At 46.7% G+C, this 72089-nt stretch overlaps 1 protein-coding gene across 1 annotated transcript; it reads left to right on the top strand.

Moving 5' to 3' along the window:
• Window positions 1-11309: 11309 nt before the first annotated feature.
• LOC141091560 (uncharacterized) lies at window positions 11310-45450 on the top strand. Its single transcript, XM_073577226.1, has 5 exons — window positions 11310-11423; window positions 29559-29891; window positions 29982-30245; window positions 31119-31198; window positions 45058-45450. The coding sequence occupies exons 2-5, from the start codon at window positions 29642-29644 to the stop codon at window positions 45109-45111; spliced, it is 648 nt and encodes a 215-aa protein (XP_073433327.1). The 5' UTR covers window positions 11310-11423; window positions 29559-29641; the 3' UTR covers window positions 45112-45450.
• Window positions 45451-72089: the final 26639 nt, after the last annotated feature.

Raw genomic sequence — 72089 nt, forward strand, 5'->3', positions numbered from 1 at the left:
CGGATGCTTTGGCAGACTCTGCAAGGATGGCGGCTAGGACCGCGTGTTTATCTAATGCAGCTCGAAGGGCTCTCTGGTTAAAATGCTGGCCAGGAGATATCCAGGCCAGGTCACAACTCTGCTCCATTCCGTGTGAGGGGGAATATCTGTTTGGCCCCGTCCTGGATGAACTTTTAGAGAAAGCCGAGGATGATAAAAAGAAGTTCCCCAGTCTGCCGAGCCCTTCTTATAGACGTCCCTTTACCAGGAAAGGATATTTCCGTAGAAGGCCGTCCAGGGATCAGGGCAGATGGGATGACAAAAGGAGGAAAAGTACAGGATTCATGTTCGGAGGAGGGGGGCGCCAGGAAGGTCCAGCACGTGACACTAAAAAGCCGCCCCAATGACTAGTTGCTCCGGTAGGGGGGAGACTAGCTGCCTTCTACCCAGCCTGGTCTATGATTTCTAGTAGCAACTGGATACTGGGGGTGATAGCTGCGGGTCTACGACTAGAATTCGCCCGGGTTCCCCAAGATCGATTTAAGGTCACCCCACTCAGGTCTTCCACATCAGAACAAGCTGCCCTGGAGGCCGAGGTTCATGATCTTTGCCGCAAGAAGGTGCTAACTATGGTTCCAGAGGGAGAAAGGGGAAAAGGTTTCTACTCCCCTCTGTTCCTGGTCCGCAAGCCAGACAGCTCCTTTAGGGCTATAATAAGTCTTAAGTACCTCAACGAATTCCTGGTCATATGCCCGTTCAAAATGGAGACAATTAATTCAACAATAAAATTGCTGTTTCAAAATTGCTTTATGGTGGTGTTAGATTTAAAAGATGCCTACTACCATTTATCCATTCATGCAGCTCATCAGCGTTTCCTCAGAATGGCGGTTCAGTTAGATGAGTCAGTTCAACATTTCCAATATGCGGCCCTCCCCTTTGGGGTGGCAGTCGCTCCCCGGGTGTTTACTAAAGTGGTAGCGGAAGTTATGGCCCATCTACGTGAATCAGACATTCTAGTAGTCCCCTACTTAGATGACTTCCTGATTGTAGGGAAAACGGCAAAACATTGTTTGGAACAGCTACAAAGAACAATGTCTGCCCTAGAGCGGTTAGGATGGTTGCTTAACATAAAAAAATCTCGGTTACAGCCGATGAGAGTCCAACAATTCTTGGGCCTGATCCTGGATTCTGAGAAACAGGAATGCCGTCTGCCTCCAGAGAAGCTTGTTCGCCTACACTATCAGGTCCTGAATGCTTCCAATAACCCTACCATGTCCCTCAGGAAAGCCATGTCCCTTCTGGGTTCCCTTTCGTCCTGTATCCCGGCGGTCCAGTGGGCCCAGTTTCATGCAAGAACACTACAGGGCGAGGTTTTAGTGCATCAAAGAATCCTTGGGGGGTACTTAGAGGGCCAGGTAACCTTGTCCCGAAACACAAGGGAGTCCCTAGAGGGGTGGCTAGACAAGGATAATTTATCCAGAGGGGTTCCCTGGGAGTATGACATATCCGGCATAGTCACCACGGATGCTAGCCCTTCCGGTTGGGGGGCCCATATGGGTGAGATTCTGGTCCAGGGCCTATGGGAGCATCATCAGATAGAAATGTCATAAAACCTGAAAGAGATGACAGCAGTAGAGCAGGCAGCTAAGAAGCTACTTGTGTATCTACAGGGCCATCATGTGCGAGTGTTCTCCGACAATCAGGTCACCGTGGCTTATATCAACCACCAAGGCGGAACTCGTTCCAAACCCCTGATGAATGTGGCAGAGCGGTTGTTCCGGCTATCAGAGCAACATTTTCTATCTTTAACAGCTCTACATGTAAAAGGGAAAGAAAACATTACGGCAGATTTCTTAAGTTGCAATCTGCTGAAGCAAGGAGAATGGTCCCTAAAAAACTCCATCTTCGACCTGATTGTACAAAAGTGGGGACAACCAGAGGTAGATCTCTTCGCCACCATGGAAAACAGAAAATTAAGACAATTCTGCTCCCTAAATCCCAGAGAGAACCCTGTGGTGGTAGATGCCTTTCTGATAAACTGGGACTTCAGGCTAGCCTACGCCTTCCCTCCCCAATCGCTACTACCCCTGGTGATGAGAAAAATCAGGAGAGACAGAGCAAGGGTTATAGTTATTGCTCCATTTTGGCACAGGAGGGCATGGTTCTCATGCCTCAGGACCATGTCGGTGTCCGATCCTTGGGTTCTTCCGGACATCCCGGATCTCCTATCCCAGGGCCCAGTCTTTCATCCTCAGGTGGCTGGCCGACATCTGACGGCGTGGAGTTTGAACGGACACTGCTAAAAGATAAAGGTTTCTCCCCAGACCTGATTAACACCCTACTTAAAAGTAGAAAAATCATTACTACCAAAATTTATGTCAGAATTTGGAAGAAATTCCTTTAGAACTCTGGAATAGTCGCTGGGGGTTCAGCGCCTATAAATCAAATCTTAGAGTTTCTTCAGAAAGGTCTGGACATGGGGCTTTCCACTTGTACCCTTAAGGTACAAGTATCAGCCTTGGGGGCCCTCTTTAGCTGCAACATCACGGGTAATTATTGGGTCAGTAGATTCATTAAGGCAGCAGGTAGATCCAGGCCAATAGTGAAGGATAGATTCATGCCATGGGACTTGAACCTAGTCCTCACGGCTATGACGGACGCTCCATTCGAACCTATTTCATCAGCTTCCATAAAAAACCTGTCCCTCAAAGTAGCCTTCCTGGTAGCTCTGACGTCAGCTCGCAGAGTAAGCCACATCCAGGCATTATCTAGGCGTCCCCCTTATTTACAGTTTAAAGACAATAGGGTAATACTTAGGTCTGATCCAGCGTACTTAAGGTAGTTTCTAGCTTTCACAGGACACAGGAAATAGTCCTTCCATCCTTCCTCCCTAATCCAGCTAATGAGAAGGAAGAGAAACTACACACCCTGGATGTTAGGAGATGCCTCATAGAATATCTGGCAGTTACCGATCCCTGGAAGAAAGATAATGCCCTGTTTGTCTCCCATCAAGGCCTTAGGAAAGGTTGTAGAGTGTCAAAAAATACACCAGCCAGGTGGATTAGAGAGGTAATTTCAATAGCATACACCTCAAAAGGCAGGTCGCCACCCGGGAAGCTGAGGGCACATTCCACCAGAGCCATGGCGACCTCGTGGGCTGAAAGATCAGAAGTCTCCATTGACCAGATATGTAAGGCGGCTACTTGGTCCTCTCTGAGCACCTTTTATAGTCATTATAGGCTAGACCTGGGTGCTTCCGCAGACCTCTCTTTTGGTATAAGGGTGCTGCAGGCTGTAGTCCCTCCCTAAAGTAGTTATTACTCTCTGTAATTCTCTCAGGTGGTGCTGTCATGGACGACCGAATAAAGTCTTAGTTACTCACCAGTTAACGGTATTTTTCGGAGTCCATGACAGCACCCGTATATTCCCTTCCCTTAGTTAAATCGGGTGTGCACGTCTTCCTCTTATATATTTCCACTGAGGATAAATAGAGTTTAGCGAAACGGGTCGAAAAATTTCAAAAGTCGCCGACTTTTGGTAAAGTCGGGTTTCATGAAACGAAACCCGACCCTAAGGTGAGGTCGGCCACGAGCTCAGCGACTTTAGCGCCAAAGTCGCGTTTCAAAAGTTTGTTTTCCACCCTTTTTCAGCCAATCAGGATCCACGGACACTGTGGGCAACGTGATGCCTCCTGATCTATAGACATATATTTTGAATGTGTACACTATGCCATCCATACATGTTATCCGGTGATACGGTACCCTTTCTCACCTTTGTGCAATCACGTGTAATCCATACTGGGCCTGACACTGTCTGAGCCTGTCTCCTGATCTATAGACATATATTCTGAATGTGTACACTATGCTATCCATACATGTTATCTGGGGATACGGTACCCTTTCTCACTTTTTGCAATCACGTGTAATCCATACTGGGCCTGACACAGTCTGAGCCTGCCTCCTGATCTATAGACATATATTTTTAATGTGTACACTATGCTATTCATACATGTTATCCGGGGATACGGTACCCTTTCTCACCTTTTTGCAATCACTTGTAATCCATACTGTGCCTGACACCGTCTGAGCCTGCCTCCTGATCTATAGACATATATTTTGAATGTGTACACTATCCATACATGTTTTCCAGGGATACGGTACCCTTTCTCACCTTTGTGCAATCACGTGTAATCCATACTGGGCCTGACACCGTTTGAGTCTGCCTCCTGATCTATAGACATATATTTTGAATGTGTACACTATGCTATCCATACATGTTATCCGGGGATACGGTACCCTTTCTCACCTTTGTGCAATCACGTGTTATCCATACTGGGCCTGACACCGTCTGAGCCTGTCTCCTGATCTATAGACATATATTTTGAATGTGTACGCTATGCTATTCATACATGTTATCCGGGGATACGGTACCCTTTCTCACCTTTGTGCAATCACGTGTAATCCATACTGGGCCTGACACCGTGTGAGCCTGCCTCCTGATCTATAGACATATATTTTGAATGTGTACACTATGCTATCCATACATGTTATCCGGGGATACGGTACCCTTTCTCACCTTTGTGCAATCACGTGTAATCCATACTGGGCCTGACACCGTGTGAGCCTGCCTCCTGATCTATAGACATATATTTTTAATGTGTACACTATGCTATCCATACATGTTATCCGGGGATACGGTACCCTTTCTCACCTTTGTGCAATCACGTGCAATCCATACTGGGCCTGACACCGTGTGAGCCTGCCTCCTGATCTATAGACATATATTTTGAATGTGTACACTATGCTATCCATACATGTTATCCGGGGATACGGTACCCTTTCTCACCTTTGTGCAATCACGTGTTATCCATACTGGGCCTGACACCGTCTGAGCCTGCCTCCTGATCTATAGACATATATTTTTAATGTGTACACTATGCTATTCATACATGTTATCCGGGGATACGGTACCCTTTCTCACCTTTTTGCAATCACGTGTAATCCATACTGTGCCTGACACCGTCTGAGCCTGCCTCCTGATCTATAGACATATATTTTGAATGTGTACGCTATCCATACATGTTTTCCAGGGATACGGTACCCTTTCTCACCTTTGTGCAATCACGTGTAATCCATACTGGGCCTGACACCGTTTGAGTCTGCCTCCTGATCTATAGACATATATTTTGAATGTGTACACTATGCTATCCATACATGTTATCCGGGGATACGGTACCCTTTCTCACCTTTGTGCAATCACGTGTTATCCATACTGGGCCTGACACCATCTGAGCCTGTCTCCTGATCTATAGACATATATTTTGAATGTGTACGCTATGCTATTCATACATGTTATCCGGGGATACGGTACCGTTTCTCACCTTTGTGCAATCACGTGTAATCCATACTGGGCCTGACACCGTGTGAGCCTGCCTCCTGATCTATAGACATATATTTTGAATGTGTACACTATGCTATCCATACATGTTATCCGGGGATACGGTACCCTTTCTCACCTTTGTGCAATCACGTGTAATCCATACTGGGCCTGACACCGTGTGAGCCTGCCTCCTGATCTATAGACATATATTTTTAATGTGTACACTATGCTATCCATACATGTTATCCGGGGATACGGTACCCTTTCTCACCTTTGTGCAATCACGTGCAATCCATACTGGGCCTGACACCGTCTGAGCCTGTCTCCTGATCTATAGACATATATTTTGAATGTGTACACTATGCTATTCATACATGTTATCCGGGGATACGGTACCCTTTCTCACCTTTGTGCAATCACGTGTAATCCATACTGGGCCTGACACCGTGTGAGCCTGCCTCCTGATCTATAGACATATATTTTGAATGTGTACACTATGCTATCCATACATGTTATCCGGGGATACGGTACCCTTTCTCACCTTTGTGCAATCACGTGTTATCCATACTGGGCCTGACACCGTCTGAGCCTGCCTCCTGATCTATAGACATATATTTTGAATGTGTACACTATGCTATCCATACATGTTATCCGGGGATACGGTACCCTTTCTCACCTTTGTGCAATCACGTGTAATCCATACTGGGCCTCACACCGTTTGAGCCTGTCTCCTGATCTATAGACATATATTTTTAATGTGTACACTATGCTATCCATACATGTTATCCGGGGATACGGTACCCTTTCTCACCTTTGTGCAATCACGTGTTATCCATACTGGGCCTGACACCGTCTGAGCCTGCCTCCTGATCTATAGACATATATTTTGAATGTGTACACTATGCTATCCATACATGTTATCCGGTGATACGATATCCTTTCTCACCTTTGTGCAATCACGTGTTATCCATACTGGGCCTGACACCGTCTGAGCCTGCCTCCTGATCTATAGACATATATTTTGAATGTGTACACTATGCTATCCATACATGTTATCCGGTGATACGATATCCTTTCTCACCTTTGTGCAATCACGTGTAATCCATACTGGGCCTGACACCGTCTGAGCCTGCCTCCTGATCTATAGACATATATTTTGAATGTGTACACTATGCTATCCTTACATGTTATCCGGGGATACGGTACCCTTTCTCACCTTTGTGCAATCACGTGTAATCCATACTGGGGGCCTGAGAACGGCTGGCGAGCTGTTAAGCAAGCTACAGCACCTGTGGTTTGCACACGTAAGTTTTTCATTTTTCAGGAATGACGGTTAGGCCTAATTCCGGAACTGCGGTTGACCTGCACTTACTGGGAAATCATCGTTCGCGGGTAATAATTGTAATCCCAGATCCCCATCACTAACGTTGTTCAGCGGGTTATCTGCACCTGTAAGCGACAAACGCTGGCCTTTTCAGTGTAGCGCACATGCAGCCACGGACATGTAAGGGCATGACACACCAGTTATTGGCCAATCTCACGTGCCAGAGCCTCGCGTGTCCCTCTAGTAAGCCAGACTCGGACCGTGGGGCATGACGGAGTCTCGTTCGTTAACGGAATTAAGCTTGCAATGTGTGCATCTTTTTTGTTGCTGGATGGTTGAGGTTGCCCGTGTTGAGTCAAATTACGCCGTAGGCTCCACTCCTGGTGGTGCCCTTCTGGACATTCCTTTAAGGTTCAGCTTTGCAACCATACTGCCCACGTAAAACAAACACTTTGCCTTCATGAACGCTGTTTGGAGGGTCATGACTCGTGGGAATAACGCAGCCCAATCAGTTAACCTGCTAGAGAGATCCTTCGTTGCTCCCAAGCATGACATCACACTCCCTAGGAGGAAGGTAATGCCACTGTGGCGACCGTACTCCTGGGGGCGACACAAGTGCACTGATGCCCAGCCACTGCTCGATGAATCTGCTGGTACATTGACCCAGACCACTACATTCCCCTCGCACGCTACGCGGCCTGAATCTGACCCTGATGAAACTCAGGTTACCCTTCCCATTTACAGTTCCATCTTACACAGTGACAAAGAGGAAGCTGCAGATGAAAGTGCAGGTTCGGCCCACCCGCCGTCAGACACACCACCATACTATCAGGGGCCCTGTGCCAGTGCCGTCGCCAACGAGTGGGCCCCCCCTGTTGCTCAGGATCACAGCACTTGCAAGGTTGAAATACTGTGCAGTGAGATGGAAGATGGGGACGACGAGGTGTCCAGACTAGTACAGGGATTCCCTAGCGAGGAGACTTATTTCATTGTTTTCAATGTTGGGACAGCAATTTTTGGGGAGCACTATACTCTGGAGAATGATAGATGGGGCCCATCGTACACTGGAACATTCCAAAGGTGGACATCAGACACTGGAGCAGCATTTACAGGGCCCATTATACACTAGAGCATTAGAAATGGGGCCCATTATGTTTGGAGCATTATTTGGACCCATAAGACAGTGGAGCTTCATCCATGGGGACCAACATATACTGTAGCATTATGTGGAGCTCATCATATACTGTTTCAAACATTATATGGGACCAATGATTCTGTATGGAGAAATAGATGGGCCTTGTCATGAGATGTAAAAAGTGAAGTATTTTTCATTGTACTAAACCGCTATTTCTCTGCCGTATCGGAGCATCATGAGTTGTGGTAAGTGTTAAAGGGGCGCTCTTTCACCCAGGGCACATGAAAACCTGGAGCCAGCCCTACCCCCCCACAACTTTAGCCAAATAACCCCCATTTTTCAGTGCGTAACTAGTATTGTGAAGTAAATTAAGGTTGACAAGCTTAAGTAATAAGAATTTATGCTTTTGGCATTCAAATGGGCACTGTTGGTGAGTTTCCTGTCCTCCTCTCACTGCCGACTTTAATTCTCCATTGACTTACATTGGGTTTCGTGTTTCGGTCGGACCCCCGACTTTTCCCTATAGTCGGCCGATTTTGCTCGACCCGACTTTTGGAAAAGTCGGGTTTCATGAAACGAAACTCGACCCTAAAAAAGCAAAAGTCGCTCAACTCTAGTGATAAATATTACGATAATAATACTGTACATAAATCATGCATTAACCTTGGAAGTCCTCTTGTGCTCTGTAATCCAACTGATGCGTGGGAGAGGTGCCGCCCTTTTGTATCTGTAAGTTTCCTGTTCCTGAAGGGCGGATCCCCTCTCTCAGGTGGTGCTGTCATGGACTCCGAAAAATACCGTTAACCGGTGAGTAACTAAGACTTTATTAGTTATGTGGACGATATCTCCATGGTGTGGGATGGTCCTCAGGATGTTTTTCACGAATTTGTGGAACACCTGAACCGATCCAACACCATGAACATGCGTTTCACATCCTATTAGGGATTTTCATGATAGTAATCCGTGGACATTAACCTTTGCAGGACTGGAAAAAGTAGTCTTACAGCAGCAGGGAGGTGATCTCCATAAACTTCTTTTAAGAAAGGGGGGGAGGGGGAGGAGCATATGTTGCCGTCAGTATTTGAACCCTCGTCATTTCCTACCACCCGTGTGACTCGTAGAAGCGCAATTGCGCAAAACGTCCGTCATCCTCGCACTCCACTTTCCACCGTCCTGCTGTGCATGTTTTATCGGATTGAAATAAACGTTTGATTTTTATGGACCGGTGAGTGCACCCTCATTTTCTCTGCATTTCTATATGGATTCTCATCACTTCATTTTGGCCCAAGAGGCCATGGTTCTCATGGATGAGGATATATGGGAGAACATGGGCTAAATTATTCTCTAGTTCAGGACGGTCCGTGGTGGAAAAAGTCCCGATAAAAGCCAAATTAGAGTTTCTTAAAAGGGGTATGGAGATGGGCCTAGCCACTAGCACCCTTAAGGTGCAGGTATCTGCTTGACAAGCACTATATAGTTACAACCTAGCGGCAGATAGGTGGATAAGGGTTAATTAAGGCGTGTGATAGATCAAGACGAATTCTGGCCCCAAAGATGCCGCCTTGGGATTTAAACCTGGTTCTGGAAGCATTAACAAGATCTCTCTTTGATTCGTTACACTAAAAACAGTGATATCAGTGGCCCTAACCTCGGCCAACAGGGTCAGTGATTTACAGGCTTTATCTATCAACCACCCGCTTACACAGATCTGCAAAGATAGTTATTTTGAGACCAGACCCAGCGTGTCTTCTGAAAGTAGCCTCAAAATTTCATAGGAGCCAAGAAATCATTCTCCCCTCCTTCCTCCGAGAATCGACAATGAAAGTTAATGGGGGCGGAAAAAAAAATTGCATGGCACTCAAACCATGCATGTGCCATGCAATTTTTACATATCCATTTCATAGGAAACCCGACATTTGATCACCGGAGTACAGTAAATTTACAGTGTGAACCGTCAGAATAGAACAGATATAGATAAAATAGATGTCAGCGAGATATATTATCAATGCAGTTATTGTGTAACTTCCTGTTCATGTATTTAGCTAATAAATAAAAGAAAAAAATGGCGTGGGATTTCCTTATTTTTCTTAACCAGCTGAGGGAAAGCCAACATTTGGGGGCTGATATTTATAGCCTGGGAAGAGGGTAATAAACATGGAGCTTCCCAGGCTATTAATATCCGCTCACAGCGGTCTGCGTAGACTTTACTGGTTATTAAAAAGGAGTTACCCCCCAAAAAATGACGCGGGCTTCCCCCCTATTTTTAATAACCAGTAAATGCATACAGATGTGAGCTGATATTAATATCCTGAGAAGCTCCATAAGTTTTACCCCCTTCACAGACTATAATAATAAGCCCCCAACTGTCAGATTTCCCTCGGCTGGTTAAGAAATATAAGAGGGATCCCAGAATGATTTTTTACCTTTTTTTATTTAACTATTAGGTAAATACATGTACATTAACTTACAGAATCGATGCAGTGTTTGTGTATCTCATTGACATATTTCTTACTACCATCCATCTATGTAAGATTGTTTTATTTGTTAGAAAACAAGCATGAAATGACAGAGAATTACTGTCTGTAAAAGCTAAAGATATAAATGACCAGCATCGGACAGGAGCACCTTGGGTCTACAAGAGAAAATCATTCTTGTGTCCACTATGTAGCTACATAGAAATAAATACAAGACCACCAATTGTGCGGCAAACCACACTAACATCAGGGTATAATATGGTAACATAGTTTTTAAGGTTGAAGGAAGACTTTAAGTCCATCTAGTTCAATCCATAGCCTAACATGTTGATCCAGAGGAAGGCAAAAAAAAACACCATGCGGCAAACACTAAGCTCTACATTGGGGGAAAAAATCCCTTCCCGACTCCACATACGGCAATCAGACTAGATATGGAGGACTATAGGGCACATTATATTATATGGATGACTGTGGGGTGCCTAGGGCCCCACTTTGCCTAAAACCAGCCCTGAGTGAGAACCCATTTCTAGGAAGAAGTCAGCCAACACCTCCACCAGATAAAGTACATGGTGAAGACGAGTATATCGTGGATGAAATTCTTGACTCTAGAAAATTTAGAGGGAGACAACAATATTTGGTACAATGCAGGGGTTACGGACTAGAAGATAAATCAGGGGAGCCGGAGGGCAACATCCAAGCACCCAGGTTTACAACAGTCTTAGACATCCAGAGAAGCCAGCACCTGAGATGTGCAGAGGCCATCCTGGAAGGGGGGGGAGTACTGTCAGGATTCGAACCCTGCAGCTCCTGTGCACCTGACAACAGCCCTTCCCTCTGAGCTATTCAGCTCTCTGGACAACTCTGTGCTAATCCAAATACTTGTACCTATGTTGTTGCTGATGTTCTCCACCCCGAGTTCCTGTTGGTCACCACCCTGAGTTCCTGATTGGCTCATCCTGATTGCACACCCTATTTAAACCTGGCCTTGCTCTTCTTTCTTTGCTTGATTATTGAACTACCAGCCTCTAGTCAAGCTTCCCTCCACCTGCTGCTCCTTCAAACGACCTCTGGCTATTCCCGACTACCTGCTGATGCTGCCTCTAGTGGTTACAATATCACTATTCCTAAAAAGGTCAGTCTATAACATTACAGTAGTGTATATATATATATATATATATATATATACTAGCTGAAAAGCCCGGCGCTGCCCGGGCATAGTAACTAACTGTGGTTAGATATACCAAATTATAATTATCCTCCATCCCATAGTCCCGTGCCCATATACCCATCATACATATCCACGATCCCATAGGCCTGTGCCCATATACCCATCATACATATCCTCCATCCCATAGTCGAGTGCCCATATACCCATAAAACATCCTCCATCCCATAGTCCCATGCCCATATACCCATCATGCATATCCTCCATCCCATAGTCCCATGCCCATATACCCATCATACATATTCGCCATCCCATAGTCGAGCGCCCATATACCCATCACACATCCTTCATCTCACAGTCCCATGCCCATATAACCATCATACATATCCTCCATCCCATAGTCTCGGGCCCATATACCCGTCATACATATCTGTTATGATGAGTCACCGAAGGAGGAAAAAACAAAATACCAGCTAAGTCCAGAAAAACCAGAGAGGTTGGCAGCTATCGGATTGCAGACCCCTGAACCTATCCACAACAACTAGCAGTAGCCGTGGGGGGTTCCTACGGTGCCCTAGACCCCTCGATCACAGCCGGAGAACTATATAGCCTAAAGACAGAAAGGGGAGAAACTAAACTGCCCCAGAGCAGACCCCAAAGCAATAGGCAGCCCCCAACATATAATGATGGTGAAGCAAGATGAAAACACCAACACAGATAGAAAGATAGGTTGAGCAAATGATGGGGCCCAAGCTAACTACATAGGACAGGATAGGAAAGCTGCTGTCTGCCATCCGCAAAAACCCGTCTTACATATCATCCATCCCATAGTCCAGTGCCCATATACTCATCACACATCCTCCATCCCATAGTCCCGTGCCCATGTACCCATTATGACATCATCATCACCATGGCAACCGTTATGACATAATCGTCACCATTGCAACCTATGATGAATCAGCGTCGCCATGGCAACCATTGTGACATCATAATGAAGGGCGGGGCTTGATGCACACACACTTTTTCCCCATTATGTAGATAGGGGCAAAATTGTTTGGTGAATTGGAACGCGCAGGGTTAAAATTTCACCTCACAACATAGCCTATGACGCTCTCAGGGTCCAGACGTGTGACTGTGCCAAATTTTGTGGCTGTAGCTGCGACGGTGCGGATGCCAATCCCGGACATACATACATACATACACACACTTGAGCTTTATATATATATATATATATATATATATATATACAGTGGGGAAAAAAAGTATTTAGTCAGTCAGCAATAGTGCAAGTTCCACCACTTAAAAAGATGAGAGGCGTCTGTAATTTACATCATAGGTAGACCTCAACTATGGGAGACAAACTGAGAAAAAAAAATCCAGAAAATCACATTGTCTGTTTTTTTTTTCATTTTATTTGCATATTATGGTGGAAAATAAGTATTTGGTCAGAAACAAAATTTCATCTCAATACTTTGTGATATATCCTTTGTTGGCAATGACAGAGGTCAAACGTTTTCTGTAAGTCTTCACAAGGTTGCCACACACTGTTGTTGGTATGTTGGCCCATTCCTCCATGCAGATCTCCTCTAGAGCAGTGATGTTTTTGGCTTTTCGCTTGGCAACACGGACTTTCAACTCCCTCCAAAGGTTTTCTATAGGGTTGAGATCTGGAGACTGGCTAGGCCACTCCAGGACCTTGAAATGCTTCTTACGAAGCCACTCCTTCGTTGCCCTGGCGGTGTGCTTTGGATCATTGTCATGTTGAAAAACCCAGCCACGTTTCATCTTCAATGCCCTTGCTGATGGAAGGAGGTTTGCACTCAAAATCTCACGATACATGGCCCCATTCATTCTTTCATGTACCCGGATCAGTCGTCCTGGCCCCTTTGCAGAGAAACAGCCCCAAAGCATGATGTTTCCACCACCATGCTTTACAGTAGGTATGGTGTTTGATGGATGCAACTCAGTATTCTTTTTCCTCCAAACACGACAAGTTGTGTTTCTACCAAACAGTTCCAGTTTGGTTTCATCAGACCATAGGACATTCTCCCAAAACTCCTCTGGATCATCCAAATGCTCTCTAGCAAACTTCAGACGGGCCCGGACATGTACAGGCTTAAGCAGTGGGACACGTCTGGCACTGCAGGATCTGAGTCCATGGTGGCGTAGTGTGTTACTTATGGTAGGCCTTGTTACATTGGTCCCAGCTCTCTGCAGTTCATTCACTAGGTCCCCCCGCGTGGTTATGGGATTTTTGCTCACCGTTCTTGTGATCATTCTGACCCCACGGGGTGGGATTTTGCGTGGAGCACCAGATCGAGGGAGATTATCAGTGGTCTTGTATGTCTTCCATTTTCTAATTATTGCTCCCACAGTTGATTTCTTCACTCCAAGCTGGTTGGCTATTGCAGATTCAGTCTTCCCAGCCTGGTGCAGGGCTACAATTTTGTTTCTGGTGTCCTTTGACAGCTCTTTGGTCTTCACCATAGTGGAGTTTGGAGTCAGACTGTTTGAGGGTGTGCACAGGTGTCTTTTTATACTGATAAGTTTAAACAGGTGCCATTACTACAGGTAATGAGTGGAGGAAAGAGGAGACTCTTAAAGAAGAAGTTACAGGTCTGTGAGAGCCAGAAATCTTGATTGCTTGTTTCTGACCAAATACTTATTTTCCACCATAATATGCAAATAAAATGAAAAAAAAACAGACAATGTGATTTTCTGGATTTTTTTTTATCAGTTTGTCTACCATAGTTGAGGTCTACCTATGATGTAAATTACAGACGCCTCTCATCTTTTTAAGTGGTGGAACTTGCACTATTGCTGACTGACCAAATACTTTTTTTCCCCACTGTATATATATATATATTCTGTCACTACCAAGCTCTCTAACCAGAGAAAAACTGGCTGCCACCAATTAACTATTACAGGCTAATTGGATGTTCATTACTGGTAACGTTGAGCCTCATGAGGTTTCAGGGGTGCGGTTTATAGAACAAGAGGAACAAAGCTATTACATTTTTTATATTTAATCCAACAATTAAACAGTGATTTTAAAAATATACAAGAGATGGTACAAAGGGGACAAAGCAATACATTATATACAGTCACATAGAAATGAAATATTAAGCAAAAGAAAGTTACTAGACCTGTTGTCATAGGAATGGCGCAGATCTTGTGAAGGGGAGTGTTCCGTTTAGAAAATGTAGCAGTGTTTACAGCCAACTATAAGTTTATCTGGACACATGGGAGGGCTATCAACCCTAGGGAGAACTACTGGTGAAGGGGCCATTATAGGTCTATCCCTGAGGCATCTGTCTATCCGGATAGCAAAGGCCATAGCGGCCTCTAAGGACTCAGGGTACCTGATAAAAATGGCTTCTAAGGGGCAGAACATTCTACCAATTGTTGGTGGCCCACCTCTGGTATTCCAAACAGAACTCCTATGCTGCTGATCCCCTTTGCTGAAGCTTACATAACTTAGACTCAATGAGGGAGACCCAATCAGGATCATCAGAGATATAGCCCAGAGCCTCAAAAAAAGTCAACTACCAACTGGAAGGACTTTAAGTCAGCTGGAAGATAAAAGGCCCAGGATTGGTGACCCACTTAAAGGAGAAAAGCAACAATCCCCAGCCGATGTTCCTCATTCCCCGAAGAATGAGGACGCAGCCTGTCGAAGAAAAATTGAAATCCACAAAGGCCTTTCCCTCTCCTCGCTAGCATAAAATCTCCAGATAGAGCTGACAATCTAAACCGCGTTTGGTAACAGAACCACATGTTTAACATCCGGGAAGAGAGGAAACTATGTATAGCGAAGAAGTGACAAAACTACCGTAATTAAAACCCCTTTGAGGCTGGGAGTACCTGCGGTGAACAAATGGTCGAAACAGGATATATATTGTGGAAAACAGACATAGTCTATGGTTTGTGTATTGAAGAGGGATCTATAATGAGAGAACCTCCCCAGGCTTTGTGTCTCCAAGGTACAGTTATGAATATTGGGGTTAGTATTGATCAGATATTGATGGGACACACATTTTAAATGTCAGGACTAATAGGGGAAGAATATGCCTGTTTTCATAAATGTGAGTCATGCCAATCCGCTCCAAATCAATAGCGACCAGCTGTTTCCTATCTAAGGAAGGTAAAGTCCCAATAAAATATATGATATCGAATGCCTGTTATCGTCAGGAGTGAAGATATCGCCAATGTTGGAAATCTCCCTGCTGTAATTTCCAGGTTACGTTTCTTACTTCAATTGAAATGGAATTGTCAGATCTCCCTCTCATTTCCCCTGTTGTAATTAGTTTCTCTCTTCCTCAGTTATCATCAGTTTCTCCCTTTCCCAGCCACAATTAATCCCGTATGTTCAATCTGAGGGTGAGATGTCCCCTTTCTTTTCTTTGCTGTCGGACTGTAAAACATTTAGGATAAATATAAATTGCGCACTCCTTTATGAATGCAAACAAGATTTCCTTTATTAAAGTTCAAAACATAAGAGCAACTTTTGAATGTCAACGCGTTTCGGCCAAATCGGCCTTTTTCACGACAGTTGCTCTCAGTAGGTATTCTCTTCTAGACAGGGATTTCTCTTCCCTGGAGGTGCGATTTAAGTCTGGAAGGTATTGTTCAAGAATTATCCTCGAGTAGGTTGATGAATGTGGAAAGCCTGAATTTCACAAGTCCCGGACCGGGTGGTCGCTTTAGTGACAAGAAGAGTAATAGGACGAGTAACTCATCCTCTGACCCACATTAATCTGGAATAACCCGAGTGACCCTATAACGACCTTCGGTGACCGGTTATCTGTTATTGGACCGGTTCTATGATTTCTTCGCACAGATTGTGGGTCGTGACCGTCCCTCAGAGCAGAAAGCGTCTCTCAAGGTAAAAAACGTCGAGACCCCTGCTCTGTATAAGACCCCTGGAGCAGCTGCTGTAGGGGAAATATACCACCAGAAACCAGAGTCCAGGAGATCATGAATGGTTCTGTGCTGGGACTTGTAGTTCCACAGCAGTTCTCTGCTCTCTGCAGCCCACCCTCAGTGCAGCGCCCCCTGTGTCTGCTCCTCGTCTCTGCGGTCACGGTGCAGTCACTAGACCCTGCTGATGTACTGACAGCAGAGATGATTCATGCGGTTTTCTGTAACCGCAGCTCCACGTCCTGTTACTAGCAGACAGAGCGAGTGCAGCAGAGAGGAGACGAGCTGCCCCTCAGCCTGATGTCTCCGGGGGTCCTACACACAGGTGAGACAGGGAGCAGGTGCGGCAGGGGTTAATATTGGGGGTATGGGGTGCAGGGTCCTGGTATATGTCAGATATAGGGGCCACATTCAGACAATGTTTTCTGTCACCGGCCCTCAGTTTTATTTTTCAGTGATGAGATTTTTGGATTTTGGGGTCCGCAGCTCCGTGATCGACTTCCATTAATCGTAAGGCTGTGTGCCCACGTTAGCGTTTTTGGAGCGTTTTTCGTGGTGAAACCGCTTTAAAAATGCTTAAAATAAGCTTCCCATTGATTTTAATGCATTTTGGCCTTTTTGTGCCAATGGATGCGTTTTTTCCTGCTTAGGAAACGCTTAGCGGTTAAAAACGCAGCATGCTCATTAATTTTGTGGCAAAGTCCATGTTTTTAACTATTTCCTATGGTGCAGAAGACGCGCGGAAAAAAACGCATCAAAAATGCGCGTTTTCTGGGAAGGAGTCCAGTTTTGTGTCAGGTTTAGGCTGTGTGCACACGCTGCGGATTCTGCTGCGGTGTACAGTACCTTTATTCCCTATGGGAAATGGAAACTGCTGTGGAGACGCTGCGGAATTTTCTGCGGTTTCTAAACCGCAGAAAGAATTGACATGTCAATTCTTTCTGCGGATTCCGCAGCAGTTTCCTATCTCCTCCATTGTAGAGGTGATAAACCGGAAGGGCCAAACAGCAAGATAATCCGCAAATAAACCAAAGACCTGCGGATTTTGCAAAATTCGCGCGGATGAATCCGCAGACCAATCCTCAGCGTGTGCACGTACCCTTAAAATGCTAACGTGGGCACAGAGCCTAAATAACATTCTGGGCTTCGCTGGGAAACTGGTGATAAAACATCGCTTGTTGCTAATTCCACTATTGTGGCCGGATGACAATTTATTATAGAAATCTCGATTTATTTTTTCTTTTAACCCTTTGAGAACCCGATCAGTTTTGTTTTTTCCCTTAGTTTTTTTTCCCCCTCGTTGTCCCCATATTTTTTGTTTTCCATCCACATCACGGTATGAGGCTCGTTTACTACGAGACGAATTGTAGTTTTAATTGAAAAAATTCACTTTACCAAATAATGAACAGAAAAATGGGAAAATGTTCTATATTTGGGGAAAGTGCGAGGAAATAGCAAAGTCGCCATTGTTTTTTGGGTTTTGTTTTCCTGATATTCACTTTGCAGCAAAAACGACCTGGAACCTTTGTTCTGCTGTTTGTTAGTACAGAGATGATGGAAATGTGCGCACTCCCATCAGATGATCTCCGCGCCCGTCACATCCACGGATCCGTCACTTCTTCTTCTCGCCCCGTTCCTACCGCTATTGGTGAGAATTACCCCGGTGATCTGTTCCTCCATCGCTGACTCTCTGTCACACATTGTGGTACATGTAGATGAGGACACGGCGGCCTCACATGAAGAGGAGACAGGATGTGGAGGTTGTGGGCCGCAGCACATCCTGTCCACTGCGGAGCAGCGCTCGGGGGCCGGGGACAAGAGATAGAAATGGGGAAGAAGCTCAGGATCCTCGTGTGACACAAGCGGCGGGACGCCAGGATTACATGGCGGTAGTTGGGTTTAGGGTCTCGTCTAGTGGGAGAGAGGGGATAGGAGGGACATCGAGCGAGAAATCTGCTGGCTTGTGGTCTTGTAGACTCTTATATGAAGGAGGAAGAGAAGATTTTCTATATTTCCTGGTAGTAACAATTATAAATCAGATGTAATCACAGTCATGAGCGCAACAATGGATCACAGAGGAGCTGAGCGCCGCCATCCAGTGCTTAGTAATACCGTATACTGCGCAAAGTAATACCGTGTGCAGTGCTCAATAATACCGTGTGCAGTGCTCAGTAATACCGTGTGCAGTGCTCAATAATACCGTGTGCAGTGCTCAATAATACCGTGTGCAGTGCTCAATAATACCGTGTGCAGTGCTCAATAATACCGTGTGCAGTGCTCAATAATACCGTGTGAAGTGCTCAATAATACCGTGTGCAGTGCTCAGTAATACCGTGTGCAGTGCTCAGTAAGGCTAGGTTCACATTTGTGGTTGAGTCGGCAGCATTTCGCCCACAGCCGCAAACACATGCAAAAAACGCATGCACGTGGATGTGGACGATAGGCAAATGCGAATTTTGAATTTACACAAGCCACGCCCCATGCGGATGACTGCGGATATTTGACGCCGCAAAAAATGCAACCCGATGCGTTCGCCGCGCCCCGCCACATACCGCGAAACGACGCAACCTTACGCACATGCACCCGAACGCATACAAACGCTTACAAATGCATGTCCCGGCGTGTATCCCATGTTAAGGATACGGACGCATGCGGATGTATGTGTGGCGCCCCTGAGGCTTCAGTCGCCACAGAGGTACTGCACCTTCTCCTAAGGTGTAGTGCCCCACCATCCAGGTAAGGTGGAAACTCCCTTCCACATTCCAACTCCTGCACCCCACACACAGGATAGTTCAGCAGGGACCCATCCATGCTTTATGTTGGAAAAGTCATAGGGTGCCTTTTGTGGTCCCTGGCTTCGTAACACGAGAGGTGCTGGGGAGGCGGGTGTAGTTAGATATAAAAGAGAGGGAAGGTGTAGGATTTCAGGTCTGTCTGAAGTGAGTCAGTGGGAGGACAGTCATATTGTTCGTCAATATGTGACGAACAGCCCACGGCCGTTCGTCTACTTACGGGCGACACTAACGGGGGTCCCGCTGCCACCAAAACGCGACGGACAGCGGACCCTGTGTCACCACTATGTCACAATCCCACCACTGACACGGGTGTATCAGCGGACGGAGGGACGTGACACAATGCCGGCACACTGCTATCACAGGCACCGTTGGGGCTTATCTTAGTTATCCCACCACCGGCACCATGTGACAAAAATATCCAGCAAGCTAATCTCGCTCTACAATTTGCCGCAGGGGGAGTTTAATTTGGATGCCCCACCACTGCTATCAATCTTCCAAGTACTGCGGGGATTTATGTATATCCCACTTTCTCAGTTCCACTTTGGAACTCGCAGCTCTCCGGCGCCCCCCTTACCCTCAGGTCAGTCAGGGAACTGCACCTAGGATAATTAGTCGCCGGACGGGCTGCCTGTTGTGAACCAGCAATTAGGCTTCTGCAGTAAGGGAATTATCAATGCTGTGGCCGCAGACCCTTACGCAGCAATATAAGACCCTTCTAGACTGCCAGCAAGCCTCTATAGCCGTACACAACGCGCTGCCACCAGTCACGGTTACTTAATTCACAGTGTTAAATTAAGAGGGTCCGTGGCAAACCCCTTGAATTAGTAGCGATTATCTATCAAAGGCGTATAGTTCGATTCTTAGAGCATGGAGACAGATCTAAATAATTTCATTTATTTTCCGAAAGAGGACAGTGATTACAGATAAAAGTTGCTATAAAATTGAGACATAAAATATGTACAGTACAGGTATAAAATAAAAGTGGAGAAAACAAAGAGATTACACTCACAGTTCCATATTGTTCCTTAGGCAGACCATGTGGCTTTAAGGTGGGTGGAGGCGGAGCTGCACTTCTCCGCTCATCTGAGTTCTTGTCAGCACGGACTCTGCAGCTGTTCAGGTGAGGAGTGAGAATCCCTGGGAGAAGGGATGGAGGAAGGAGTGCTGCAGCTGCCTCAGTGACCTGAGCCAGCTGGCACGGGAAGGAAGAGAAAGAAAGAGACGCAGACGGGAGACTACAGATTCCATAAGAGAGATAGAACAGATCAGAACGAAGGAGAATAGAAGGACGGTGGGAAGCAGGTTGAAGAAAGCTAGAGAACCCTTCCAGTCCAGATCGCAAAGGTCGGGGCCCGGTCCCCGAGGTTGATTGGAACTTTCATATCCAACAGACACCGGTGGAGTAGTGAGCCGCTAACGCCTTACTCCCATCATAGACTTGGGACACAACAGCACCTTAATAGTGAGCCGTGACTCTGGAGATAGAGATCCCTGATCAGGCTACCGCTGTCTGTCATACAACTAAGGGTCTTAGGAACCCGAGACAAGAGACACTCCAGGGAACCACGGTACTGGGGTACTTCACACTTAAAGGCGCATAGAGGAGATATTCAGGAAGGTATGTGTTGGCGGAGTGTTGGTGGGGAGAATCCTTTCTCGCCTGGAGGTTGGCTGGAGCCCTGACCCGGAGAACACAGTACGGAGGCAGGCAGTGGTGTGAACTGCAGACTGTGAGTAAAGCTTTGGAACCGCATACTCTGGTGTCCTCCAGTTATTCCCGCACCGCTACATTTGGGGTACCAGCACCTACACCATCTGCGCCTCTCCTCCATTGCTGCCCCTACACTGCCCTGGGACTACAGCTCCACCTGTGGGGAGCTACGCCATCTTAGCTGCACACACCACCAGTCCCAGAGGATCTGCATGCAGCGTCAGCTTAACACCACCCTTGCTGAACACCACAGGTGGCGTCACGAACTATCCATATAAACTATACCATAAATCCACCATTTCATTGGGCGCCCAGGGCCACGGACCGGGTCACCGCCACCGCAGCACATCCCCCTGACACCAGCCCGGCACCAAGTACCCCACAGCCCTGGGACGGGGGCGACCCATATGTGCATCAAACGCTGCGGACTCAACCGCAAATGTGAAACCGGCCTAATACCGTGTATGGTTCTCAGTGATACCGTATACAGCGCTCAGTAATACCATGTATGGTTCTCAGTAATACCGTATACAGTGCTCAGTAATACCGTGTGTGGTTCTCAGTAATAACGTATACAGCGCTCAGTAATACCGTGTATGGTTCTCAGTAATACCGTATAGAGCGCTCAGTAATACCATGTATGGTTCTCAGTAATACCGTATACAGTGCTCAGTAATACCGTGTGTGGTTCTCAGTAATACCGTATACAGCGCTCAGTAATACCGTGTATGGTTCTCAGTAATACCGTATACAGCGCTCAGTAATACCATGTATGGTTCTCAGTAATACCGTATACAGCGCTCAGTAATACCGTGTGTGGTTCTCAGTAATACCGTATACAGCGCTCAGTAATACCGTGTACGGTTCTCAGTAATACCGTATACAGCGCTCAGTAATACCGTGTCTGGTTCTCAGTAATACCGTATACAGCGCTCAGTAATACCGTGTGTTTCTCAGTAATACCGTATACAGCGCTCAGTAATACCGTGTGTTTCTCAGTAATACCGTATACAGCGCTCAGTAATACCATGTGTGGTTCTCAGTAATACCGTATACAGCGCTCAGTAATACGTGTATGGTTCTCAGTAATACCGTATACAGCGCTCAGTAATACCGTGTGTGGTTCTCAGTAATACCGTATACAGCGCTCAGTAATACCGTGTATGTTTCTCAGTAATACCGTATACAGCGCTCAGTAATACCGTGCATGGTTCTCAGTAATACCGTATACAGCGCTCAGTAATACCGTGTGTGGTTCTCAGTAATACCGTATACAGCGCTCAGTAATACGTGTATGGTTCTCAGTAATACCGTATACAGTGCTCAGTAATACCGTGTGTGGTTCTCAGTAATACCGTATACAGCGCTCAGTAATACCGTGTATGGTTCTCAGTAATACCGTATACAGCGCTCAGTAATACTGTGTATGGTTCTCAGTAATACCGTGTACAGCGCTCAGTAATACCGTGTGTGGTTCTCAGTAATACCGTATACAGCGCTCAGTAACACCGTGCATGGTTCTCAGTAATACCGTATACAGCGCTCAGTAATACCGTATACAGCGCTCAGTAATACCGTGTATGGTTCTCAGTAATACCGTATACAGCGCTCAGTAATACCGTGCATGGTTCTCAGTAATACCGTATACAGCGCTCAGTAATACCGTGTATGGTTCTCAGTAATACCGTATACAGCGTTCAGTAATACCGTGTATGGTTCTCAGTAATACCGTATACAGCGCTCAGTAATACCGTGCATGGTTCTCAGTAATACCGTATACAGCGCTCAGTAATACCGTGCATGGTTCTCAGTAATACCGTATACAGTGCTCAGTAATACCGTATACAGCGCTCAGTAATACCGTGTATGGTTCTCAGTAATACCGTATACAGCGCTCAGTAATACCGTGCATGGTTCTCAGTAATACCATATACAGCGCTCAGTAATACCGTGTATGGTTCTCAGTAATACCATATACAGCGTTCAGTAATACCGTGTATGGTTCTCAGTAATACCGTATACAGCGTTCAGTAATACCGTGCATGGTTCTCAGTAATACCGTATACAGCGCTCAGTAATACCGTGTCTGTTTCTCAGTAATACCGTATACAGCGCTCAGTAATACCGTGTGTGGTTCTCAGTAATACCGTATACAGCGCTCAGTAATACCGTGTATGGTTCTCAGTAATACCGTATACAGCGCTCAGTAATAGCGTATACAGCGCTCAGTAATACCGTGTATGGTTCTCAGTAATACCGTATACAGCGCTCAGTAATACCGTGTATGGTTCTCAGTAATACCGTATACAGCGCTCAGTAATACAGTGTATGGTTCTCAGTAATACCGTATACAGCGCTCAGTAATACCGTGTATGGTTCTCAGTAATACCGTATACAGCGCTCAGTAATACCGTGTATGGTTCTCAGTAATACCGTATACAGCGCTCAGTAATACCGTGTATGGTTCTCAGTAATACCGTATACAGCGCTCAGTAACACCGTGTATGGTTCTCAGTAATACCGTATACAGCGCTCAGTAATACCGTGTCTGTTTCTCAGTAATACCGTATACAGCGCTCAGTAATACCGTGTCTGTTTCTCAGTAATACCGTATAGAGCGCTCAGTAATACCGTGTGTGGTTCTCAGTAATACCGTATACAGCGCTCAGTAATACTGTGTATGGTTCTCAGTAATACCGTATACAGCGCTCAGTAATAGCGTATACAGCGCTCAGTAATACCGTGTATGGTTCTCAGTAATACCGTATACAGCGCTCAGTAATACCGTGTATGGTTCTCAGTAATACCGTATACAGCGCTCAGTAATACCGTGTATGGTTCTCAGTAATACCGTATACAGCGCTCAGTAATACCGTGTATGGTTCTCAGTAATACCGTATACAGCGCTCAGTAATACCGTCTATGGTTCTCAGTAATACCGTATACAGCGCTCAGTAATACCGTGTATGGTTCTCAGTAATACCGTATACAGCGCTCAGTAATACCGTGTCTGGTTCTCAGTAATACCGTATACAGCGCTCAGTAATGCCGTGCATGGTTCTCAGTAATACCGTATACAGCGCTCAGTAATACCGTGTCTGGTTCTCAGTAATACCGTATACAGCGCTCAGTAATGCCGTGCATGGTTCTCAGTAATACCGTATACAGCGCTCAGTAATACCGTGTCTGGTTCTCAGTAATACCGTATACAGCGCTCAGTAATACCGTGTCTGGTTCTCAGTAATACCGTATACAGCGCTCAGTAATACCGTGTCTGGTTCTCAGTAATACCGTATACAGCGCTCAGTAATGCCGTGTATGGTTCTCAGTAATACCGTATACAGCGCTCAGTAATGCCGTGCATGGTTCTCAGTAATACCGTATACAGCGCTCAGTAATACCGTGTCTGGTTCTCAGTAATACTGTCTACAATGCTCGGCACTGCCATGTACAGTTATGCTAACACCAAAACTTTCTCTCCACTCGTGGTCAGTGGTTGGGTGAAGCCATTTCTTGTCAGACTACTGTGTTTTCTCTTTTTAAATCCTAATGACAATCCAAAACATCCAAATGACCCTGATCAGAAGTTCCCACACCCTGGTGATTTTGGCCTGCTGGCACAGATGGGTGTGACTGGCTGCTGAAGGTAACGTCCTCACCTGTGACCTGTCTGCTGGTAATCAGTGTGAGCATAAGAGCTGAGGGAGTTTCTGGGATCCAGACAGACTCTGGCATCTTTCTGCACACAGTAATATTAGTACGGCGCACCGATCGCACGCTGAGCGCTTCGGCGATTGGGTGCAGGTGTCCACTGTATGTGACAGCTGACACCCCGCAGTAATGCCCATGATTGATCGCAGGTATTTAACCCCTCTGATGCCACTGTCAGTAGTGACAGCGGCATAGAGAAGCATATCGCGCAGGGAGGGGGCTCCCTGCACACGTCCATTAAGACATCGCGATACGATCACGTTGGCCTGATGGTTTCCATGGAGACCCCAGCACCAAGATGGACACAGGGTCCTTCCGGGTCCTGCAGGGAGGTGGCATGTCAGATTGCTGATCTGATACTCAGCAGTGCTAAGTGTCAGATCACCAATCTGACGTTATATAGTGATGTCCCATACTGGGACAAGGTAAAAAAAGTTAAAAAAAAAAAGTTAGAATGTATGAAAATATTTTTTTTTAAAATTCCTAAATAAGTTATTATTATTATTATTATTTATTGTTATAGCGCCATTTATTCCATGGCGCTTTACATGTGAGGAGGGGTATACATAAAAACAAGTACAATAATCTTAAACAATACAAGTCATAACTGGTACAGGAGGAGAGAGGACCCTGCCCGCGAGGGCTCACAATCTACAAGGGATGGGTGAGGATACAGTAGGCGAGGGTAGAGCTGGTCGTGCAGCGGTTTGGTCGATCGGTGGTTACTGCAGGTTATAGGCTTGTCGGAAGAGGTCGGTCTTCAGGCTCTTTTTGAAGGTTTCGATGGTAGGTGAGAGTCTGATATGTTGTGGTAAAGTTAAAAAAAATGTTTCCAATAAATACATTTATTTATTGAAATAAAAACAATAAAAGTACAAATATTTGGTATCGCCGATTCCGTAACGATCTGCTCGATAATATTATCCCACTAGTTAACCCCTTCAGTGAAAACATAAAAATTAAAAAAGAAGTAAAAAACAATGCTTTATCATCATACCGCGGAACAAAAAGTGCAATAAAGCGTAATCAAAAAGATGGATGTAAATAAAAATGGTACCACTGAAAACATCATCTTGTTCTGCAAAAAACAAGCCACCATACAGCTCGCTCAGCAGAAAAATAAAAGTTATAGCTCTCAGAATAAAGTGATGCAAAATTAATAATTTTTTCAATAAAATAGTTTTTATTATGTAAAAGCGCCAAAACACAAAAAAGATATAACTGTGATACCGCTGTAATCGTACTGACCCAAAGAATAAAGTCATCTAATCACTTATACCGCAAGAGGAACGGCGTAAAAAATAAATAAAACCAATTCTTCACATGCTGTTTTTTTATTTTTCATTTTTTTTTTCATTTCATTTCATACGTGATTCAGACAGATTTCCCAGTGGAAGATTCCCAATAATGGGGCAGATGGAGGCACTGTGGGCTACTTAGGACCTGTGATCCGGAGGTTCCCATCTTTTTAGGATTGCATAAAAGTGCCGTCATCCACAGTTTTGTGCACTTCTGAAAAGGACACCGCTGAACAGAGGCCAGACTGAGTCCAGAGTAAATCTGCTGCCTCATTATAGTGAATGGATCCCGCGGGAGTTTCATCTGTCACGTCACTCAGAGATTAAGGGCTCATACTCACTTGCGAGAGACTCGCACGATTCTCGCACAAGTCTCTCACGTGAAAACCTGAGACTGCCACCGGCACTCGGACACAAGCATGCGGCTGCATAGAAATACATGTAGCCGCATGCTCCAGTCCCAGTGCCGGCGGCAGTGCCAGATTTTCATGTGAGAGTCTCGTGCGAGTCTCTCGCAAGTGAGTTTGAGCCCTTAGATGGAAACCCAAAGTGCTCAGCATAGAGCGACGGATAAATGTGATCCCTAACGTTACGTAAAATGTTCCCAATAAAATCTTCAACTCAATCCACAAAAAAAGCAAGTCCCCACTCAGGTCTGACATCTGTTAACGGAAATATAGGGGCTTCCACCTTACTGGTAGCATAAAGGCTCTGAAAAAGCTAAATGGCTTCACGCTCCCCAAAAGAAATTCAGCAAATTCTGTGCTCTTAAATTCAAATGCCCCCCTCCTTCTGAACCCCAGTGTGCCTAAACCACATTTTGCGCCCACATGTTTGACATTTCTGTAGTGATGAGAGCCTGCCTAATTTACAGGTGCATGCCTCCAGAAGCACGGGTTGGGCATAACATACTGGTGTCTGCAATGTACTGGTCACTACAATGTACTGGTCACTACAAAAGCAGTTTGCAATTTTCACTCAGCAACATCCACTGCTACCTGGTTATGGAAAACACCCATGGAGTCAAAATCGTCACTACATCTGCAGATAAATTCCCAAAGGGTTATAATTACCAAAATGTGGTCACCTGAGGGCTGTTTCCACTGTTTAGGCACATCAGGGGCTCTCCAAACGCTGCATGGCATCCACTAATTATTCCAGTAAATTTTACATTAAAAAAGTCAAATGGCGCTCCTTCCCTTCCGAGCTCCACCGTGCGCCCAAACAGTAGTATTCTCCCACATATGGAGTATCGGTGTACTCTGGAGAAATTGCACAACAAATTGTATGGAGCAATTTATCATGTTACCCTTATGAAAATGCAAAATTTGCAGCTAAAAAAGATTTATTTCGGAAAAATGTAATAATTTTTTTTCCACGGCTTAACGTTATAAACTTCTGTGAAGCACTTGGGGGTTCAAGGTGCTCACCACACATCTAGATAAGTTCCCTAAGGGGTCTAGTTTCCAAAATGGGGTCACTTGTAGGGAGTTTCCACTGTTTAGGCACATCAGGGGCTCTCCAAATGCGACATGGCGACTGCTAATTATGCCAGCAAATTTTACAGGCATGCTCAGGAGGAATTGCACAACAAAATGTATAGTCCATTTTCTCTTGTTACCCTTGTGAAAGAAAAATAAATTAGGTCTAAAGGAAATTTTTTGTGAAAGAAAAATAAATGTTTATTTTTTCTTCCACAATCTAAAAATTCTTGTGAAGCACCTAAAGTGTTAATAAACTTCTGGAATGTGGTTTTGAGCACCTTGAGGGGTGCAGTTTTTAGAATGGTGTCACTTTTGGGTATTTTCTATCATATAGGCCTCTCAAAGTCACTTCAAATGTGAGGTGGTCCATAAAAAAAAAATGGTTTTGCAAATTTTGTTGTAAAAATGAGAAATCGTGGGTCAACTTTTAACCCTTATAACTTCCTAACAAAAAAAAAAAAATGTTTCCAAAATTATGGTGCGGTAAAGTAGACATGGGAAATGTTATTTATTAACTATTTTGTGCGATATGACGCTCTGATTTAAGGTCATAAAAATTAAAAGTTTAAAAATTGCGAAATTTTCACTAAATTTCCGTTTATTTAACAATTAAACGCAAGTCATATAAAATAAATTTTACTACTATAATAAAGTACAATATGTCACGAGAAAACATTCTCAGAATCAGCAGGATCTGTTGAAGCGTTCCAGAGTTATTACCTCATTAGTGGTCAGAATTGTAAAAATTGGTGTGGTCAGAAAGGTGAAAACAGGCTAGGTGTCAAAGGGGTTAAACAACATACAATTATAAAACACAGAATAATAATAATCTTTATTTATATAGCGCCAACATATTCCGCAGCGCTTTACAGTTTAACAGTTTCAAAACACAAGTCATAAGTAACTGTGGGAGGGTCCTTGAAGCTCACAAAATCTGGTGATTACCAAATCATAAACCATTGACATAAATTACTCCCAGCTGACTATGGGATGGTGGATATGTGTGATGGGTATATGGGCACTGGACTATGGGATGGAGGATGTGTGATGGGTATATGGGCACGGGACTATGGGATGGTGGATATGTGTGATAGGTATATGGGCACTGGACTATGGGATGGAGGATGTGTGATGGGTATATGGGCATGGGAATATGGGATGGAGGAAATGTTTGATGGTATATGGGCACTGGACTATGGGATGGAGGATGTGTGATGGGTATATGGGCACGGGACTATGGGATGGAGGATATGTATGATGGGTATATGGGCACAGGACTATGGGATGGAGGATATGTATGATGGGTATAAGGGCACGGGACTATGGGATGGAGGATGTGTGATGGGTATATGGGCACGGGACTATGGGATGGAGGATATGTATGATTGGTATATGGGCATGGGACTATGGGATGGAGGATAATTATAATTTGTTATAACTAACCACAGTTAGTTACTATGCCTGGGCAACACCGGGCTCTTCAGCTACTATATAATAAAAACAAATGGCGTAGATTTCCCTCTATTTTTGATAACCATCGCAGGTAAAGCTGTGGGCTGCAGCTGACTGTTGTCAGCTTTATATTGGCTAAAAGGAGATAAATCCAGCGAGCCAAGTTTGAAGTACATAAAAAATCTTTTTCTTTATTTCAAACGTAGATTAAAAATATTTATCCATAGCAGCATATTATAGATATAGGCAGAAATAGGAAAAATTACTGCTGTAAAGCGCACGGCAAGACGCGTTTCGGCTAGACCTTTATCATTGCCATAAACGTGTCTTGCCGTGCGCTTTACAGCAGTAATTTTTCCTATTTCTGCCTATATCTATAATATGCTGCTATGGATAAATATTTTTAATCTACGTTTGAAATAAAGAGAAAGATTTTTTATGTACTTCAAACTTGGCTCGCTGGATTTAGCTCCTTTTTGCAATTATTGTTGGCAAGAGCTCCTGCCATTTATCCGTTGCTGAGAGCCTATACAGTATAGCAGCTTATCTTTTGAACCAACCGGGTAAGCTGGCATTTTTTCTTTTTTATATTACTTTATAATGGCTGGTTATCAAAAATAGAGGGTCCCTCATGCCATATTTTTTAATTATTTAAATAAATAATTTTAAAAAACAGCATAGGGTCCCCACATTTTTGATATTTTAACTGTTCTTCTCATGTGTCTACACAGGTGTCCTTCTTATCCTGGCTGTACTACCACTCTCATTAAGAGGAGTCAATGTGCGGACAGGATCAGACATCACCGACTGCGGCATGAAATGTCCTCATGCTGATGGTAACATAAGGTTGTCCAGAGAATGTGAAGGTAAAAACATGATCCTGATAACTCTGTGGTGTCAACGACTTATAACCCAGAAGGAAAATGAGCCCCGACTACACCTGGACACGAGCAGGGGATGCTGGACCCTGAGAGACGCCAGGAAGAGCGACTCCTGTGTGTACAATGTCACATTTTACAGGAGTCAGAAGACATTTCTGCTCTCTACAGAAATCACTGTACTGGGTAAGACATGATATTGACTGCAGAGCTAGCGGCCTACACCCCTCACCGGTCCAAGATTGGCGGTGACCAACCTTCTCCTGATACTTCCAGATCCAGTTCGCATCTCCAACATCACCAGTAACAGCAGCCGCCTGGGTGAGGACATCGCTGTGAGTGTCCAGTTCTATGGACAGGTGACAGCTGTGACCTGGGAGGTGGACGGGGGGCTTCTCCCTGACCGATACTGGCTGATGGATGATAATAGGACGGTGATTATCCCGAGAGCCCAGAGAGATGACGCCGGGAGGAGACTGCGTGTCCGGATCACAAACCCAGTCAGTGAGGAGACCCAGGAATATGAACTGGAGATTACAGGTAAGCGAAGGGGGTACTCTTTTTAGGAAAACTCCTTAGAGTAATGGACAGAACCACAGCAAGCTCTACTTTCCAGGATTAAGAAATGACTAAAACCGAAATGCTGATTTTTTTTTTTATTAGATCAAGGTTACGCACACATATCTCCTCTTGGTGAGCTCATTTGAGGGCTGGTTGTGGGATCTGCTAGGTCATTTATAAGTTTACGATATCCCAACTTTCAGGATATCTTTTCCTCTGGAGGTCCCAGGTGGGAGATATTGTCACCATGCTTCCTATCACGATCTTAACTTTCTATAGAGATGGAACATGAAATGGATAGATTCATTCATCGGACCAATATTAAGTTGGATGTCCTCTACTGGCCTCATGGCGATGTGAGTGAATGCATTATGTTTGTCCCTTTGCTACGATCCTAAAAATATATCTCTCATAAATATTGATCGATAGAAACCTCAATATTCATCACTGATCACTGGCTCCAGCGAGTTTGAGATAATTTCTTTGAACAGAGGACGTTGATTGCTTTCAACAGAGGATCCCATGTGCTATTCCACCTCTCAGTATATGAAACCTAGGCTTGTTGGCAGGTTCTCATCATATCCACCCATGGTAATTACTAACTACATGTTCATGACAGAAGGTCCTGCTTCAATGGAGAATGAAGTGTGAGCTCTTTCTCACTCACCAAGTTATAATTAAATCCATGTGCTCAATGGAGACGTCTTTAAGGATTATGTACCTCACTTCTTCTTTACCCCGTGTACTGGAGATTATTGGCGTGGGGTAATACTGGGGCAATTGATCTGACATATAACGTGGGTGCACATCATACTCTGATCTCTTCTATACTTTGTGTTGCTCTTGTTTTAGTCTCAGGATCGTCTCAGCAGATGTACCTGATTACGATGGCCTCTGTTTTTGCTGTTAAGCTGCTTTTCCTCCTATCTCTGGTAGGTATAAATCTTCCTCTTTTCTCTTCTTGAAATTTGTCTTCCTTCATTTGCTTACTTATTTTTCTTTTCTTTCTCACTCGTCACTTTATAGAAATAGATCTTTAAAACTAAGACCCCCGACCTTCCCGACTGCAGACCCCGATGTGAGAGTCTCAAATATTAGTAAATGTTATTAATAATATGTAATAGTTCATGGGTCGTTCTGGAGGTCGTGTGACGGGATCATTACAGATAATGGAGAACCATAAGACCTTGATCAGTGTCTTTACCATTTTCTTCTGTCCAGGGTCACATTGGTTGGACTCTCGCATTAGACATCAGCAGCAAAACCGATCTGTGCGGCATCAGCTTCTAATATGGCGAAATCTCTTTATTCCCAGAACTGATATAACCCGTAATATTCATTATAAGGAGTTACAGACTCATTATACACATTGGCTCTCTGTGGGGCGCTGTTTGAATCCTATTTTTTGGGCGTAAACCTTCGTGTGAAGCCGCCTCATGATGTTGATGATAATAATAATAATAATAATAATAATCATCATATTAATTTTATTTATATAGGGCCAACAAACCTCTCAATAATTCACAATAAGCAGGGACAATAAAGACATCACAAAGTAACACATACTTCATCACTTACGGGAGGAGTGAGGGTCCGGCTGCTCCAAGCTACAATCTATGAGGAAATAGGCAAAACGTCCTTGTAATGCACGATCCGCCAACATTATAATAAATAGGCATTTCAAATAAGCTGCATGATCCGGTCACCGGCCAGGATCTGTATATGTACAGTGGGGAAAAAAAAGTCTTTAGTCAGCCACCAATTGTGCAAGTTCTCCCCCTTATAAAGATGAGAGCGGCCTGTAACTGACATCACAGGTAGACCACAACTATGAGAGTCAAAATGAGAAAAAAAAATCCAGAAAATCACCTTGTCTGATTTGGCAAGATTTATTTTGCAAATTATGGTGGAAAACAAGTATTTGGTCACCTGAAAACATGCCAGATTTCTGACTCTCACAGACCTGTAACTTCTTCTTTAAGAGGCTCCTCTGTCCTCCACTCATTACCTAATATAATATATTACATAATGGCTCCTGTGTGACCTTGTTATCAGTAAAAAAGACACCTGTCCGCAACCTCAAACAGTCACACTCCAAACTCCACTATGGGGAAGACCAAAGAGCTGTTGAAGGACACCAGAAACAAAATTGTAGCCCTGCACCAGGCTGGGAAGACAGAATCTGCGATAGGCAAGCAGCTTGGTGATATGAAATCAACTGTGGGAGCAATAATAAGAAAATGGAAGACATACAAGACCACTGATTAACTCCCTCGATCTGGGGCTCCATGCAAGATCTCACCCCGTGGGGTCAAAATGATCACAAGAACGGTGAGCTAAAATCCCAGAACCACACGGGGGGACCTAGTGAATTATCTGCATAGAGCTGGGACCACCGTAACAAAGGCTACCATCAGTAACACACTATGCCGCCAGGGACTCGGATCCTGCAGTGCCAGACGTGTCCCCCTGCTTAAGCCATTACATGTCCGGGCCCGTCTGAAGTTTGCTAGAGAGCATTTGGATTATTCAGAAGAGTATTGGGAGAATGTCATATGGTCTGATGAAACCAAAATAGAACTGTTTGGTAGAAACAAAACTCGTCGTGTTTGGAGGAGACAGAATGCTGAGTTGCATCCAAAGGACACCATACCTACTGTGAAGCATAGGGGTGGCAACATCATGCTTTGGGGCTGTTCCTCTGCAAAGGGACCAGTATGACTGTTCCATGTACATGAAAGAATGAATGGGGCCATGTATCGTGATATTTTGAGTGCAAACCTCCTACCATCAGCAAGAGCATTGAAGATGAAACGTGGATGGGTCTTTCTGCATGATAATGATCCCAATCACACTGCCAGGGCAACAAAGGAGTGGCTTCGTAAGAAGCATATGAAGGTCCTTGAGTGGCCTAACCAGTCTCCAGATCTCAACCCCATAGAAAACCTTTGGAGGGATTTGAAAGTCCGTGTTGCCCAGCGACAGGCCCAAAACATCACTGCTCTAGAGGAGATCTGCATAGAGGAATGGGCCAACATACCAACAACAGCGTGTGCCAACCTGGTGAAGACTTACAGAAAACGTTTGACCGCTGTCATTGCCAACAAAGGATATAACAAAATATTGAGAAGAATTTTTGCTAATGAACAAATACTTATTTTCCACCATAATTTGCAAAATAAATCTTACCAAATCAGACAAGGTGATTTTCTGGATTTGTTTTCTAATTTTGTCTCTCATAGTTGTGGTCTACCTATTATTATTATTAGTTATTTATATAGCGCCATTAATTCCATGGTGCTGTACATGAGAAGGGGGGTTACATAAAAAGTTATAGGTATCATTAACAGTAAACAAATTTACAAGGACAGACTGGTACAGAGGGGAGAGGACCCTGTCCTTGTGGACTTACATTCTACGGGATAATGGAGAAGAGACAGAAGGTCGGAGAGTGCAGCAGCTCTGGTGGTGATGAGGCGGCAGCTCAGGTGGTGGTGAGGCGGCAGAAAGGTCATTGCAGGCTGTAAGCTTTCCTGAAAAGATGGGTTTTCAGGTTCCGTTTGAAGGATCCGATGGTGGTGGATAATCGGACGTGTTGAGGCATGGCATTCCAGAGGACAGTCAGACTTTTTATGGAACTAATTCATGGACTTTAGTGCGCTGCTTGACAAAATACCGAATCAAAGAGAGTTAGCAGGGAGGCCACAGAGGAGAGTGTTGCAGTAGTCAAGGCGGGAGATAATGAGGGCATGTACATGAATTTTAGTAGACTGAGGACTGAGGAAGGGACGGATTCTGGAAATATTTTTGAGTTGGAGGCGACAGGAGGTGGCAAGAGATTGAACGTGTGGTTTGAAAGACAGGGCAGAGTCGAGAGTTACTCCTATGATGTCAATTACAGGTTCTATCTTTATAAGTGATAGAACTTGCACAATTGGTGGCTGACTAAATACTTTTTTCCCCAATGTATGGCCAGATCACCAGTCGGTATATATGTACATATATTATTCGAGTGTAAGGGAAGGACAGGGCCGTTGTTGTGACCTTTATTCTGGTGGCAGCTGTGTCCAGTCCTTCCCTTACATGAAACAATACTCTTCTCCTCGGCATACCTGCATCTCCAGATCCAGCTTCACCTGGGCACTTCCCAGGCCATAACGGTCCCTCTTCTAGGCAACCCCCATCAATGGAGACACAGTCCGAGACAACTTTAACACTTTCTTTACTTAGGATTCAGCATGTTACATCCACAGTTGTTATATAACATTTGCTTGCTTCCTCATCTTTCCCTTGCTTGTTGTCACTTCTGTGCAGTACACGCCCAGACCTGACCGTACTAGACTTCTTCCCAGTTCCTTCCTGGCTTGACCTCACTATAATGACATTTTCTTCAGCCTGTTTCGCCCCAGACACGAATTCATCAATCACTACGTTTGGTAGCCCCTGACAAAGCATCCAGCCGAATCTGTACCGATATTGTCGAAGTTCCAACTCCTTTCATCTCCTTAGTCCAGACAACTTCTGCCCTAAAAGCATTGGCCCAGGCGGTAAGATGCCACATCTTCCTTTTCCTGTTCTGACCCAATGCTAAGAAATACAGTGGCAGTGGATATCGTGGTCTATAACGACTTAACGTTATGTGGCTGCCGAGCTGTCCAGGACTAAACCATTTTTCATCACTAACTTTAACTCTCAGCAGCCCCTCCTACAATTAACCCTCTATGAACATCCTATCAGGCCCAACTAGTATGCCCCCATCTTGTGGCCCACAACATAATTACATCTACCCGATTTATGGGGAGACTATGTACTAAAAGTGCCCTCCTCTAATGTCCCAAGAAGGATACCCTAACTTTCCCTGACTGTACATATACAAAGAACACATAATATATATACAATACTATAATACAGGAATACAAAGCAATATTTTACCATTTTTTATATAATGGTAACACATTCCAGTGGCAATACCATAAACAATGAGCAGTAATACATAGTTATACATGTAGCAGTACCGCAGGCAATTATCATAAAACACATCTGTAAACATCAGAAACCGGAAGACAATCAGAGGAAAGGGAAGCATGAAAGACATTATATCTTACCCCCTTACACAGTCACAAGCCAGTAGCAGTGCAGAATGGTATTTAATAGAAAGAAATGCAAGATTCTACATCTGGAAGAAAAAAAATGAAAATTACATCTATAGAATGGGAGGAACAGAACTAAGCCACAGCTTGTGTGAAAAAGACTTGGGTATACTAATAGATTACAGACTTCACAGGAGTCAACAGTGTGATGCAGCAGCAAAAAAAGGCAAACACATTTGTATGATGTATAAAGAGAAGTCTAGAGTCTAGATCACGTGAAGTAATTATCCCCCTCTACTCCTCCTTGGTCAGGCCTCATCTGAAATACTGGGTCCAGTTCTGGCCACCACATTTTAAAAAAGACATAGAAAAACTGGAGCAAGTTCAGAGAAGAGCTACCAGGATCATGAGTGGACTGCAAAGTATGTCCTACGAGGAACGGTTAAAGGATCTGGGAAAGTTTAGCTGCAAAAAAGAAGGCTAAGAGGAGACTTAATAGCTGTCAACAAATATCTGAAGGGCTGTCACATTGTAGAAGGATCAACTTTATTCTCATTTGTACATGGAAACAGGAAGAGCAATGGAATGAAACTGAAAGGGACAAGATACAGATTAGATTTTAGAAAAAACTTTTTGACAGTGAAGGTGATCAATGATTGGAACAGGCTGTAACAAAATGACGTGAGTTCTCATTCAATGGAAGTTTCCAAACAGAGGCTGGACAGACCTCTGTCTGAGATGGTTTAGTGAGTCCTGCATTGAGCATTGGGTTGCACACGATGACTCTAGAGGTCCCTTCCAACTCTACCATTTTAGGATTCTATGTTTGACCTGGTTAGGCCTGTTTCACACATCAGTTTATTCTGTCAGTTGTAATCCGGCAAAATGGCGGAAAACGGATCCTCCTGCGTACGGACATCAATGTGTGCCACCGGACCGTTGCATTGTCCGTCCAGTCTTGTCAGCAGACGCCAAAATCTTGGCGGATCCGCAAAAAAACGGATCCAACGGATGGCCATCCGTCAAGATCCGCCGGTAATGCAAGTCTATGGGGAAAAAAACGGATCTGCAAAGAAAAATGGCGGCTCCGTTTTTTTTTTGCAAAACGGCGGATTTTGACTGATGGAGACAAACGGAAGTGTGAAACAGGCCTAACTGGGCGCAGGGCTGGAAAGCCGCTCTCTCCTAGCCGCACTGTTCCATAGCAACACTTCACACCTAACAGGTAATATAACTTTATATACCAATACATGGGTGTTTGCTGCTCCTTTGGCTTGCTAGATATGGATTGAACATATAGTCCTATGACACACGGATGTATCCCCATATTGTGCATCCTACTTACTGGGCTCAGTTTTCTCCACTGAGATTTCTTTGACTCTGCACTTGCAGCTCCTTTAGGGAACACCCTGGAGCCCGCTGGGTTTTATGTTACTTATTATTTTTTCAATCTTCATGGGAAATTCATCAAACTAGACAAAGAAGTTCAGCCATAAAAGTTACAACTTTATTGAAACAGTAGTGTACAAACATTAAAATTAGTGATGGGCGAGTCCTAAATTACTCGGAATCGCTTGACTCTAGCGAGTCCGAGCCCGGGACTCGCTACTCGTTGTGAGTCTAGCGAGTCCAATGTTAATGAATGGGGAAGCGAGTCTTAGCGAGTAATGTGCGATTTACAAATCGCAGATGTGTCTCGGAAAGCGCTTGCATTGGCGATTTGTAAACCCCACTCGCAACAGTTTGTTGCTGCTGTGTCCGAGTCCAAACTCGCATTTGTTTGTCTTATTTAGCGCCGATGAGGCGAGGAAAGCGATTTTCTCTAGCACACACCATGCTTTGAGCAAACAGGAAATAATCCGAGTCGAGTTGACATACGCACACACAGAGCAATACAGAGCAATCACGGCCCGTGTCACTGTCAACACGCTGCAGTTGATTGATCTGGTGGAGGCTCGGCCCCTGCTTTGGCTCCCCACTGACCCTGCCTATGGGCATAACATCCAGCGGACTACAGCCTGGAGGGAGATCGCTCAAGTGATGTTCCCTGCACTGCTACGGCCACGACCTCGTCCCTTTGCAACCTCTTTTTTGGGAAATTGTGGGTTTTGTGACATTGTTGACAAATGCACAGTCACCGAGATGGAGTTAGGTGGTGCTGTAGGCGTCACTTGCTGGCGGGGTAAGTGTGTGTGCTGACACCTAGCAGTAAAGCTGCACACTAGTCCCTGCACTGTGCACTGCACTGTAAGGCTTGATCCTCCCTGCCTGCCTACAGTCTACACAGTACTCCTCTGTCCTCCTGGTAGCTCTCAGAAGAGCTGTTGGGTTTAATATAAGGAATCTTGAAGTTTCCCTACACTAACTGACAATCCCTATGATCTGCTCAAGCATCTACCTCACCCTGCTCTATCTCAGATCTCTCAGGAATGTAGAGGAAATGGCGGTGGAAAAGGCTTATATACAGCCTCGCCTCTCATACATGACATAGGCATCACGATGGACAGAAGCCAATCATAGTCCTGCCACAACCAATATTACTGAATATGATTGGCTAACATGCTTGTCCATCTAAAAAAGTTTTCTGACCTAACACGCTAGGCTGTCTCGGAAGCTTTGTAGGAACATAACAGATTCTATATTTGCGAGTCCCGAATCCAGTATACAGGACTCGGGATTCGTAGACTCGCTCAGACTCGCTCACAATCGCTGTGTGTTGACATAGGCTGTCTTGGAAACTTGTAGGAACATAACAGATTCTGTATAAGCGAGTCCCGAATCCAGTATACAGGACTCGGAATCGTAGACTCGCTCAGACTCGCTGTTGACAGCGATGTGATATAGCGAGTCTAGCGAGTGAGAAAAAAAAACTCTGACACAACTAGGATTGCCATTGACTTGCATTGGACTCGTTACTGTGCGAGTAATCACTGGGAGACTCGCCGAGTAACGAGTCCAGCGAGTCCCTTACTATTCGCCGAGTAACGAGTCCTAGCGAGTAGACTCGCCCATCCCTAATTAAAATGCATATTAAAAGGAGATGCCAATCCATTCACCGAACAAGGAAACATGCCACTATATATCCTATATAAGGAAATGTACAACCTTGTACGCTGATAACACCATTGTATGTTTCCTCAATGTAATTGCACTCCCATGCACTTTGCTTATAAGTTTGGGGATTATATGGTGACTGTTTTACTACATGCCCAACCCTTATATTATGGTCAGCTATTGTTGGCACTAGATTGATTTATTGATCATCACTGCATGAAATGGCTGCTCTCTGACATCTGGGAACGCCTGTGTGATTGGTGTTTATATGAATTTGCATACTATGCACCTTGCCAACTTTGTGGTTTAATTGTTCCCATACTGACCAGCACTTGATAGATGTTAAAATAGCTATATATGGTTTGGGCAATGATTTCATTTTTTTGGACAGTCACATAGTCAGTGCTAAGTACATAGTACATATTACTATTATTATAATTTCTGTTTGAGTATTGTGCACTGAGGACACATAATGTATCCTGCAGGGAATGCTGATTGAGCAACCACCATCAAGGCATTTGTATTTTTGATCTCTCTGTTGGGTACATTTCCTTATATAGGATACAGTGGGGCAAAAAAGTATTTAGTCAGTCAGCAATAGTGCAAGTTCCACCACTTAAAAAGATGAGAGGCGTCTGTAATTTACATCATAGGTAGACCTCAACTATGGGAGACAAACTGAGAAAAAAAAATCCAGAAAATCACATTGTCTGTTTTTGTTTCATTTTATTTGCATATTATGGTGGAAAATAAGTATTTGGTCAGAAACAAAATTTCATCTCAATACTTTGTGATATATCCTTTGTTGGCAATGACAGAGGTCAAACGTTTTCTGTAAGTCTTCACAAGGTTGCCACACACTGTTGTTGGTATGTTGGCCCATTCCTCCATGCAGATCTCCTCTAGAGCAGTGATGTTTTTGGCTTTTCGCTTGGCAACACGGACTTTCAACTCCCTCCAAAGGTTTTCTATAGGGTTGAGATCTGGAGACTGGCTAGGCCACTCCAGGACCTTGAAATGCTTCTTACGAAGCCACTCCTTCGTTGCCCTGGCGGTGTGCTTTGGATCATTGTCATGTTGAAAGACCCAGCCACGTTTCATCTTCAATGCCCTTGCTGATGGAAGGAGGTTTGCACTCAAAATCTCACGATACATGGCCCCATTCATTCTTTCATGTACCCGGATCAGTCGTCCTGGCCCCTTTGCAGAGAAACAGCCCCAAAGCATGATGTTTCCACCACCATGCTTTACAGTAGGTATGGTGTTTGATGGATGCAACTCAGTATTCTTTTTCCTCCAAACACGACAAGTTGTGTTTCTACCAAACAGTTCCAGTTTGGTTTCATCAGACCATAGGACATTCTCCCAAAACTCCTCTGGATCATCCAAATGCTCTCTAGCAAACTTCAGACGGGCCCGGACATGTACAGGCTTAAGCAGTGGGACACGTCTGGCACTGCAGGATCTGAGTCCATGGTGGCGTAGTGTGTTACTTATGGTAGGCCTTGTTACATTGGTCCCAGCTCTCTGCAGTTCATTCACTAGGTCCCCCCGCGTGGTTCTGGGATTTTTGCTCACCGTTCTTGTGATCATTCTGACCCCACGGGGTGGGATTTTGCGTGGAGCACCAGATCGAGGGAGATTATCAGTGGTCTTGTATGTCTTCCATTTTCTAATTATTGCTCCCACAGTTGATTTCTTCACTCCAAGCTGGTTGGCTATTGCAGATTCAGTCTTCCCAGCCTGGTGCAGGGCTACAATTTTGTTTCTGGTGTCCTTTGACAGCTCTTTGGTCTTCACCATAGTGGAGTTTGGAGTCAGACTGTTTGAGGGTGTGCACAGGTGTCTTTTTATACTGATAACAAGTTTAAACAGGTGCCATTACTACAGGTAATGAGTGGAGGAAAGAGGAGACTCTTAAAGAAGAAGTTACAGGTCTGTGAGAGCCAGAAATCTTGATTGCTTGTTTCTGACCAAATACTTATTTTCCACCATAATATGCAAATAAAATGAAAAAAAAAACAGACAATGTGATTTTCTGGATTTTTTTTTCTCAGTTTGTCTCCCATAGTTGAGGTCTACCTATGATGTAAATTACAGACGCCTCTCATCTTTTTAAGTGGTGGAACTTGCACTATTGCTGACTGACTAAATACTTTTTTGCCCCACTGTATATAGTGGCATATTTCCTTGTTCGGTGAATGGATTGGCATCTCCTTTTAATATGCATTTTAATGTTTGTACACTACTGTTTCAATAAAGTTGTAACTTTTATGGCTGAACTTCTTTGTCTAGTTTGATGAATTGGAGTTTTGAAGTGCCATCATTCAGTAGGCCTTCTTTTTGGGATATATCTTCATGGGAAATAGCTGAGCACCTGATTGTGTGGGGCCTTTTCATTGGAGATTCGCCTTTTTGGCTATATATATTTTTTCAAATCCTACTGGCTCACAGTGCATGCGTTTCTACTATTTATCTGCTGCTCTCCACCCCTCTATTGGAGGCCATTCCTTTGCCCTGCCTTTTTAACATGTTCTAATTTTTTTGTAACTAATAAAGATATATTTTTACCCTCATTCTTCTGGTTTTCCTCACTTATCGTTATAGCACCTTCCATAATAGATTATTCTTGTGTCTAGTATTCTGAAGTGTATTCAGCCTTCATAAATTTAGGACTATGGGAAGAATCAGGATCTGTAAATGTACATGTATGATCCGGTCACCGGCCAGTATCTGTATATGTACATGTATGATCCGGTCACCGGCCAGTATCTGTATATGTACATGTATGATCCGGCCAGTATATGTACATGTATGATCCGGTCACCGGCCAGTATCTGTATATGTACATGTATGATCCGGCCAGTATCTGTATATGTACATGTATGATCCGGTCACCGGCCAGTATCTGTATATGTACATGTATGATCCGGTCACCGGCCAGTATCTGTATATGTACATGTATGATCCGGTCACCGGCCAGTATCTGTATATGTACATGTATGATCCGGTCACCGGCCAGTATTTGTATATGTACATGTATGATCCGGTCACCGGCCAGTATCTGTATATATACATGTATGACCCGGTCACCGGCCAGTATCTGTATATGTACATGTATGACCCGGTCACCAGCCAGTATCTGTATATGTACATGTATGATCCAGTCACCAGCCGGTATCTGTATATGTACATGTATGATCCGGCCAGTATCTGTATATGTACATGTATGATCCGGTCACCGGCCAGTATCTGTATATGTACATGTATGATCCGGTCACCGGCCAGTATCTGTATATGTACATGTATGATCCGGTCACCGGCCAGTATCTGTATATGTACATGTATGATCCGGTCACCGGCCAGTATCTGTATATGTACATGTATGACCCGGTCACCGGCCAGTATCTGTATATGTACATGTATGACCCGGTCACCAGCCAGTATCTGTATATGTACATGTATGATCCAGTCACCAGCCGGTATCTGTATATGTACATGTATGACCCGGTCACCAGCCAGTATCTGTATATGTACATGTATGACCCGGTCACCAGCCAGTATATGTACATGAATGACCCGGTCACCGGCCAGTATCTGTATATGCACATGTAGGACCCGGTCACCGGCCAGTATCTGTATATGCACATGTAGGACCCAATCACCGGCCATTATATGTATATGTATGACCCGGTCACTGGCCAGTATCTGTATATGTACATGCATGACCCAGTCACCGGCCAGTATCTGTATATGTACATGCATGACCCGATCACCGGCCAGTATCTGTATATGTACATGTATGACCCGGTCACCGGCCAGTATCTGTATATGTACATGCATGACCCGATCACCGGCCAGTATCTGTATATGTACATGTAGGACCCGGTCACCGGCCAGTATCTGTATATGTACATGTAGGACCCGGTCACCGGCCAGTATCTGTATATGTACATGCATGACCCGGTCACCGGCCAGTATCTTTATATGTACATGTATGATCCGGTCACCGGCCAGTATCTGTGTATGTACATGTATGACCCAGTCACCGGCCAGTATCTGTGTATGTACATGTAGGACCCGGTCACCGGCCAGTATCTGTGTATGTACATGTATGACCCAGTCACCGGCCAGTATCTGTATATGTACATGTAGGACCCAGTCACCGGCTAGTATCTGTAAATGTACATGTATGACCCGGTCACCGGCCAGTATCTTTATATGTACATGTATGATCCAGTCACCGGCCAGTATCTGTGTATGTACATGTAGGACCCGGTCACCAGCCAGTATCTGTATATGTACAAGTAGGACCCGGGCACCGGCCATAATGAGGAGGAGCTGGTGATCCATCCACAGTGTTGAATGTTGCAGAGAGATCCAGGAGAATCAGAAGTTAGTAGGGACCATTACATCTCACTGTTAGTAGATCATTAGAGACTTTAGTGAGGGCAGTTTCAGTGTAAAAGGGTCAAGAAGGGAGTGATCTGAAAAATGGTGGATTAGCCGAGAATGGATCAAACGTTTCAGGAGTTTAAAAAAGAAGAGGAGATTGCAACAGATCTGTAGTTAGCAGCACCGTTCTGGTCGAAGGGTTATTTTTTAAATAAAGGGGATATGATGGTGAGTTTGAATGAAAAGGGAAAGATATCGGGGGAGAGAGGTTAAATATTTTAGTTAAGTAAGTAGTGACAACAGGGAGAATGGTTTGAAGAGTCATACAGTGTGGACTTCAAAGGAGCGAAACATAACTGAGAGTATCGGGGGTATAACCTGGAAAGCACATTGTGATGAAAGGAGCAGACCAAGACCTCCATCTTGTCTGCTTTCAGGTCTGGCAGTACGACCATACGAAATAGCAGCAGTGATGAAGGTGTTCGACTGCTGGATCCAGGTTTCAGTGAGAGCCAGAAGGTTAAGGAAATTAGAAAAGAAGAAATCGTGAATGTATGGGAGTTTGTTGTACACTGAAAACCTCAAAAAGAGGAAAAAATCCTCCAAAAAAATTCAGATACAAACCAGACAGGCCTAAATGCATCTGCACTAATACAGGGTGCAGCGGACCCAAGTAAAATGGCAGCTGCACAGGTGCATAAATACCAAATGAAACAGCCAGCCTACAATCAGGGATTGGCCGTGTGGTCCACCAGTGCAGAAGAAATAATCTGCATGTGGCAGTGTACACACAGGGAATGCAGGGCTTCTGGTTCACAACCTCTTAGTAACACCATATATGTTACTAAGAGTTTGTTGTACACTGACCTGGTATTCTAGAGGGCACAATTAAAAGAGACAGGAAAAGCTGAGCACTGAATATTAATTAGATTAGTAGGGTTTCTATATGCAGCAAGAAGAGAGATATAAATACTAGTGGAAGGAGGACGGGTGGTAGTGGATGGTTTGTAGTAATTGAGAAATGTCAGTCGAGCCTGAGCATTGTACATGGGAGAGGATAGGAGAGGGACTTATGTGGAGAGAGGGCGCACAATGTGTTCAAGGGCGGTAAATGTGAAAGAGAGCAGCAGCTAGAACAAAGTTGAAACAAAGATGTGGAAAATAAATAATGTAGTACAACTGAACAAAAAGCATGTTTGTTTGTGTATCTTGCATGGATTACCTGTCTAATGCCCGGCTGAACTCTCCTGTTAAACTGCAATGCACTTTGAAAATATTGCACGGTGAATATTGTACAACTTGCAATGTTGATGTGCTATTCAGTGCAGTAGAGACAGAATCTTGTGCTGCCTCCAGGCTGCCATTTATGGCCCATCCAGAACTGGAGACCGACAATGTGACAGTCTCAGAGGAGCCATTTTGTGCTGATTCTTCCCTGTGGACGAGTCTAAGATATTGTGTAACTAAAGATAAAGCTCGTCCCTTCTGCTGCTCCGAGGGCTCAGATAACATAACTGAGGCATCTGATGCCTATTCCAGGCTCCTTTCTTCTTACTGATGAATTGTATCCTGATATTACCCATCCCATGACCCCATCACGTGATGTCCGGTGACCGGGCACCGCCGGAGCTTGAGCAGCCCGGACCATAAATCGTCCTTGAGTATATTCAACTCTAATTCACTTAAATCATCTTCAAAATTCATAAGCTAGACCAGAAACCCTAATCTTACGATCTCATTGGGGCACCCCATAACTATTACCTGGGGGCAGGTACGGACTGGGGCTGAAATTCAGCCCTGGCATTTGAAATCACACAGGTTCATGCTGTCCCCATCCCTAAGCACCAGATGGAATATATTACTACTAATATTACCCTGGATGGAGGAACGCAAGTGACTGAGTCAGCGACTTTGTGCTCCGTCACAACTCTTAACAGTATGGGTGTCTTGAGAACACCGATTCTGTTAACAACGTAGCAGACAAGGCAGCCCACAACAAGACAGGCCCTTCTGGCATTTGCCAGATGGCCAGTCCGGCCCTGCCTGGGGGGCAGTGATTACCTGAGTTGCCTGATAGATTACCAGTCCTTACCAGTACAACATGGCAGCCAGTGCCTGGTAGTCTTCTAATATGATGTGGAGGCCGAGGAGGAGCCGGCGGGTGCTCAGCACTGATGTCAGCCATACTGTCTTGTCAGGATCTGTCTCTGTACTGTGCTCTGTGCTGATGGCTCTTCTCCTCTTCTCTTTAGGTTCTACTGTCCGGCTGCTCCTCTCTGGAGATGTTCTGCTTCCAAAAAATCTAGAGGTGTGAAAAAAACTACAACCTTCAGTTCATAGCAAGTTCTTCCTTGTTTTGGCTTATTCCATAACCCCTTCCCATCGCAGCCAAATTTGTTTTTGCATTTTTGTGTTGTCCTCCCGTTCGTCTAAGAGCCATAATTTTGCTATTTTTCTGTTGACCGCCGTATGAGCCTTAGTTTTTTTGCGGGACGAGTTTTATCTTTAAATGACATCATTCCCTTTACTATATAATGTATTGAAAACAGAAATAAAGTCCAAGTGCAGGGAAACATGACAGAAATGCACTTCTATCACTGCGCATTGCATTTTTTTCTTCAGCTTTGATAATGTAGTAGATGTGACCTGGTAACGATTCTCCACATTAGGGCTCATATTCACTTGCGAGAATCGTGCGAGTCTCTCACATGAAAACCTGGCACTGCCGCCGGCACTCGGACCGGAGTGTGCGGCTACATGTATTTCTGAGCAGCTGCACGCTCCATTCCCAGTGCCGGCGGCAGTGCCAGGTTTTCATGCGAGAGGCTCGCACGATTCTCGTAAGTGAGTATGAGCCCTTAGTGTGAGTGCGGCGATACCAAACTTGGGTATATTGATGCATATATTTTATTATTAGGACTGGTGGGAAAAAATCTGATTTTTTTTAAATAGTTTATTTCACCTTTCATAGTGATCCATCATCCATATGTTTTAGTTTTTCCTTTGATTAAGGCTAGTTTCACACTAGCGTTACCAAGCGCAGCGCAGGGCCGCCGCTAAGCTCCACCCCCGGCCATGCCCCCTCCGGTCAGCTCCTCCTCTGGGCGCATGATGCTGCATGCGACCAGTGTACCCTATATTTAGCGTTGGGTACGCTGGCCGTGCGCTGGTATGGTTTTGCCTGCGCATGCACCCTTTTTGCGCTGCGCCGACGTGCGCCAAACGCACTCTGTTGCATTTTTGTGCGCTCGGCGCATGCGCCGGCAAAAACAGAAATTCTATTTTATTTTTGCTTCATGGTGTTTATTGTTTGGGTTAAATAATTTTATCATTTTGTAGATCAGACTTTCCTGGATGCCCCAATAACAAATCTAAAAAAGATTGAAATACATAAATATATCTTTAAATTGAATGGGGGAAAAGTTGGGGATCTGGAATTTTATGTGGTTTTGTTACTTTTTTAAATATTGTTTTAAACTTTTATCTTCACGTTTCAGTTTAGTTTTTAGTTCACTTAGGAGCCTTCAGCTTGGAGTCGTCTGATCGCTCGCACAGTATTCTGCCATACAGCTGCATAATCCAAGTCTCCTACGTACAGCCCCATAGCTGCTGTCAGGGGCAGATTCTGGCAGTGTATCCGCTCCTGAGCTGCTCTGTAGTTCGGCAGCGACAAGAGAACCATTTCCAGGTAGACAGAAGTTGTTTATTGACTTTGTTGGGGGAAAAAACTGATTCCGCTATTGTTTTCTGTGCTTTTTTATGCTGTTTACCGAGGAGTTTAACCCCTTCATGACCAAGCCTATTTTGACCTTCATGACCAGGCCATTTTTTGCAATTCTTACCATTGTCCCTTTATGAGGTAATAACTCAGGAACGCTTCAACGGATCCTAGCAATTCTGAGATTGTTTTTTCATGACATATTGGGCTTCTGTTAGTGGTAAATTTAGGTCGATAATTTTTGCGTTTATTTGTGAAAAAAATGGAAATTTGGCGAAAATTTTGAAAATTTCGCAATTTTCAAATTTTCAAATTTTGAATTTTTATTCTGTTAAAACAGAGAGTTATGTGACACAAAATAGTTACTAAATAACATTTCCCACATGTCTACTTTACATCAGCACAATTTTGGAAACAACATTTTTTTTTTGTTAGGGAGTTATAAGGGTTAAAAGTTGACCAGCGATTTCTCATTTTTACAACAAAATTTACAAAACCATTTTTTTTAGGGACCATCTCACATTTGAAGTCACTTTGAGGGGTCTATATGGCAGAAAATACCCAAAAGTGACACCATTCTAAAAACTGCACCCCTCAAGCTACTCAAAACTACATTCAAGAAGATTATTAACCCTTCAGGTGCTTCACAGGAACTAAAGCAACGTGGAAGGAAAAAATGGACGTTTTAATTTTTCCAACAAAAATTTTCTTTTAGCCTCAAATTTTTCATTTTCACATGGGTAACAGGATAAAATGGATCCTAAAATTTGTTGGGCAATTTCTCCTGAGTACATTGATACCTCATATATGGTCATAAACCACTGTTTGGGCGCACGGCAGGGCTCAGAAGGGAAGGAGCACCATTTGACTTTTTGAATGGAAAATATGCTGGAATATTTAGCGTTTGCCATGTCGCGTTTGGAGAGTCCCTGTGTGCCTAAACATTGGAGCTCCCCCACAAGTGACCCCCATTTTGGAAACTAGACCCCCGAAGGAACTTATCTAGATGCATGATGAGCAATTTGAACCCCCAGGTGCTTCACAAATTGATCCGTAAAAAAAAAAAAGTACTTTTTTTTCACAAAAATTTTCTTTTAACCTCAGTTTTTTCATACAGCACTTTATTAAGTGGGTTGTTACAATTGTGATGATACGGAATGTGGGTATTTTTTAATACTTTTAACAGGATAAACTTTTATTTTTGCATTTCTTTGCCCTTATTAATATGCTTTATTAAACTGTAAATCTGAAAAATAAAATAAAATCTACATGAAATTAAAATCCTCGACTCTGCCCTCTCTTTCAAGCCACATATCCAAGCTCTTGCCTCCTCCTGCCATCTCAAACTCAAAAATATTTCCCAAATCCGTGCATTCCTTGACCATGAAACCACAAAAACACTAGTGCACGCCCTTATCATCTCCCGCTTCGACTACTGCAACCTCCTACTCTCTGGCCTCCCCTATAGCACTTACACCACTCCAATCCATCCTACACTCTGCTGCCCGACTAATCCACCTATCTCCCCGCTATTCCCTGGCCTCTCCTCTCTGCCAAGCCCTTCACTGACTTCCTATCATCCAGAGACTCCAGTTCAAAACCCTAACTATGACATAAAATATTCAGAATTGAGAGTCCTCAGTGGTTGATACCTTTTAATGGCTAACTGAAAAGATGGTAACACATTGCAGCTTTCGAGACTACTCAGGTCTCTTCATCAGGCTAGACTAATACAAAATCTGAAGAGTCAGCTAGCCATTAAAAGGTATCAACCACTGAGGACTCTCAATTCTGAATATTTTTCTATCTACTGGCTAACACGGTACAAAGATATACATCTTTCCTGTAACTATGACATACAACGCCATCCACACCCTGAGTCCTCCGTACATCTGTGACCTCACCTCCCGGTACTTACAGGCATGCAACCTCCGATCCTCACAAGATCTCCTTCTGTACTCCCCTCTTATCTCTTCTTCCCACAACCGCATACAAGACTTCTCCCGCACATCACCTCCTACTCTGGAACGCTCTACCCCAACATATCAGACTCTCGCCAACCATGGAAACCTTCAAAAAGAACCTGAAGACCGACCTCTTCCGACAAGCCTACAACCTGCAGTGATCCTCAGTCTACTGATCCGCCGCATGACCAGCTCTATCCTTTCCTAGTGTATCCTCACCCATCCCTGTAGACTGTGAGCCCTCGCAGGCAGGGTTCTCTCTCATTCTGTACTTTTGTGTCTTGTATTGCTCATGTTCAATGTATTGTCTATATTTGCCCCTTTTCACATGTAGAGCGCCATGGAATAAATGGTGCTATAAAAATGTATAGTAATAATAATAAAGATATTCTGAATGTAATAGTGTAATTCCCGTCTGATAACACCAGAGGGAGCTGTAGCAGAATGAAAAATGGCGGCATACAGGAGATCACCTCCATATTACAGCGGGTGTTATAGAGGATTATACAGGTATAATGGAGATCAGGAGTCAGTGATGTTCTCTCTTATACACAGTAAGCTTAGAGCGTCTGACATCGTAAAAGAGCCGAGTCCGCCATAATAACCTGATGTAATCTGATGTCAGGTCCTGGATGGAGATAATGTAATGTTCTGTATGAGATGAAATAATCCCTGGTGGTCTAGTGTCTTATACAGGGGTACGCAGTGCTCATGTTGCTCAGGGTGTGGGGTCCGTGGCTTGTAAATCCAATAGAAATAACCGGATCCTGGAGGAACCAATCTGTAGAAATCTTGTAGAGAAGCCCAGAGGTGAAACTCTCATCATCTCCTCCATAGTTATATGGAAACTGAGGAGGGTGGGGCTTAGTCAGGGGGAGGGGCTTCGCATAACTTGTCTATTGCAGACAGCACAGAGGGGAGAGGCTCCTGCTGCAGTCAGGTGTACAAATAAGTATCAGGGTCTAAGATGAGATACAGGGTCTGTCAGTTACCAGCCTCAGCTCCCTCAGTACCCGTGGATGAATACTGTCCAGCCGGGGGCTTTACCATCAGCTCAATCACAGCCGGACATCTTCTGGTGATAATATACAGTTAGTGATTTTCCGGGTGGACCTCGATCTCTGCGCTGCTGAATGATATCGGCACAGGCCGCTCATCGGAGTACGGGGTTGATATCTCCGCCGTACCTTTCACCTGTACAATTATATTCATCTCTTAGGTGCCGATATCGTCAGAGTTTTCTTCTTTCTTGTATTATTATACTTTATAACATTTCTTGACATTTATTTTACTATCTTTAGGACTTTTCTGCGGTAACTTTGTAGCTCGGTTTCTTTTCCATTTCCTCTTGACGCCGTTATTCGCCCGGATGTTATTTCTGACCCCTCGGCCTTCACTGTTACAGAAGCCTTTATCTGTGTCTTATTAGGCTTATGTCTGTATTATTTATCCAGAATGGTTTCTTTTTACACCTGGACATTGTGTTACCAGAGGGTGTGAACATCAGCGTCCACCATCACACTCCTCCGCCATATTGTGCTCACACATAACACGAGCGCCCTCCACCGAGAACGGCCGACTGACAGGAAGGAGACGACGGCCTCAGACATTCCCTAAGCCTCTGAGGTAAAAGGAAAGCCGAGCTCTGATTGGTTGTGCTGATATAATGAAAGCTGAGCTCTGATTGGTTGCTCTGGTAAAATATAAGCTGAGCTCTGGTTGCTATGGGCAGCACAGACAGTTTTCCTGTCAGACAGATCTGAGGCCTGATGAGCCTCCTCCTGTACAGCGCCTCATTGCCAGGCAGAGCAGAATGTCTGCGCCTCACACTCCGTGGTGGAAATCCATGTTCAGGTTACAAAATGTCCCTCAGTTCCGCCCTTCTGTCTCCTGCTCCCAGTATAACATTACAGTGATGATGGTGATAAACTGGAGATGGCAGCAGATCTAAACAGGACTGAAATCCGTCTCCACAGGAATCAGCCTTCAATGTGTAAAGGTGGAGAAGATGGCGGAACCCCTCTCTGAAGACCCCCGTCATTACATCCAGTGTCACCTGTGTATTATAGCGCGTCTTACCCTCATGGAGGCTGCAGTTTCCTGATAGTCGGGGGGTGTCAGGGTTAACTGTAGGGCCGGGCCATAGTGTGGAAGGAGAAGATGAGCACTCAGGGTTAGTTCCTGTTATTATAGTAAGGCCGGGGTCACACTGGCGAGGAATACGGACGAGTGAGAGGCGTTAAAAGCACGCATTACACGCAGACCAATGATTCCCATAACAGAGTTGCCACTGATGATGGGGAGGATGAGGACTCACGCAGCCTTGCGCATTATCTACGTTCCCTCCCCCGTGAGGTGCGGCTACGTGTGTGAGGATCCATTCAGATCCTACTTGACGCAAGCACACCCCCCAATACCCCTTATGAGCTGTTTGAGTTTCTGGAGAGGTGGCAGCTGTCACCCAGGAATCTCATGCGTCTTAACCCACACCCCCAAGTGCTTGCTCAATCAGGGTCTGAGGATCCTCCTACACGTGGGCCTACACCTCACACCCTCCCCCCCCCCCTTCCCAACATTGGCAACATCATTCCCAAATGTCAGGGTATAACCCAGCACACCAATATGGCCACTTGTTCCCAGCCAATGTTGGAGGCTGGTCCCAATCTGGTTGGGGACGACATGGCCATTTTGGTGGTTTAGACTCACGGCTCTACCAGCCTCAACAGGAGAGTCGTCACCAATATAGTGGCCAGTATCCACCTCAAGCCCATGAGCAAGCCCACTACCTCCATCATGGGCAAGAGTATGCCCCCACACAGGCCGAGGGACAAGGTGGCCACACTAGCCATCAGGCAACACAGGCTGGGCTGCCGCCTTCTCCACCCCCTACATACTACAATTTACAAATTTGTGTGTGTTTTTTTGTGGTTAAATGGTGTATTTTAACATTTGAAAAATTTGTTTGTGTTCTAAGGCCAATTCTGGCCATTTTGTTAAAATAACATAAGGCTTCACAAGGCCTTTATAAAAAGGATACATAAAAAGTTTGCACTTTCAATTGTTGTTGTCTTTATCAATGATGCACTTACATCACGACATGCTGCCATAGGCTTACACATTGATTTCTAAACAGAGAAAAGACATAAGGGGTTGTAATATATCTAGTTTCCCAAAGGCCAAAAATAAACATTTATAACATAGATACAGCATGCTCTGGCCAAGATTTTTCCCCCTCAGGTAACATAAAGGAATTTGTGAAAATATCACGCACTTTGAGGCCAGAGAGCGGTCTACGTTGAGGGTTGATAGGTGGTCTTGCCCTACGCACATTGTCCAACCCACACACAACACCAGCAGAGGAGGAACAATCATGTATCCTGGTGAAGTTATGAAGAACCACACAGGCTTTAACTACTTCATTAACATTTTGTTCACTCAGCTGAATGGCAGACTGGAGTACCCGCCATTTGGCACAAAGAATGCCAAAGGAACACTCCACCAGTCGCCGAGCACGTGATAGGCGCAAGTTCAAAATTCTGCGCCTGTGGTCAAGGTTGCGCTGGGGATATGGCCTCATGACATTGCGCATTAACTGAAACGCCTCATCTGCCACAAGGACATAAGGGACAGATTCTTGAGTGGAGCCTGGTAGCTGGCGTGGTGGTGGTAGATCCAACTGGTTGGTGCGTAGCCGCCGAGCCATAATGGAAGTATTGAAGACTCGAGAGTCTCCCGTTCTTCCATAGGCCCCAATGTCAACAATTATAAACTTGTATTGAGGGTTGGCCAGAGCCAACAATACAACAGAAAAGTATTGTTTATAATTGAAGAATTGGGAGCTAGAGTTCAGCGGCTTACGCACCTGGATATGTTTGCCATCAAGGGCCCCAATACAATTAGGAAACTGGCAGTCCTCCTCAAAGTCCCTTCATATCCTCAGCCAGTCTTCCATCCTGGGCTCGGGCATGACGAGTTGATGTAGTCTTGACCATATTTGACTACATGTCGACCTGACTATGACAGAAATGGTAGATCTTCCAATCAGAAACTCATGGTGGAGGGCGGCATAAGACAGGCCAGTGGCCAGGAAGCTGAAGAACAACAGAAAAGGAACATTTTAGAATGCACAAATTAACCAAAAAACAGGTATATACATACAAAACTTGTTATGATTTCACATCTACTAACACACACATATTTGGTCGCACAATGACTAAGTGATATTCAGTACATATTATTATTCTTTATTTATATAGCACCATTGATTCCATGGTGCTGTACATGAGAAGGGGTTACATACAAATTACAGATATCACTTACAGTAAACAAACTAACAATGACAGACTGATACAGAGGGGAGAGAGGACCCTGCCCTTTCGGGCTTACATGCTACAGGATGGTGGGGAAGGAGACAGTAGGTTGGTGGGTTGCAGCAGTTCCGGTGTTGGTTGAGGTGATATCACTGGTAGTGGTGAGAGAGAAGGCGGTAGCGGGGTCATTGCAGGCTGTAGGCTTTCTTGAAGAGGTGGGTTTTCAGGTTCCGTCTGAAGGATCCAAATGTGGTTGATAGTCGGACTTGTTGGGGCAAAGAATTCCAGAGAATAGGGGCTATTCGGGAGAAGTCTTGGAGGCGGTTGGGTGAGGAGCAAATAAGTGTGGAGGAGAGAAGGAGGTCTTGGGAGGACCGGAGATTACGTGAGGGAAGGTATCGGGAGATTAGATCAGAGACATATGGGGGAGACAGGTTATAGATGGCCTTGTAGGTCAGTATTAGTAATTTGAACTGGATACGCTGAGGGAATGGGAGTCAGTGAAGAGATCTTCAGTAGCGAAGCAGTAGCGAGGAGAGAGATGAATTAGTCGGGTGGCAGACTTAAGGATGGACTGGAGAGGTGCGAGGGTGTTAGCAGGGAGACCACAGAAAAGGATGTTGCAGTAGTCGAGGCGGGAGATGATGAGGGCGTGCACAAGCATTTTAGTAGATTGAGGGTTGAGGAAAGGACGGATTCTGGAAATATTTTTGAGCTGGAGGCGACAGGAGGTAGAATGGGCTTGGATGTGCGGTTTGAAGGACAGGGCAGAGTCAAAGGTTACTCCGAGGCAGCGGACTTCTGGTACTGGGGAAAGCGTGATGTCATTAATTGTTATAGCTAGGTCAGGTAAGGAAGATCTGTGAGATGGAGGAAAGATGATGAGTTAAGATTTGTATACATTGAGTTTGAGGAAGCGAGAGGAGAAGAAGGAGGATATGGCTGATAGACACACTGGGATTCTGGACAGAAGAGAGGTGACGTCTGGGCCAGAGAGGTAGATCTGAGTGTCATCAGCATAAAGGTGGTAGTGGAATCCGTGGGACTTTATGAGTTGCTCCAGACCAAGTGTATAGATTGAGAAGAGTAGGGGTCCTAAAACAGAGCCTTGGGGGACTGCAACAGAGAGAGGGTGGGATGAGGAGGTGGTGAGGGAGTGGGAGACGCTGAATGTGCGGTTGGAAAGGTATTACACATAACATTCTGGTCTGTAAGTTTAAACATATCTGGAATAAGATGAGGGCAATAAACTTAGTCCATGAAGCAATAAATACATACTTTGGGCAACACATCATGAACATAGAGAATGTGGTTGTGTAGTACTTACCGTATTGTGAGTAGAAGTTGCTCCTCTGCAGATATAGCTTTGCGCATCCTTGTGTCCTGAAAGGTTATCCCAGGGCGCACTGTCTCCAAGAGTCGATCAAATGTTGCAAGGCTCATGCGACAGTACTGGTAGAATTTTACAGGATGCTCCCGCATAGAAGAATAGAGGCGGTGAAAATGACCTCTTGTGAGTCGTTGCCTCAAACGTGGATGGACCCACATGCTTCTCCTCCTCCGCGGATCCACTATCACTGGGTATGGTTGACCAAAGCGGCGTGACAAAAGCCAGTTGAAGAGAACCTGCTCAGTTGTGTTGAAGCTCAGACTGTTTGCCATGTTGCACATACAACACCAACACACCTAGTGAAGGCAAGGTGACAAATGGCCAGAATGGAGGCAGCCACCTGTTCCTGAGGCAATAAATAGAGGGTGCAGGCTAATGATTTAAATAGTTTGCAGGCCTCAAAACCGTTAAATGTCCATTTTGCAAGGCTGCGAGAAAATCTCGCCATAAAGATTACATACGGATTACATACGGATTACATACGGATGCTGACATGTGCAAAATACGCGACCACACCTTGCTTACGGATGACAGACGGAGCACTATTTAAGGGTCATTCATCCGTATTACGCCTGTAAACTACGGACCGTATTTTGCGTCGGTTAGTGTGACCCCGGCCTTAGTCTTGGTTGAGAAGAAAGGACACCCTCAGTCAGCTCTGATCACAGGTGTGTGAAGAGCAGACCTACAAGGGAACATGTATTCAGCAAGCAATGGCGGCAGTTTCTCCTCATAGAAGGCAAGTTCGTGACCTACTGGAAGTGGATCTTAAGCAAGTCTCAGTGTAAGCCAGACCTTTAGGTCTTTGTGAATAAATACGGGATCCGCCAGGCTGGAGCCCATCAGTAAGTTGGTAGCTGGGAGAGCTGCCATACTCCATTGACAGAGTGCAGTTAGGCACAGAGCAACACATGGCCCCACGTAGCCCTGTACTGGGAACATGGAGGCCCTCAGCGCAGCCTGTTATCCATCTGCAACATTTTCCACAAGGAAAGTGCTGCCGTCCGCATCCATCAACTGTGAACCTCTGTCACACTGTACAGATGGAAAACATAAGTATCATTCCTGCTACCCATGGTACATACACTCACTGGCCACTTTATTAGGTACACCATGCTAGTAAGGGGTTGGACCCCCTTTTGCCTTCAGAACTGCCTCAATTCTTCGTGGCAGAGATTCAACAAGGTGCTGGAAGCATTCCTCAGAGATTTTGGACCATATTGACATGATGGCATCACACAGTTGGCGCAGATTTGTCGGCTGCACATCCCTGATGCGAATCTCCCGTTCCACCACATCCCAAAGATGCTCTATTGGATTGAGATCTGGTGACTGAGGAGGCCATTTGAGTACAGTAAACTCATTGTCATGTTCAAGAAACCAATCTGAGATGATTCGAGCTTTATGACATGGCGCATTATCCTGCTGAAAGTAGCCATCAGATGTTGGGTACATTGTGGTCATAAAGGGATGGACATGGTCAGCAACAATACTCAGGTAGGCTGTGGCGTTGCAACGATGCTCAATTGGTACCAAGGGGCCCAAAGAGTGCCCAGAAAAAATTCCCCACACCATGACACCACCACCACCAGCCTGAACCGTTGATACAAGGCAGGATGGATCCATGCTTTCATGTTGTTTACGCCAAATTCTGACCCTACCATCCGAATGTCGCAGCAGAAATCGAGACTCATCAGACCAGGCAACGTTTTTCCAATCTTCTACTGTCCAATTTCGATGAGCTTGTGCAAATTGTAGCCTCAGTTTCCTGTTCTTAGCTGAGAGGAGTGGTACCCAGTGTGGTCTTCTGCTGCTGTAGCCCATCTGCCTCAAAGTTCGACGCACTGTGCGTTCAGAGATGCTCTTCTGCCTACCTTGGTTGTAACGGGTGGCAATTTGAGTCACTGTTGCCTTTCTATCAGCTCGAACCAGTCTGCCCATTCTCCTCTGACCTCTGGCATCAACATGGCATTTCCGGCCACAGAACTGCCGCTCACTGGATTTTTTTTCTTTTTCGGACCATTCTCTGTAAACCCTAGAGATGGTTGTGCGTGAAAATCCCAGTAGATCAGCAGTTTCTGAAATTCTCAGACCAGCCCTTCTGGCACCAACAATCATGCCACGTTCAAAGGCACTCAAATCACCTTTCTTCCCCATACTGATGCTCGGTTTGAACTGCAGGAGATTGTCTTGACCATGTCTACATGCCTAAATGCACTGAGTTGACGCCATGTGATTGGCTGATTAGAAATTAAGTCTTAACACACAGTTGGACAGGTGTACCTAATAAAGTGGCCAGTGAGTGTATGTTCCAAATTCACTAAAAAAGACTTTATTTTCATATATCTGTCAGTCTTCCTCATTGCGGAGCTAAAGGGTCCCAGTGTGTCACAAACAGTGGCAGAACATAGCAGCAGCAGAAACACATGAACACACACAGGGACCCCTTTGTAGGGTACTTTTGGACGCTTCCCCCACCATTGCAGAGGCCCCGGGATGTATCCATTGAGCAGCTGCTGGCCGGTGTAGTGAGGTGAAGGAGGCGCAAATCTATAATTATATATATATACTAGCTGAAGAGCCCGTCGTTGCCCGGTCATAGTAACTAACTACGGTTAGTTATAACAAATTATAATGATTATATCTATATATTATATATATAAAGCTGAGTGTAGAGCCCCACCCACTCCGCATAGCCACATTCACTATAATATCCCACATCATTCCGTCAGCCAGAGCCACCGGACTACTACCCCTAATATCCCACATCATCCCGTCAGCCAGAGCCACCGGACTACTACCACTAATATCCCACATCATCCCGTCAGCCAGAGCCACCGGACTACTACCCCTAATATCCCACATCATCACGTCAGCCAGAACTACCGGACTACTATCCGCAATATCCCACATCATCCCGTCAGCCAGAACAACCGGACTACTACTACTATTATGCCACATAATCCCGTCAGCCAGAACTACCGGACTACTACCCCTAATATCCCACATCATCCCATCAGCCAGAGCCACCGGACTACTACCCCTAATATCCCACATCATCCCGTCAGCCAAAGCCACCGGACTACTACCCCTAATATCCCACATCATCCCGTCAGCCAGAGCCACCGGACTACTACCCCTAATATCCCACATCATCCCGTCAGCCAAAGCCACCGGACTACTACCACTAATATCCCACATCATCCCGTCAGCCAGAGCCACCGGACTACTACCCCTAATATCCCACATCCCGTCAGCCAGAGCCACCGGACTACTACCACTAATATCCCACATCATCACAACAGCCAGAGCCACCGGACTACTACCCCTAATATCCCACATCCCGTCAGCCAGAGCCACCGGACTACTCCCCCTAATATCCCACATCATCCCGTCAGCCAGAGCCACCGGACTACTACCCCTAATATCCCACATCATCCCGTCAGCCGGAGCCACCGGACTACTACCCCTAATATCTCACATTATCCCGTCAGCCAGAGCCACCGGACTACTACCCCTAATATCCCACATCATCCCGTCATCCAGAGCCACCGTACTACTACCACTAATATCCCACATCATCCCGTCAGCCAGAGCCACCGGACTACTACCCCTGATATCTCACATCATCCCGTCATCCAGAGCCACCAGACTACTACCCCTAATATCCCACATCATCCCGTCAGCCAGAGCTACAGGACTACTCCCCTAATATCCCACATCATCCCATCAGCCAGAGCCACCGGACTACTACCCCTAATATCCCACATCATCCCATCAGCCAGAGCCACCGGACTACTACTCCTAATATCCCACATCATCCCATCAGCCAGAGCCACCGGACTACTACCCCTAATATCCCACATCATCTCATCAGCCAGAGCCACCGGACTACTACCCCTAATATCCCACATCATCTCATCAGCCAGAGCTACCGGACTACTACCCCTAATATACCACATCATCCTGTCAGCCAGAACCACCGGACTACTACCCCTAATATCCTACATCATCTCGTCAGCCAGGGCCACCGGACTACTACCCCTAATATCCCACATCATCCCGTCAGCCAGAGCCACCGGACTACTACCCCTAATATCCAACATCATCCCGACAGCCAGAGCCACAAGACTACTACCATTAATATCCCACATCATCCCGTCAGCCGGAGCTGACGGACTACTACCCCTAATATCCCACATCATCCCGTCAGCCAGAGCCACCGGACTACTACCCCTAATATCCCACATCATCCCATCAGCCAGAGCCACCGGACTACTACCCCTAATATCCCACATCATCCCATCAGCCAGAGCCACCGGACTACTACCCCTAATATCCCACATCATCCCATCAGCCAGAGCCACCGGACTACTACCCCTAATATCCCACATCATCCCGTCAGCCAGAGCCACCGGACTACTACCCCTAAAATCCCACATCATCCCGTCAGTCAGAGCCACCGGACTACTACCCCTAATATCCCACATCATCCCGTCAGCCAGAGCCACCGGACTACTACTCCTAATATCCCACATCATCCCGTCAGCCAGAGCCACCGGACTACTACCCCTAATATCCCACATCATCCCGTCAGCCAGAGCCACCGGACTACTACCCCTAATATCCCACATCATCCCGTCAGCCAGAGCCACCGGACTACTACCCCTAATATCCCACATCATCCCGTCAGCCAGAGCCACCGGACTACTACTCCTAATATCCCACATCATCCCGTCAGCCAGAGCCACCGGACTACTACCCCTAATATCCCACATCATCCCGTCAGCCAGAGCCACCGGACTACTACCCCTAATATCCCACATCATCTCGTCAGCCAGAGCCACCGGACTACTGCCCCTAATATCCCACATCATCCCGTCAGCCAGAGCCACCGGACTACTACCCCTAATATCCCACATCATCCCGTCACCCAGAGCCACCGGACTACTAACCCTAATATCCCACATCATCCCACCAGCCAGAGCCACCGGACTACTACCACTAATATCCCACATCATCCCACCAGCCAGAGCCACCGGACTACTACCCCTAATATCCCACATAATCCCATCAGCCAGAGCCACATGACTACTACCCCTAATATCCCACATCATCCCATCAGCCAGAGCCACCGGACTACTACCCCTAATATCCCACATCATCCCGTCAGCCAGAGCCACCGGACTACTACCCTTAATATCCCACATCATCCTGTCAGCCAGAGCCACCGGACTACTACCCCTAATATCCCACATCATCCTGTCAGCCAGAGCCACCGGACTACTACCCCTAATATCCCACATCATCCCGTCACCCAGAGCCACCGGACTACTACCCCTAATATCCCACATCATCCCGTCACCCAGAGCCACCGGACTACTACCCCTAATATCCCACATCATCCCATCACCCAGAGCCACCGGACTACTACCCCTAATATCCCACATCATCCCGTCAGCCAGAGCCACCTGACTACTACCCCTAATATCCCACATCATCCCGTCAGCCAGAGCCACCGGACTACTACCCCTAATATCCCACATCATCACGTCAGCCAGAACTACCGGACTACTATCCGCAATATCCCACATCATCCCGTCAGCCAGAACAACCGGACTACTACTACTATTATGCCACATAATCCCGTCAGCCAGAACTACCGGACTACTACCCCTAATATCCCACATCATCCCATCAGCCAGAGCCACCGGACTACTACCCCTAATATCCCACATCATCCCGTCAGCCAAAGCCACCGGACTACTACCCCTAATATCCCACATCATCCCGTCAGCCAGAGCCACCGGACTACTACCCCTAATATCCCACATCATCCCGTCAGCCAAAGCCACCGGACTACTACCACTAATATCCCACATCATCCCGTCAGCCAGAGCCACCGGACTACTACCCCTAATATCCCACATCCCGTCAGCCAGAGCCACCGGACTACTACCACTAATATCCCACATCATCACAACAGCCAGAGCCACCGGACTACTACCCCTAATATCCCACATCCCGTCAGCCAGAGCCACCGGACTACTCCCCCTAATATCCCACATCATCCCGTCAGCCAGAGCCACCGGACTACTACCCCTAATATCCCACATCATCCCGTCAGCCGGAGCCACCGGACTACTACCCCTAATATCTCACATTATCCCGTCAGCCAGAGCCACCGGACTACTACCCCTAATATCCCACATCATCCCGTCATCCAGAGCCACCGTACTACTACCACTAATATCCCACATCATCCCGTCAGCCAGAGCCACCGGACTACTACCCCTGATATCTCACATCATCCCGTCATCCAGAGCCACCAGACTACTACCCCTAATATCCCACATCATCCCGTCAGCCAGAGCTACAGGACTACTCCCCTAATATCCCACATCATCCCATCAGCCAGAGCCACCGGACTACTACCCCTAATATCCCACATCATCCCATCAGCCAGAGCCACCGGACTACTACTCCTAATATCCCACATCATCCCATCAGCCAGAGCCACCGGACTACTACCCCTAATATCCCACATCATCTCATCAGCCAGAGCCACCGGACTACTACCCCTAATATCCCACATCATCTCATCAGCCAGAGCTACCGGACTACTACCCCTAATATACCACATCATCCTGTCAGCCAGAACCACCGGACTACTACCCCTAATATCCTACATCATCTCGTCAGCCAGGGCCACCGGACTACTACCCCTAATATCCCACATCATCCCGTCAGCCAGAGCCACCGGACTACTACCCCTAATATCCAACATCATCCCGACAGCCAGAGCCACAAGACTACTACCATTAATATCCCACATCATCCCGTCAGCCGGAGCTGCCGGACTACTACCCCTAATATCCCACATCATCCCGTCAGCCAGAGCCACCGGACTACTACCCCTAATATCCCACATCATCCCATCAGCCAGAGCCACCGGACTACTACCCCTAATATCCCACATCATCCCATCAGCCAGAGCCACCGGACTACTACCCCTAATATCCCACATCATCCCATCAGCCAGAGCCACCGGACTACTACCCCTAATATCCCACATCATCCCGTCAGCCAGAGCCACCGGACTACTACCCCTAATATCCCACATCATCCCGTCAGCCAGAGCCACCGGACTACTACCCCTAATATCCCACATCATCCCGTCAGCCAGAGCCACCGGACTACTACTCCTAATATCCCACATCATCCCGTCAGCCAGAGCCACCGGACTACTACCCCTAATATCCCACATCATCCCGTCAGCCAGAGCCACCGGACTACTACCCCTAATATCCCACATCATCTCGTCAGCCAGAGCCACCGGACTACTGCCCCTAATATCCCACATCATCCCGTCAGCCAGAGCCACCGGACTACTACCCCTAATATCCCACATCATCCCGTCACCCAGAGCCACCGGACTACTAACCCTAATATCCCACATCATCCCACCAGCCAGAGCCACCGGACTACTACCACTAATATCCCACATCATCCCACCAGCCAGAGCCACCGGACTACTACCCCTAATATCCCACATAATCCCATCAGCCAGAGCCACATGACTACTACCCCTAATATCCCACATCATCCCATCAGCCAGAGCCACCGGACTACTACCCCTAATATCCCACATCATCCCGTCAGCCAGAGCCACCGGACTACTACCCTTAATATCCCACATCATCCTGTCAGCCAGAGCCACCGGACTACTACCCCTAATATCCCACATCATCCTGTCAGCCAGAGCCACCGGACTACTACCCCTAATATCCCACATCATCCCGTCACCCAGAGCCACCGGACTACTACCCCTAATATCCCACATCATCCCGTCACCCAGAGCCACCGGACTACTACCCCTAATATCCCACATCATCCCATCACCCAGAGCCACCGGACTACTACCCCTAATATCCCACATCATCCCGTCAGCCAGAGCCACCTGACTACTACCCCTAATATCCCACATCATCCCGTCAGCCAGAGCCACCGGACTACTACCCCTAATATCCCACATCATCCCATCACCCAGAGCCACCGGACTACTACCCCTAATATATCACATAATCCCATCAGCCAGAGCCACCTGACTACTACCCCTAATATCCCACATCATCACAACAGCCAGAGCCACTGGACTATTACCCCTAATATCCCACATCCCGTCAGCCAGAGCCACCGGACTACTACCACTAATATCCCACATCATCATAACAGCCAGAGCCACCGGACTACTACCACTAATATCCCACATCATCCCGTCAGCCAGAGCCACCGGACTACTACCACTAATATCCCACATCATCATAACAGCCAGAGCTACCGGACTACTACCACTAATATCCCACATCATCCCATCACCCAGAGCCACCGGACTACTACCCCTAATATCCCACATCATCCCGTCAGCCAGAGCCACCTGACTACTACCCCTAATATCTCACATAATCCCATCAGCCAGAGCCACCTGACTACTACCCCTAATATCCCACATCATCACAACAGCCAGAGCCACCGGACTACTACCCCTAATATCCCACATCCCGTCAGCCAGAGCCACCGGACTACTACCCCTAATATCCCACATCATCACAACAGCCAGAGCTACCGGACTACTCCCCCTAACATCCCACATCATCCCGTCAGCCAGAGCCACCGGACTACTACCCCTAATATCCCACATCATCCCGTCAGCCAGAGCCACCGGACTACTACCCCTAATATCTCACATTATCCCGTCAGCCAGAGCCACCGGACTACTACCCCTAATATCCCACATCATCCCGTCATCCAGAGCCACCGGACTACTACCCCTGATATCTCACATCATCCCGTCATCCAGAGCCACCAGACTACTACCCCTAATATCCCACATCATCCCGTCAGCCAGAGCTACAGGACTACTCCCCTAATATCCCACATCATCCCATCAGCCAGAGCCACCGGACTACTACCCCTAATATCCCACATCATCCCATCAGCCAGAGCCACCGGACTACTACTCCTAATATCCCACATCATCCCATCAGCCAGAGCCACCGGACTACTACCCCTAATATCCCACATCATCTCATCAGCCAGAGCCACCGGACTACTACCCCTAATATCCCACATCATCTCATCAGCCAGAGCTACCGGACTACTACCCCTAATATACCACATCATCCTGTCAGCCAGAACCACGGGACTACTACCCCTAATATCCCACATCATCTCGTCAGCCAGGGCCACCGGACTACTACCCCTAATATCCCACATCATCCCGTCAGCCAGAGCCACCGGACTACTACCCCTAATATCCAACATCATCCCGACAGCCAGAGCCACAAGACTACTACCATTAATATCCCACATCATCCCGTCAGCCGGAGCTGCCGGACTACTATCCCTAATATCCCACATAATCCCGTCAGCCAGAGCCACCGGACTACTACCCCTAATATCCCACATCATCCCATCAGCCAGAGCCACCGGACTACTACCCCTAATATCCCACATCATCCCATCAGCCAGAGCCACCGGACTACTACCCCTAATATCCCACATCATCCCATCAGCCAGAGCCACCGGACTACTACTCCTAATATCCCACATCATCCCATCAGCCAGAGCCACCGGACTACTACCCCTAATATCCCACATCATCTCATCAGCCAGAGCCACCGGACTACTACCCCTAATATCCCACATCATCTCATCAGCCAGAGCTACCGGACTACTACCCCTAATATACCACATCATCCTGTCAGCCAGAACCACCGGACTACTACCCCTAATATCCCACATCATCTCGTCAGCCAGGGCCACCGGACTACTACCCCTAATATCCCACATCATCCCGTCAGCCAGAGCCACCGGACTACTACCCCTAATATCCAACATCATCCCGACAGCCAGAGCCACAAGACTACTACCATTAATATCCCACATCATCCCGTCAGCCGGAGCTGCCGGACTACTACACCTAATATCCCACATAATCCCGTCAGCCAGAGCCACCGGACTACTACCCCTAATATCCCACATCATCCCATCAGCCAGAGCCACCGGACTACTACCCCTAATATCCCACATCATCCCATCAGCCAGAGCCACCGGACTACTACCACTAATATCCCACATCATCCCACCAGCCAGAGCCACCGGACTACTACCCCTAATATCCCACATAATCCCATCAACCAGAGCCACCTGACTACTACCCCTAATATCCCACATCATCCCGTCAGCCAGAGCCACCGGACTACTACCCCTAATATCCCACATCATCCCGTCAGCCAGAGCCACCGGACTACTACCCCTAATATCCCACATAATCCCATCAACCAGAGCCACCTGACTACTACCCCTAATATCCCACATCATCCCATCAGCCAGAGCCACCGGACTACTACCCCTAATATCCCACATCATCCCATCAGCCAGAGCCACCGGACTACTACCACTAATATCCCACATCATCCCACCAGCCAGAGCCACCGGACTACTACCCCTAATATCCCACATAATCCCATCAACCAGAGCCACCTGACTACTACCCCTAATATCCCACATCATCCCATCAGCCAGAGCCACCGGACTACTACCCCTAATATCCCACATCATCCCGTCAGCCAGAGCCACCGGACTACTACCCTTAATATCCCACATCATCCTGTCAGCCAGAGCCACCGGACTACTACCCCTAATATCCCACATCATCCTGTCAGCCAGAGCCACCGGACTACTACCCCTAATATCCCACATCATCCCATCACCCAGAGCCACCGGACTACTACCCCTAATATCCCACATCATCCCTTCACCCAGAGCCACCGGACTACTACCCTTAATATCCCACATCATCCTGTCACCCAGAGCCACCGGACTACTACCCCTAATATCTCACATAATCCCATCAGCCAGAGCCACCTGACTACTACCCCTAATATCCCACATCATCCCGTCAGCCAGAGCCACCGGACTACTACCCCTAATATCCCACATCATCCCGTCAGCCAGAGCCACCGGACTACTACCCCTAATATCCCACATCATCCCATCAGCCAGAGCCACCGGACTACTACCCCTAATATCCCACATCATCCTGTCAGCCAGAGCCACCGGACTACTACCCCTAATATCCCACATCATTTCGTCAGCCAGAGCCACCGGACTACTACCCCTAATATCCCACATCATCCCGTCAGCCAGAGCCACCGGACTACTACCACTAATATCCCACATAATCCCATCAGCCAGAGCCACCGGACTACTACCACTAATATCCCACATCATCCCACCAGCCAGAGCCACCGGACTACTACCCCTAATATCCCACATAATCCCATCAGCCAGAGCCACCGGACTACTACCCCTAATATCCCACATCATCCCATCAGCCAGAGCCACCGGACTACTACCCCTAATATCCCACATCATCCCGTCAGCCAGAGCCACCGGACTACTACCCCTAATATCCCACATCATCCCGTCAGCCAGAGCCACCGGACTACTACCCCTAATATCCCACATCATCCCGTCAGCCAGAGCCACCGGACTACTACCCCTAATATCCCACATCTTCCCGTCAGCCAGAGCCACCGGACTACTACCACTAATATCCCACATCATCCCGTCAGCCAGAGCCACCGGACTACTACCCCTAATATCCCACATCATCCCGTCAGCCAGAGCCACCGGACTACTACCCCTAATATCCCACATCATCCCGTCAGCCAGAGCCACCGGACTACTACCCCTAATATCCCACATCATCCCATCAGCCAGAGCCACCAGACTACTACTCCTAATATCCCACATCATCCCATCAGCCAGAGCCACCGGACTACTACCCCTAATATCCCACATCATCTCATCAGCCAGAGCCACCGGACTACTACCCCTAATATCCCACATCATCTCATCAGCCAGAGCTACCGGACTACTACCCCTAATATACCACATCATCCTGTCAGCCAGAACCACCGGACTACTACCCCTAATATCCCACATCATCCCGTCAGCCAGAGCCACCGGACTACTACCCCTAATATCCAACATCATCCCGACAGCCAGAGCCACAAGACTACTACCATTAATATCCCACATCATCCCGTCAGCCGGAGCCACCGGACTACTACCCCTAATATCCCACATCATCCCGTCAGCCAGAGCCACCGGACTACTACCACTAATATCCCACATCATCCCGTCAGCCAGAGCCACCGGACTACTACCCCTAATATCCCACATCATCCCGTCAGCCAGAGCCACCGGACTACTACCCCTAATATCCCACATCATCCCTTCACCCAGAGCCACCGGACTACTACCCTTAATATCCCACATCATCCTGTCACCCAGAGCCACCGGACTACTACCCCTAATATCTCACATAATCCCATCAGCCAGAGCCACCTGACTACTACCCCTAATATCCCACATCATCCCGTCAGCCAGAGCCACCGGACTACTACCCCTAATATCCCACATCATCCCGTCAGCCAGAGCCACCGGACTACTACCCCTAATATCCCACATCATCCCGTCAGCCAGAGCCACCGGACTACTACCCCTAATATCCCACATCATCCTGTCAGCCAGAGCCACCGGACTACTACCCCTAATATCCCACATCATTTCGTCAGCCAGAGCCACCGGACTACTACCCCTAATATCCCACATCATCCCGTCAGCCAGAGCCACCGGACTACTACCACTAATATCCCACATAATCCCATCAGCCAGAGCCACCGGACTACTACCACTAATATCCCACATCATCCCACCAGCCAGAGCCACCGGACTACTACCCCTAATATCCCACATAATCCCATCAGCCAGAGCCACCGGACTACTACCCCTAATATCCCACATCATCCCATCAGCCAGAGCCACCGGACTACTACCCCTAATATCCCACATCATCCCGTCAGCCAGAGCCACCGGACTACTACCCCTAATATCCCACATCATCCCGTCAGCCAGAGCCACCGGACTACTACCCCTAATATCCCACATCATCCCGTCAGCCAGAGCCACCGGACTACTACCCCTAATATCCCACATCATCCCGTCAGCCAGAGCCACCGGACTACTACCACTAATATCCCACATCATCCCGTCAGCCAGAGCCACCGGACTACTACCCCTAATATCCCACATCATCCCGTCAGCCAGAGCCACCGGACTACTACCCCTAATATCCCACATCATCCCGTCAGCCAGAGCCACCGGACTACTACCCCTAATATCCCACATCATCCCATCAGCCAGAGCCACCAGACTACTACTCCTAATATCCCACATCATCCCATCAGCCAGAGCCACCGGACTACTACCCCTAATATCCCACATCATCTCATCAGCCAGAGCCACCGGACTACTACCCCTAATATCCCACATCATCTCATCAGCCAGAGCTACCGGACTACTACCCCTAATATACCACATCATCCTGTCAGCCAGAACCACCGGACTACTACCCCTAATATCCCACATCATCCCGTCAGCCAGAGCCACCGGACTACTACCCCTAATATCCAACATCATCCCGACAGCCAGAGCCACAAGACTACTACCATTAATATCCCACATCATCCCGTCAGCCGGAGCTGCCGGACTACTATCCCTAATATCCCACATAATCCCGTCAGCCAGAGCCACCGGACTACTACCCCTAATATCCCACATCATCCCATCAGCCAGAGCCACCGGACTACTACCCCTAATATCCCACATCATCCCATCAGCCAGAGCCACCGGACTACTACCCCTAATATCCCACATCATCCCATCAGCCAGAGCCACCGGACTACTACTCCTAATATCCCACATCATCCCATCAGCCAGAGCCACCGGACTACTACCCCTAATATCCCACATCATCTCATCAGCCAGAGCCACCGGACTACTACCCCTAATATCCCACATCATCTCATCAGCCAGAGCTACCGGACTACTACCCCTAATATACCACATCATCCTGTCAGCCAGAACCACCGGACTACTACCCCTAATATTCCACATCATCTCGTCAGCCAGGGCCACCGGACTACTACCCCTAATATCCCACATAATCCCATCAACCAGAGCCACCTGACTACTACCCCTAATATCCCACATCATCCCATCAGCCAGAGCCACCGGACTACTACCCCTAATATCCCACATCATCCCGTCAGCCAGAGCCACCGGACTACTACCCCTAATATCCCACATCATCCCATCACCCAGAGCCACCGGACTACTACCCTTAATATCCCACATCATCCTGTCAGCCAGAGCCACCGGACTACTACCCCTAATATCCCACATCATCCTGTCAGCCAGAGCCACCGGACTACTACCCCTAATATCCCACATCATCCCATCACCCAGAGCCACCGGACTACTACCCCTAATATCCCACATCATCCCTTCACCCAGAGCCACTGGACTACTACCCTTAATATCCCACATCATCCTGTCACCCAGAGCCACCGGACTACTACCCCTAATATCTCACATAATCCCATCAGCCAGAGCCACCTGACTACTACCCCTAATATCCCACATCATCCCGTCAGCCAGAGCCACCGGACTACTACCCCTAATATCCCACATCATCCCGTCAGCCAGAGCCACCGGACTACTACCCCTAATATCCCACATCATCCCATCAGCCAGAGCCACCGGACTACTACCCCTAATATCCCACATCATCCTGTCAGCCAGAGCCACCGGACTACTACCCCTAATATCCCACATCATTTCGTCAGCGAGAGCCACCGGACTACTACCCCTAATATCCCACATCATCCCGTCAGCCAGAGCCACCGGACTACTACCACTAATATCCCACATAATCCCATCAGCCAGAGCCACCGGACTACTACCACTAATATCCCACATCATCCCACCAGCCAGAGCCACCGGACTACTACCCCTAATATCCCACATCATCCCGTCAGCCAGAGCCACCGGACTACTACCCCTAATATCCCACATCATCCTGTCAGCCAGAGCCACCGGACTACTACCCCTAATATCCCACATCATCCCATCAGCCAGAGCCACCGGACTACTACCCCTAATATCCCACATCATCCCATCAGCCAGAGCCACCGGACTACTACCCCTAATATCCCACATCATCCCGTCAGCCAGAGCCACCGGACTACTACCCCTAATATCCCACATCATCCCGTCAGCAAGAGCCACCGGACTACTACCCCTAATATCCCACATCATCCCGTCAGCCAGAGCCACCGGACTACTACCCCTAATATCCCACATCATCCCGTCAGCCAGAGCCACCGGACTACTACCCCTAATATCCCACATCATCCCGTCAGCCAGAGCCACCGGACTACTACCCCTAATATCCCACATCATCCCATCAGCCAGAGCCACCGGACTACTACCCCTAATATCCCACATCATCCTGTCAGCCAGAGCCACCGGACTACTACCCCTAATATCCCACATCATTTCGTCAGCCAGAGCCACCGGACTACTACCCCTAATATCCCACATCATCCCGTCAGCCAGAGCCACCGGACTACTACCCCTAATATCCCACATCATCCCGTCAGCCAGAGCCACCGGACTACTACCCCTAATATCCCACATCATCCCGTCAGCCAGAGCCACCGGACTACTACCCCTAATATCCCACATCATCCCGTCAGCCAGAGCCACCGGACTACTACCCCTAATATCCCACATCATCCCATCAGCCAGAGCCACCGGACTACTACCCCTAATATCCCACATCATCCCGTCAGCCAGAGCCACCGGACTACTACCCCTAATATCCCACATCATCCCGTCAGCCAGAGGCACCGGACTACTACCCCTAATATCCCACATCATCCTGTCAGCCAGAGCCACCGGACTACTACCACTAATATCCCACATCATCCCGTCAGCCAGAGCCACCGGACTACTACCCCTAATATCCCACATCATCCCACCAGCCAGAGCTACCGGACTACTACCCCTAATATCCCACATCATCCCGTCAGCCAGAGCCACCGGACTACTACCCCTAATATCCCACATCATCCCACCAGCCAGAGCCACCAGACTACTACCCCTAATATCCCACATCATCCCGTCAGCCAGAGCCACCGGACTATTACCACTAATATCCACATCATCCCAACAGCCAGAGCCACCGGACTACTACCACTAATATCCACATCATCCCGTCAGCCAGAGCCACCGGACTACTACCACTAATATCCCACATCATCCCGTCAGCCAGAGCCACCGGACTACTACCCCTAATATCCCACATCATCCCACCAGCCAGAGCCACCGGACTACTACCCCTAATATCCCACATCATCCCATCAGCCAGAGCCACCGGACTACTACCCCTAATATCCCACATCATCCCATCAGCCAGAGCCACCGGACTACTACCACTAATATCCACATCATCCCGTCAGCTAGAGCCACCGGACTACTACCACTAATATCCACATCATCCCGTCAGCTAGAGCCACCGGACTACTACCCCTAATATCCCACATCATCCCATCAGCCAGAGCCACCGGACTACTACCCCTAATATCCCACATCATCCCGTCAGCCAGAGCCACCGGACTACTACCCCTAATATTCCACATCATCCCATCAGCCAGAGCCACCGTACTACTACCCCTAATATCCCACATCATCCCGTCAGCCAGAGCCACCGGACTACTACCCCTAATATCCCACATCATCCCGTCAGCCAGAGCCACCGAACTACTACCACTAATATCCCACATCATCCCGTCAGCCAGAGCCACCGGACTACTACCCCTAATATCCCACATCATCCCATCAGCCAGAGCCACCGGACTACTACCCCTAATATCCCACATCATCCCGTCAGCCAGAGCCACCGAACTACTACCACTAATATCCCACATCATCCCGTCAGCCAGAGCCACCGGACTACTACCCCTAATATCCCACATCATCCCGTCAGCCAGAGCCACCGGACTACTACCCCTAATATCCCACATCATCCCGTCAGCCAGAGCCACCGGACTACTACCACTAATATCCCACATCATCCCGTCAGCCAGAGCCACCGGACTACTACCCCTAATATCCCACATCATCCCATCAGCCAGAGCCACCGTACTACTACCCCTAATATCCCACATCATCCCGTCAGCCAGAGCCACCGGACTACTACCCCTAATATCCCACATCATCCCGTCAGCCAGAGCCACCGGACTACTACCACTAATATCCCACATCATCCCGTCAGCCAGAGCCACCGGACTACTACCATTAATATCCCACATCATCCCGTCAGCCAGAGCCACCGGACTACTACCCCTAATATCCCACATCATCCCATCAACCAGAGCCACCGGACTACTACCATTAATATCCCACATCATCCCATCAGCCAGAGCCACCGGACTACTACCCCTAATATCCCACATCATCCCATCAACCAGAGCCACCGGACTACTACCATTAATATCCCACATCATCCCATCAACCAGAGCCACCGGACTACTACCCCTAATATCCCACATCATCCCGTCAGTCAGAGCCACCGGACTACTACCCCTAATATCCCACATCATCCCGTCAGCCAGAGCCACCGGACTACTACCCCTAATATCCCACATCATCCCGTCAGCCAGAGCCACCGGACTACTACCACTAATATCACACATCATCCCGTCAGCCAGAGCCACCGGACTACTACCCCTAATATCCCACATCATCCCGTCAGCCAGAGCCACCGGACTACTACCCCTAATATCCCACATCATCCCATCAGCCAGAGCCACCGAACTACTACCACTAATAACCCACATCATCCCATCAGCCAGAGCCACCGGACTACTACCCCTAATATCCCACATCATCCCATCAACCAGAGCCACCGGACTACTACCCCTAA

The sequence above is a fragment of the Dendrobates tinctorius genome, unplaced genomic scaffold (genome assembly GCF_039654945.1).
Source record: "Dendrobates tinctorius isolate UK_male_01 unplaced genomic scaffold, ASM3965494v1 ptg000054l, whole genome shotgun sequence".
NCBI lineage: Eukaryota > Metazoa > Chordata > Amphibia > Anura > Dendrobatidae > Dendrobates > Dendrobates tinctorius.

Excerpts from the sequence above, each read along its gene's own strand:
- LOC141091560 (XM_073577226.1), top strand. The coding sequence starts at position 29,642 with ATGAAATGTCCTCATGCTGATGGTAACATAAGGTTGTCCAGAGAATGT. Across the intron at positions 29,892-29,981 it reads TACAGAAATCACTGTACTGG|ATCCAGTTCGCATCTCCAAC; the intron begins GTAAGACATGAT and ends TGATACTTCCAG. Across the intron at positions 31,199-45,057 it reads TGCTTTTCCTCCTATCTCTG|GTTCTACTGTCCGGCTGCTC; the intron begins GTAGGTATAAAT and ends TCTTCTCTTTAG.